At 43.5% G+C, this 51204-nt stretch overlaps 2 protein-coding genes across 2 annotated transcripts; one reads left to right on the top strand and one right to left on the bottom strand.

Annotated features, from left to right (window-relative positions):
• Positions 1-17314: 17314 nt before the first annotated feature.
• On the bottom strand, positions 17315-18308 carry hoatz (HOATZ cilia and flagella associated protein). The gene is made up of 2 exons (XM_035912611.2): positions 17444-18308; positions 17315-17355 (listed from the first exon to the last, which is right to left on the bottom strand). Exon 1 carries the CDS (start codon positions 18230-18232, stop codon positions 17759-17761), a length of 474 nt encoding a protein of 157 aa, XP_035768504.2. The 5' UTR covers positions 18233-18308; the 3' UTR covers positions 17315-17355; positions 17444-17758.
• Positions 18309-20682: 2374 nt separating this feature from the next.
• On the top strand, positions 20683-50134 carry LOC102777962 (uncharacterized). Its single transcript, XM_006801929.2, has 43 exons — positions 20683-20825; positions 22439-22727; positions 23336-23506; positions 24922-25078; positions 27418-27445; positions 29388-29487; positions 30021-30047; positions 30187-30279; positions 30360-30423; positions 30503-30601; positions 31917-32060; positions 32378-32473; positions 32555-32673; positions 32760-32912; positions 34647-34820; positions 35422-35595; positions 36379-36493; positions 36580-36773; positions 36863-36984; positions 38118-38187; positions 38295-38455; positions 38922-39030; positions 39151-39282; positions 39366-39572; positions 39799-39936; positions 40025-40148; positions 40455-40626; positions 41023-41235; positions 41688-41832; positions 41974-42180; positions 42984-43088; positions 43166-43318; positions 43431-43679; positions 43860-44072; positions 44155-44367; positions 44793-44954; positions 45147-45275; positions 45567-45655; positions 45964-46087; positions 46216-46424; positions 46517-46625; positions 46710-46882; positions 49535-50134. The coding sequence occupies exons 1-43, from the start codon at positions 20683-20685 to the stop codon at positions 49758-49760; spliced, it is 6294 nt and encodes a 2097-aa protein (XP_006801992.2). The 3' UTR covers positions 49761-50134.
• The last annotated feature ends 1070 nt before the right edge of the window (positions 50135-51204 follow it).

The following is a 51204-nucleotide window of genomic DNA, read 5'->3' as shown; positions in this document are numbered from 1 at the left end:
GAACAGCAATATCTAATTTAGCTAACATTAGCCACACATGCTACTTGTCATATCAGACTGAGTTGTACTGCTGACGTGCTCGAGCATGTTTGTCCCCCGAGTCCACTTCGATGGAGTGCGATCGCTTTGCAGTTGGGATGGTCGTGATTTTTAAATATTCAAATAGTCATTAAAATATTTAAAAAACGCAAATATGTTACACAACTTTCTTGTCTTAAAATTGTTTTCAACAGACGCAACTGATGCACAGTTTTAGAATAATTACTACTCATAATTTGTTACATTTTTTTTTAAAAGTAACAAATATGTTACTTAATTACTGATTTCTTATCACTTTCTTTGTTGTGTACGGAGCCCCGCAGGGGACATGGGAGAAAAAAAAAATTAAGATGGACTTTTGCGAGATCTCGCAAAACAAACTCGGGATCTCGCAAAAGTTTTAGCCGCATTCTTCGGAGGCCACCAGCTCGAAGCCGACCGGGAGGTCGAGACACGGTGTGCCGGGAAAGCGGTGTTCCTCCCGGCTGTAGTAGGTCTCGACCTCCCGTTAGCTTCGAGCTAGTGGGTGTCAGATCTCCAAAAACGTCGGAGTTTTTTGCAAATATTTTAAATATTACTTTTGCACTTTTGTAAACCGAGCAGGTATCTGACGTTTACACAACTACATTCACGCCTCAAAATATCTTAAAAGTGTATTTTGTGACCCAGAAAGAGTAATATTACAACTAAGTAGCTGCCGCCATTGTTGGAATTCAACTTCTGCGAGATCTCGCAAAACTTTTGCGAGATCCCGACTTTGTTTTGCGAGATCTTCCGTCTTAATTTTTTTTTCTCCCATGTCCCCTGCGGGGCTCCGTAGTTGTGGGTGCTGGGCTGTGAACACACTTCACACCACAGGCAGTATAAAGATGAACGTAGTTACTGTGACACCACCTGTTGGTTTTTGAAGACGGAGAGGAGGTATTCCTAATACAGAAGCCCCGCCCACCTGTTGTTCAAATCTTCTTTTTTTGGTTTAAAAGTTTGTTTCAGATCTATGATGTGCGGGGCTGAGTCATGCAAAGCTGCTGTAGTAGGGTCCAATGAGCAGAAACAGCCACGCTAAATATGCAAAACATAATATTTTGAGTTCACTCCTTCCTGCGTTAACAGATGATAAATCATTGAACTACATCCAAGCCACATTTATTTGGCCCAGTAGTGAACATGCCTGCAGTAGACATGCTATTAGATTAACACACTGGCTTTGTAGCTCATGTGAACTCTGGATTTTCCAGGTCAAATCAGTCCCTGGAGAATCTCCCGGGCAAGCAAGACTGCCAACCGATCAAGCATGCTCCAAGACATGCGTCTTTGTGCGCCTCGGTATCTCTTATCTGATGTAGTCTGCAGAAAGATGAGGCAAAGTTTAGCGAGAGAAAAACACAGAAACTATGGGAAATCAAGAAAAGCTGGCCTCAGGACAGGAAGCGACAGAGATTATGATTATTTTTGGCCTGAGTCAGATTAAAATGAAATACCACACGTTGCACTTTTACAGGTCGTGTTCAGGCCACATCCTGTTGCTGACGCTGAATGTGGAGCCTGTGTATAAACTACAATCTTGAGCGCTGAGGGTTCAGTCCAGTCTTCTTTCATTTCTTTGCCTCCATCAACCACCAGCTTTGAGGACTGACAAAAGAAGCCACTGAAGAAGACCTGCAGTTTCTTGAGTCAGTGTTTGCAGATACATATGTTAAAATCTCCAACTTTACTGCAGTAATGCACATGTAACCCAGGCTTTAGGCTGATAAATTAGTCCTCCACCATCTGATCCAAATGCAGCAACTTCTGGTCCCCAAAACAGTCCACAAGTTGGCGACATTCACCTTTTTTCGATACACATGATTTAAAAAAAAGGTGCTTTATTTTACTTATGAATTAATGCACTTTATTATTTTTACTAATTACATTTATTTTTCCAAAGAAATTCTCACTTGAATGTTAAGATGTTAAATTTCACTAGGAAACACTTTATGGATAAAGATCTACTGGGTAAAAGAAGCAAGGAAAACTGTAATATTGGAAAATTGTGCATAAAATATCAAAGGTAACAATGTTTCTTCTGCAGAATAATGTCCATAAATTAAAGGTAGAGTCAGTGGCGGTCCTAGCCTGTTTGGCGCCCTAGGCGAACACTCCCTCTGCCCCCCCCCCCCCCCCCCCCACACACACACACACACAAAACATATTAAGGATTGTACATTAACATAAAGCTGTTGTACACACACACAGATATGAAGAGAGAGAGAGTGTGCATTGTATGCAAACGGCTACCAAACAGCCATCATAATTCGTCATACAATGAGAACAGGACAAATCAGCAACTGACAATAACTAATTAATATTAAAATCTGTAACATAAGGTATTGTTTGGAGTTTAGTCTGTTACTGTTGCTATTTTTACCATTTCTTCTTGAAGCAACTGTAATCCACATAATTTCTTTAGGGATTAATAAAGTATTCTGATTGGTTCAGGATGACCTGCCATTATCCAATCACACATCTGCTTACCTGCATCTGTTGCTCGTTTCTCTTCTTTTCTCATTTTTCTAAACTGAGCACCTGATGGCTTTGAACCTTTCTTGTCCATCTTCCATTGGTTTGAATTTTGCACAGTATGAACACCCATCCCTGAACCCGAGGATCACCACAACATGACCTAACACACCTACACCTTAGTTCACAGATTCACTTTGTCTAAGGTTTATTTTTGAGATTTCACACAACCCAGGTTTCATATCATGAATACATAATGGGCTTGGATTTACAACATTATGAATGAAATGTGCTCTATTTGGAAGCAGCAGGTCCCCTCCCCTTTTGACGGGTTGTGTGAGAGACTTTAAATCATCAAACTGTAAATTTTAAATTGTTATTGATCCCTTTACCCCGAATCCTAAAGTGTATATTTATTTTCTTACTCTTCTTATATTTGTTGTTCGTCAAGCAGGCGCACCGAGGGCTCTCGCGCTCACTTTTCGTGTATAGAATTTCGAAAAAACATCGGTGCAGATTATAAGTCTGTATCATGATGTCTGGTGTTTTGGTGTTTGTTGTTTTGTTTTTATTTTGTTTTTATTTTGTTTTATTTTGCGAGTTGGTTATTATTTAATGCTGCTCCAGGCACCAGTGAATCCCCCGCCGCCCCGCCCTCTTCTCCCTGTACCGCAAGCCAGCAGGCGCACCTCGCAAACGGAGGGCGCCCTTACTCTCAGCAAATGGGCGATAGAAAACCGATCGGTGCCTATGCCATTCCCAATATGCGCTGGCTGACGTCGGGGGAACTTGAGTACGAGCATTTTTTTTTTTTTTTTTTGCCGATGCCCGTGATGCCGCCCCCCACCACGATGCCGCCCCGGGCAACCGCCCGTGTCGCCCGTATCTAAAACCGCTACTGGGTAGAGTGTTGATAAAACAGCTGGATAAACATTTTAGATTCAGTCATTCGCACGGATGCTAATCCGAGCCTGCATCCGCTCAACTTGCCTGTTTTATGGACATGGTGAGCACTGGCATCCTTCATTATCATCACAGCTTCCCTAACTAATGAATGTATCAAAGGAGTTATTAACAACTTTTAAAACTCCATCTTCTCTACATCACACATGTTAGCCAAGGTGGTTAGCAAGAAGCTCGTTTACATGCTAATGCTAGCTGTGTGTCCATACAGCACGATCTGATATCGTCATGCTGGTGTTGTTCCCAGATCATCATACTAAATGTTGTTCCAGGATCAACATTGCTAGTGACCCATCAGAATGGTGGATGTCATACTTTTGCGACTTCGGGAAAAACCGGCGTAAAACAAAAAACTGTAGTTAAGCTGCGAGAAACCGCCTTTGTCCGCCGATCAACGGACCCTAACCCTTTAATAAACGGTAAGCAGAATTGATATTGTCCTTGCAACATTGGAATTTCATAAATGCACGAATGGGTTGGCGCGCAAAAGAATAACGTCACAACAATGTGATTGGTCACTTGCAATGTTGAACCTGGAACAACATTTTCATGATGATCTGGGAACAACACCAACACAACGATATCAGATCATCCATCCATACAAAGTGCAGGTCGTGACTGATCTCAGAGCAGTAACAGCTGAGCCAGAGGCAGCTCGCTCTCCCATCAGTTTACAGTAAAAACCAGCAATGTGCAAACCACAAACAGCTGCTGGAGACCAGTCCAATCACCACTGAGACAGATCAGTACTCAGTGCAATCACCAAGCAGCCGTGATTTTTCAGAGTTCAAGGGAAGTTAGCGTCCTATTTTTAATAACTGACCCATAATACACATAGCATACATAAAAAGTGCTGATAAAGGCTGTGGAGACCTTACCTGTTTCCTTCAATGTGTGTCTGACTGGGAGGTTAATAATCTCTCTCTCTCTCTGGGACTCCATTTATCCTGATTTAACTCGCTCAGCTAATCCTCCCTCTCTGCATGTCTGCCGGCCATCACGCTCCACAGAGTCCATTCATCACATCAGATGTTATGGATCAAAGCGAGTCTAATCAACACGTCTGTAAGATGTGGGCGGGAGAGAAATCCATAAATGCAGGTCGGCGTGGCGGAACAAATCAAAACAGTTCAGGTAATAATGCTAATTAGTTTTTAAAATTGGAACTCGGGATTTCATGCACTCGGATTAGTAAATTTGCCCTCGTATTATTTAATTTTCTCCCTTGAATGAATCATTAGAGTGCACATGAACAGCCTGTGTAAAGAGATATTAAAGGACTTATAACAGCTGAAGGTCTAAAAACAGATTTTAATGTCAGTCAGTGAATTAAACATGAAGATAAAATTCACTGATTTAACACAAATTCAATATCATAAATGATACAGTGTACTTAATATTTAATTAAAAGATATCATAAACATTTAAGTAAATACATTCAATACTATTTTTTTTAACAGACAGACGACTCACGACCTTCCACAAACCGACCGTTTTCAGTCAGTTCTGTTTGGATCACGTTGGCCCCAAAATCTCAGCCAAAACAATCCTCGCTGTTTCCAATCCATGCGCTTACATAACACACACACTGGGCATCTTCAGGCAGCGCTACACTGTTAGTGACCGTTCTCTCTGTTCAGGTGACTAACAGATTATTTGTTTTTTCTCAGTTTTCTTATCTTGGTTGAGTCATTTCATCAGATTTTTACATTACACATATACCAATAAAATCCAGAGACTGTATAAAGAAGATGGACATAGCCACCGTGATGTCATGATGTCTGTGGGGAAATTCCCGAAGGCCAGAAAGAGACTTATGGTCCTACGGAAGTCTGCGGTTAGAGGGCAGCTCTGGTTCTCTGTGACATCAATAAAAACTTTCTGACTTCATGGGCTGAATCCCAAGTCTCAGAACAAACTGAATAAAACATGAACTAATATCAGAGCTGAGTGTAAAAGCGAAGCTCTCAATTTACCGGTCGATCTACCTCCCTACCCTCACCTATGGCCACGAGCTGTGGGTAGTGACCGAAAGAACGAGATCGCGGATACAAGCGGCAGAAATGAGCTTCCTCCGAAGGGTGGCTGGCCTCTCCCTTAGAGATAGGGTGAGAAGTTCGGCCATCCGGGAGGGGCTCAGAGTAGAGCCGCTGCTGCTCCACATCGAAAGGAGGCAGCTGAGGTGGTTCGGGCATCTGACAAGGATGCCTCCTGGGCGCCTCCTGGGTGAGGTGTTCCGGGCATGTCCCATCGGGCAGACCCAGGACACGCTGGAGAGATTATATCTCTCGGCTGGCCTGGGAACGCCTTGGTTTTCCCCTGGATAAGCTGGAGGAGGTGGCTGGGGAGGTCTGGGCCTCTTTGCTTAGGCTGCTGCCCCCACGACCCGGCCTCGGATAAAGCGGATGAAGATGGATGGAATATCAGAAAATCATCAATTGGAGCTGCCAGGCAGGAGGAAAAGAGTGAAGAGTCATAGATGTAGTCAAGGAGGACATGGAGAAGATTGGTGTGGCAGAGGAGGATGCTGGGATACTTCTTCACTTCTCAGTAGCACATGGGGGATGTGCTCAGGAGCCGCCACCGGTACCCTCCTCAATTCATGTTCAAGCCTTTATCTACTAAAAAACTGTCAAACCTAAAATGAGGACGTGGGCACAGCTAGTGAATCACAAGTTGTGGGGAAAATGTGGCTGGTGAGTGGTTTCTGTCTGTCACTGGGTGAAAACATTGGGTGGTTATAAAGAGTGTGCTGCACCAATCCGGTCTTCAAGTCTGACGTCATTAGCCGTGCCTGGGCCCAAACACTGCTGCAGGTCCCCGAGTCAAATGATCACTGCAGCATTGCCGAGAGTTGAAAAACTGTCTGAATTCTTTCATCTGTAATCACGGGTATCCTTCACTCTCATTGGTAGCTGCTTCAGTCCTCACCTAAAGTTTACCAAAGTTTATTTAACCTGTAGTCGCTTATCAGGCTTTATGATTGGATGATGTATTTTGAGATATAGGCCATTTCAAACAGCAGCATCATCTGAAAAAAAATTAGATTTAATAAACTGCTGACAACTCGGCTGCCTAGTGACCATTACTGAGAGGAAAACATCCAGTGATATATAATCTCACGACACACTGATAGAATCATGGAGCTACCCACACACAGTCCAAATATTTAAACATTTACTCACTTTTTTATTAAAAATGTCTAAAACCTTGGAAGCATTTTATTTGCTGGAGTCTTACAGATCCTTAGCATCTGCCTCCTGGATAAAAGGAACGTTATTAAACTTGTGTTCTGCTGTGTGTCTCCTCTTCTTCCTCAGTGTGAATCTGCTGCTGCTGAGCTGTTTTCTTAAAATGGTTGTTTGGTTCAGCTAATTAACTAAATTGGCTAATTAAGATTTTTAAACTCTGCGCAGCTTTAAACAGTCAGTCTCATTCACCCAAACATTGCTTGAATGCAGCAAACATAGCTGTTAATAAAAGGTGTGCCTGCTGGAGCAGGCGGTCTGTGAAACCAGCAGGTACTTATATATAATCAATAGTGCAGCATAATCAATACTGATCAGTGCAATCACCTGTTTCTGACATCTTCACCACTCAGAGACATGCAGAAAATAATAAGGAGAAGACAAGCGCTTCATTTCCAAACCGTCACTTCAACAATGGAGCTGTGATTAAAATGAATGGCTGGTCCTGTTTTTGTGTTTGTGTGCAGCAATCAGTCTCTGTGGTGTGTGTTCAGCAGATTAATCTAGCGCTGAAAGAAGGTGATTTATTCACTAATGTCACAGCAAGAATTTCCTTTCCGCTTTGTCCACTTAGATATAATGACGCATGGGAAATGCATCTAAATATTAAAGTGTTTCTGCACCGCGAACACAGTCTAAATATACTCCAGGGAGAAGGAGAACCAGGAAAGGTGAACTCAAGCAGATAATCATTACAGCAGACAGTAAAGAACAAGGGAAGGAAGTAAAAAATGGAAAGCAGCGTCAGGACACAACCTTCAAAATTTAACCTGAAATAACTGAAAGAGGCCAAATATATCTACACAAGCATTTTAGCAGCGACTGGGGCAACACAGAAAGCAAACAAAAGAAGGAAACACACAAGTCCCAAAGTGCTGCAAGATGCAACAATAAATAAATCTAAACTAAAGTGAGTCTGCACAGGTGGGTCTTAATGTGACAGGTTTCACTGGTAGATGCCAGTAGATTTCATGTAAACAGTTTTGTACAGACTATATTTTTAATAAAATTAGCATTTAGCAATGAATTAGATCAACTTAAAATGAGATACTCTCGCCATTCACCTGTAGTGAGTGTACGCAGATAGCAAAGTGACTCACTGTGTCGGCCCAGAGGTTTTCCACTATCTGTGGAAGGCTGTCAGTCCACTGTTTACTGTGAAACGAGTCTGATATGTGTTGATGAGTCAGTGAAGCTGCTTACTTTTGTCCAATGACGGCAACACTGAGGTGAGTTGTTGAGCTTATGCTAAACTTTTATGTCGTTAAGTGCTACTGTTTTGCCTCTGTTAGCCAAAGTTAGCCAAAGTTAGCTGCTGTTAGCCAAAGTTAGTTGCTGTTAGCCAAAGTTAGCTGCTGTTAGCCAAAGTTAGTTGCTGTTAGCCCCTTTTAGCTGTTGTTAGCTGACACTGGTGGCTGTCAGCCAGTGTTAGTGAAACTATCTTTGAAGTGGATGTAACTTGTTGGACTCTGACACCTATAAACTCTCATACAGAAACAGGAGGGTTATGTGTCTAATCTGCTGCATCTGAGTAATTTATATCATATCTTGAGTCTGCAGGTCTGAATACTACAAAAGTGTTTTTTTCTATCAAATAACCTAAAAATTTCACATCTGTACCTTTAAGCTTTTTTAAAGGTATCAAAGTTGTCCACAGATCTTAAATCCAGTCAGAGTGAGTTCCTCAAAAGCCTCATTTGTCTTGGTCCTTAACCTGGACCGAGGTGCTGCGAACGAGCAGTGATCAGCTGACCCCACTGTTTTGTATCACTGTAGAAATTTAGAAACAAACCTGACCATGAAAGTGATCACCAAAATCTTAAACTGAACCCTAAACTTAAGGAGTTTAAGACAGCGTCAGTGTCACGTGGGACCTCACAACAGCACTGCAGACCGTTTGAAAGTGATCCAGGGAGGATTTCTCAGGCAGAGGAGTGAAAACAATCAAGGCATGACAAAAATAAGCATGTATGACAATTTCCATTTCAAATTGAGACTCAGCATATTTAAGACAGGTGATAAAACAATTTTTTTCAAGATGGCTGACATGCCTCATCAGAATTACCAGCAGATGTGTCACAGCTGGGAGAACCGAAGGTGAAACGGGTCCGAGATTCAGAGAAGAACTTTAGTTTTTTGTGCTTTTCAAGACAGACAACTGGCTGCCATCCAGTTCTTTAAAACATCCTGAAAGATAATTTGACACATACAGCTGGATATACTGAACTAACAGATGTATGAGATAGCTTCAAAATCATTCCTGTATCCAGCACGTCACATCTGCAAAATGATGCACGGTGTAGTCATTTCAGAGGTGTATCAGATTACTTTGGTTTGATCTTATAACCTGCCATGTGTGGCTGAGAAACAACATTTACTGCCAAGAAAGGTCAATATTGGACTTACAGTGTTGTTCTGTATCTACTGGATGTTGTAATAAAATGTTTAAATGTCACCATCTGCTGGCTGTAAAAAGTGGCATTTCTGCCCCCTAATGGTCAAAAAATTGCTACTTTTATCTTTAGGAATTAATATTCTGTTGTTTTTATCTGCATAAAAATTAAAAATAAATACACTTTGCCTATTGTTGTGAGGTTTTTTTAAGCCTGCACACCTACCTTTTGTAACCTCTTGATTTGTAGAGTCCTGTTTTTAGTTGTTGTTGCTGCTGTGGTTTGATGAGCAGGTGTGGACAGAGGAGAATATTTTTGTAAATGATAAATATAATTATTATAAGCTTCTGTTGTGTGATCAGACCTGCATATGCTGACACTGAAGTGCTTCATTTGCTCTGTTAGAGAAGAGCATCGATGACGTTCATGTTTGTGTAATACAAGACCAGAGCACGCATAAAAAATACATAAATAAACCTCACGGTCAGTAAACTGTAGAGCCACACAAATCACAGCGACGCAGCGCTGGCTTTCCAAAGCCACGTCCCTGAGTTTGAGCTGAAAGTGACACACAGCTGCCTCCTCTCCAATAAAGTTTACGCAGCCAGTGGGATGTTTTACAGTTGATAAGTAGCAGGCTTGTAAAATAGTCCCATTTTTAAAGAACATAACACGCGGCTGCTCTCTGACTTTCAGATGTCTTCTGGGATTCACCTGATTCGTCTCAGAGCTGCACTAAACTGCTTCGCTGCTCAGGGATGTTTGATCGGCTGTATAGCTTCAGATGGATGAGACAGACTGTAAAACGCTGCTGATGTGGCTCAAACGCTACTAAAGCTCTTCAGCTAAATGTGTTTTACATCAGCCCAGTCAAGATTTCATCCAGTTAAATAACTTTAACCAACCGCTTAAACATAAAGTGGCCGCAACTGATAGTGAACGCAACAGCATTAAATCTCAGGGCAGCTAATCACGGTGATGCTCCAAAGAGTTATCGCCTGGGTTTTTCACCGTTCATGTCTTTGTTTTCAGCTGCAGGCAGCGGTTTACACAGAAAGCTGCTGCAAACGACCTGCTCATAGCTAAACGTAAGCTAATGAACAGCTGGAGGATTTAGCAGCTAAATAGTCGCAGACAGAAGATGGTGGAGACCAAAACTGAGCTAAAAAAGGCTGAATATTGGACTTTAGTTTATTACACACTTAAATTTGTCACCTTGCTCTCTGGATATCAAGTATTAAAGCACCTACATACTTGGAAAAGGTTAGCTTTTATGTAACAGTGTATTACAACAGCACTGAATGAAAACTTTGAAAGCCCGTTTCCTCCTTTGTCTCTGTGTTTGATCTCATCTCAAAAGGAGGAAGAAGGTAGTTGTTCACAGTGTTTATTGCCACACTTCAGTCGCCTGACTCATGCCACAGGAAGGGATGAGCAATCGGACTGAGCTGAACTCTGAAATCCAAGAAGACATGCAGTCTAATCAGTTTTCTGTGAAAGCTCGAGGTCCAAACACAGATCCGCCGGGTGACCTCACAGACAAGGTCACTGTCAATAGGAAGGATATTGATCACTCCCTGGAAATCCCAGAGTGAGTCCAGGCCGAGATGAATTCATGAGAATACAGGGCATCGATCACCGGGGTAGACCTCGCTGAAAATAAATTGTCTCATTATGAGTCCTCCTTGTTTCTAATGGAAACAAATAACCTACTTCCAGCTCATCTGCAGCTAATTTATTTGTATTACTTATGCCAACAACACAACACCCACTGATGTATATCCAACCTCGCTGCGGTGTTTAAAAGCTCTTATGCAATGCTGCGCTGTCATTAACAGAGAAGGTCACGCAGTCAGCTTGTTTGTACGCACTTAAAAATGCAGGTCCTCCTTGAGATGAAGCATTGCTATCATCAAGCCCCATTAGGCCCAGGGGCAGCACAGAAATATGCATCTAATGTATGATATCCTCCAAGGACTGAGACTGTGCTGCACCTCACTTAGTGCCAAACAAGAGGTTTATGTCACCATTTGGAGGCTGCATGAGCGCAGCATGCATCACCAACAGCGGAGGAGGTCTGAGGAGAACTCAAAGTTCTTCTTCTTCTTCCCAAATATGCAAATATGTCACATTTTAAGATCCATGGATCAATAACTTCATATTTGCAGTGGCTCAAATGACTAAATGTCAAGTGAGAGGGCTCAGTGAAGACATATAAGCCAAAGAACTTGATGAAGATTTTTTAGCATCTTTCAGCTTTGTCTAAGGAGCTTGCAAAGAAAAGCGTCTGGACTTCTTTAAGTTACTTGAAGACGTTTCACCTTCATCCGAGAAGCTTCTTCTTCAGTTCTAAGGTCAAATGGTGGAGAGTCCCAGATATAAACCTAGTGGGAGTTTCCCCCCACAGAGGGACAAAAGGACCCCCTGATGATCCTCTAATCGCCTGAGCCAAGGTGTGAAACTGGGTGTGGGTCCAAAACTGGATTATAGATGGCAGAGAGTTGGTGTCGTAAACCACCGCCTCTGTTCAAAGATGGTCGCTCACAGTTTCAAACCATCTGTCCTCTCTGTCCAAAATGTGAACATTGGCATCCTCGAAAGAGTGACCTTTGACCTTAAGATGCAGATGGACAGCTGAGTCTTGTCCTGTGGAGGTGGCTCTTCTGTCTTGTGCCATGCGCTTGTGAAGTGGCTGTTTGGTCTCTCCAATGTAGAGGTCTGGGCATTCCTCGCTGCACTGTACAGCATAAGTGAAAGAAGCCATCTATGTCCACTGTGAGCGACCATCTTTGAACAGAGGCGGTGGTTTACGACACCAACTGTCTGCCATCTATAATCCAGTTTTGAGTTCCCTCCCCAGACGCCTTAACGCCCACTCACATCCTGGGCCATCTGACCTCAGGAATTCGCATGATAAGGTGGGGCCAGGTTTCACAATGAACTCACCCGAAACTCTGGCTGATTGTGACCCACACCCAGTTTCACACCTTGGCTCAGGCGATTAGAGGATCATCAGGGGTCCTTTTGTCCCTCTGTGGGGGGAAACTCCCACTAGGTTTAAATCTGGGACTCCCCACCATTTGACCTTAGAACTGAAGAAGCTTCTGGGATGAAGGTGAAACGTCTTCAAGCAACTTAAAGAAGTCCAGACGCTTTTCTTTGCAAGCTCCTTTGACTACGATGACCTGGATGACTGAGAACCTTCACAGACATCTTTCAGCTTTGTTTTGGTTTAACAGCTTGTAATTTTGCTGTTTCTGAGTCCCTGCCTCTCCTGCTGTGTCGATCAGGTAGACTTTGCTTAAAGCCGCACACGATGACCAACTAAAGGAGGACAGGGTGATGGCTCACGAGCTGGATGAGCTACTGCATCACCAGGATGAGTGAATGTAAACCTTGACTGCACCATACATACAATACTTTTAAATTTAGTAAGTTTAGTAATCAGTATTGACGTTTTCTCATTTACATGCAATGTTTTTTTCATCACAAGAATTTATCTGCCAATAAAAACAGACCATGATATAACAGTAAGAATATATAATACTTTCTTTTAGCAGTTTTAAAAACTGTAATCTTCAGTAGGAACCCCAGACTCATATAAAAGGTGAGATAGTCAGAAAGTTGTGATGGGTGACATCACAGAGGGTGGGTTCGCCTTGAGTTCCTAAAGGTTCTGGTTGTTGTAGGGCCGTCCTCTACAACACGGAGATCTGGGGCGGTGCCTCTGGATTGGCAGATGGGTAGTGTTCCCATCTTTAAGAGAGGGGACCAGCGTACATTCCTCAGGCTCCTCTCTACGCCAGGGTACTGGAGAGGAGAGAGAGCTGAGTGCAAAAGCTAAGCTGTCAAATTATCGGTCGATCTATGTCCCTGCCCTCACCCATGGTCACGAGCTCTGGGTAGACACCGAAAAAACAAAAGCATGAGCAGTGGGAATAGAGCTGCTACTCCTCCACCTCAAAAGGAGGCAGTTGAGGTGTTTCGGGCATCTGAAAATGACGCGTTTTGGGCATGTTCCACTGAGAGGAGGCCCCGAGGCACACCCAGGACATGCTGAAGAGATTACATCTCTCAGCTGGCCTGGGAACGCCTCGGTGTTCCCTCGGATAAGTTGGAGAAGGTGGCTGAGAAAAGGTAGGTCTGGGAATTCTTGCTCAGGTGGGTCAGGATAAGAGAAAATAAGAGAAAGTGGATGGATGGATAAAGGACTGAGATGGAGTAACAAATGTTTATTTGCATCATTTCATGGGGTTTATTATATGCAATACGAGTCGTCTCTTTTAAATAATTAATATGTGAGTATTAAGTATTTATGGGAAATAAAACATCATTGATTCAGATCATCAGAAAATATTTACAAAGAAGGTTTAACATTTGATTGGCCCACAGATCCTGTTTACAGCATTTAAGAATTTATGAAAGCTTCATGTATTTTTAAAGAAGTTTCTCCTGACAGAGAAGAAGTTGGATTTTCAGCAACATGTTTCAGCACCGGGCTTCAGCAGATCAGCTCCCGGAGTCTCCTGGCTCTGTGTGAAATGTCAGGTAAATATCAGGAACATCAGTTTCCACTGACCGTAATACTCCCTCAGAGAGCTGCGTCTCATAAGTGCGGTGATGAAGCGCATGCAGCAAACAGAGCGGGCAACAGCTGGCGGGCAGATATTACAGCGATCTGTTTTCCAGCCTGAGAGAGGAGAGACTGCTGAGCTGAGATATCACCCACCGGGCAGCCTCGGAGCTGCAGGGTGCCGTGATGAATTATTGGGGTGAAAGTAGTCTGAGCAAACAAATAACCGATTGCAGTGTGGAAAATAAACAGCTTCATCTCAGGAGATTTCCCACAAATGAACTTTTACTGACATCTTGTGATGAATTGTGGTCACTGCAACCACCTCTAAAATCATCTTTGAATCGTCAGCTGCTGAAATCTTTTCAAGTTAAAGATCACATTTGAAACCATTGCCTAAATCAAGCTTCCAAGTATTAAACTTTAAAGAAGAATCTCTGGAAAAACAATTATTTGAGCTGTAGGAACAGATGCACTTACTTTCACAGTTTATGATTCTCATTCACAGATTTATTTAATTTTCATTCAATGTTTGGCACCAACGCTGTTCAACTGTACACTACAACTGTAGCGGCTATTGCTCACATTCAAACTGAAAAACCACCATTTAAAAGGACACTGATGCACGATGAGCAAATAATGTATGCAGGAAAAAGAACTCAAATAAAATCAGTGGAATTTATGGTTTATTTCATCCTTTGTACTGCTAAAAAAAATGGATTGTTTAGTGCATCCTGGTCCTGTACCTCTCTACCTTCTCAAAAACAACTAAACAACCAAAAGACAAATAAGACTAATAAACAAGCTAAATAAAAATAAACTAATCAAAACACATAAACGTGTATAAATACTTAAACCTTCAACATATTCTAATCATTCAGCTACAAACTCCTACAGCAGCAGCTGCCTTGTCTTTTAAAGCTCTGAGGTTTGAAAACAGACGTGCTGCAGACTCGTGGCATACTGAAAGTAAAACATGTCAGTTTATGCACACATTACTTTTACGCGACTGTTTCATGCTTTGTCATGAGACAGAGATCCACCGAGATAACCGCTTCTAGCATGAGCTGATAACTCGACAGCTCTAAGCTTTTATTCAAATACCAAGATGACGATAACAAAGGCTTCAAAAAGGTAGTCTTATAGAGCAGGGCTGGGGAACTCCAGGCCTCGAGGGCCGGTGTCCTGCTGGTTTTAGATCTCACCCTGGGTCAACACACCTGAATCACATGATCAGTTCATTAGCAGGCCTCTGGAGAACCTCAGGACATGTTGACGAGGTCGTTTAGCCGTTTAAACTAGCTGTGTTGGATCAAGGACACATCTAAAACCTGCAGGACACCGGCCCTCGAGCCCAAGAGTTCCCCCACCCATGTTATAGACTGTACATAAAAGATGGATGCAGCCACTATGACATCAAGCACGGGTTTGGAGAAACTCTATTTTGAACCTCCAGGTGAGTATCACAGTGTTTCAGACCACGATGATGACAAGAGACAGATCTGAGTGCAATTACCGACGTAACTGCGCTCTCAGACAGGCCGCGGCTGAACGGGACAAACTGGCAGGTGTTCCAAATTAAGGCTGTCCAAATCTCAAGGAGGAAGATGTCGGACGTTCACAGCGTCGCAGCCCAAAGTAGGTCTGATTGGATGGTCATGGCATTATCACTCATAATCCAAATGGGATTGGTTCTCTCAATTTACAGCACACTATAAGGCTACGTTCACACCGCAGGTCTTGATGCTCAATTCCGATTTTTTGACAAATAAAATGCGACAGCAAACACGCTCTAGTGTGAACGCTCAAAGCGCCCGCATGCGCAAAAGAAGACGTCACACACAACGTGCTCTGTTTAGACCCAGAGCAACAGTATTGTTTGACTGATGGTCCTTAATATAAAAACTTCGGACTTCACGTTTCCCAATTTTTGCTTTAAGTTATTTTGTTATTGACATAATAATGTAAATAACCTAATAATGATCCTTATTGCTGTTTTAGAGGAGCGGTGCTTCAAAGGATAGTTGCAGATTTCTGTCAGAATCTGCAGATTATACAGTGCAAATAAAATGTTCACGTTTCTCCAACGTTGTCTTCCCAACAGTTTCACGGGATGGCCAGGAAGCGTTCACGATGTCTTCTCTGGCGCTGATAATTGGCGTCTGTCTTGTGTCGGTGACGTAAAAGATGGAATTAATGCGACTTGACCGTTCTAACAGCAGTCGCTTTCTAAAACATCAGATATGTATCGTATTCAGTACCACATACGAAAGTGACCCAGATCAGATTTGAAAATATCGGATTTGTGCCGTTCACACTGTCACACCATGATCGGATATGGGTCACATAGGGTCAAAAAAATCGGATTTGATGCGCTTTCGCCTGCAGTGTGAACGTAGCCTAAGAGGAGAAGTGTTTTTGAAACCTCACATATCTAATATAAACTGTGTGAGCTATTATACAGAGCCTGTTGATGTTCATAATGGTCTCTTTGAGAAATAATGAATCATACTTGTAAGCACCTTTCAAGCAGGTTGGTGAACTTCAAAGTACTTCACAGATGACTGAAAATCCAATAACAGGACATAAGAAGAAGTAATAAAGCAACAAAGCCCTCACCGAACTTCTGTCAAAGGTTATGGTGAGATTGGGTCGCATTAGGATCTCCACAACATCCAATATTAAAGCTTCAACAATGCCATAAAAGAAAACGTTCTTATTACAGCCAGCACTGAAGGGCACTGAAGGGCATTATTGATACTCGGATACTTGGATTTTGAGTGGAGGATCACTTTAGAGTCACTTAAGAGTGACTTACTCTCACAATCTGGGTTTGAGAGGTTAAAGAGTGTTTGTAGGCGATGGGCTTCTGTGCGCTTTGAACACTTTAACCAAATTAGCTCAAGTCAACAGTCAGCAGGACTCTTCTTATCCTATTATGGTCGGCCCTTCTCCACTGGACATTTGGAATTTGAATATCCACACAGGCTTCACATCACATTATGTAATGCTGTTTGAAGCAAGCTGCTGTGTCTGACACCAGCATCAGTCTAACACTCAAACACAATCAGATTATTCTTATTTACATAAAAAATCAGATTAAAACTACAAAACACACCTCATCTGTTCTCTGTGTGAAGCTAATTAGCAGATATAGTTTCTTATTCAGCTCATCAGCAGAATAAATGGGTTTTATTTTTGTCCATGACATTTAGGAATATTTTTAGAAGGCAGAGGTTGTTACCTTTCCAATAAAGAGTGCGTTTTAAATTTTAAATAAAATCTGGTAAGACTTAGATCATACAAGCTTATAAAACTTGTAAAAGTGTGTGATATGGCATGTGTCTTCAATGAAAGTGATGCTGTTGGTTGGAAATATCTATATTCTTCAAAATTCTTCAAACAGCCGTGGATGTTAATCGAACTCTCACCCCCTAAACTTAGATGGGCTGCTGGTGACTACTCAAAAATATTGTGGCCTATAAAGCATCTTCTTTGCATATAAATGTAATGTGGTTCATTTTTTTAGTTAAACAAAAATGAAACATTTTAATGACCAGAGATACTTTAAAATCATCGGCTTTGAATGTTATCAGCCCAGTGAATTAAAGAGGTCCCAGAATGGATCCCTGAGGAACACCTGTAATAGAACAGAAGACATGAACCATTTAATTAGGATAGCAGCTTTTATTGCATAATGTTATCTAATATTATATAACTATATTTACAGAAGTGCATTCTTTAGAAAAAGAAACAGGAAACTGGTCTCCCTCATTCAATTTTTAACCACTTTAGTCCCATTTTTTGTGACTTCCGGTTGTTCCACAGGATCGTCGGCAGATCAGTATTTGAAATATTATTTAGTCGCCACCAGAGCTGTTTGGCTCCCCTTTATAATACTTTTTTACACTGCTTTACATATCTGTTTTTCCCATAGTGTGCCCATACTGAAGCAGTCATAAGGATAAACTGGTTTTGATATATTAAGGCAGTGTGTGTGAGAGACGTTTTGTTGTCTGAACACTTTAAACTAATCCTGCAGTTTATCTCAAACACAGCTGCCTGACCAGCTCCCTGTCCTCCTCAGAGTCCTCCTCAGGCTTTTCTTTTCCTTTGTTTTCTCTGCCGACTTTCCCTTTGGGCTTGAAGGCCACAGAGAGCAGCTCCTTCTGGATCCTCCGCTCCCTCTGCCTCCTCAGCAGAGCCAGGATCTCCTTCCTCTGGTCGCCCATGGCCGCGTACCGCTGCCTCTCCTCCTGCCTCTGCCGGGGATCGGGGACTCTTTGCGGCTCCGGAGCGGGACCGGCGGCGGCGGTGCTGCCGCTGCGCTGCGGCCGAGACACCGGCAGCCTCTGGCGGATATCCGCCGACACCAGCCGCGACTCCAGCGGCGGCAGCAGGGACAGGGAGCCCCACAGCTGCCTGGCGTGGGACACATCCTCCGGGGAGGATCCTTCAAACACGATGAAAGGCAGATCAGTCTCCTCCTGCTCCGGAGGATCCGCCTGAACGGACATTTGAGCCTTCGGGCCAGAAACAGAGAAACAGAGAAACTTTTAATTTAATCAGATAACGGCGCTCTTGTTTACTGTTGTCACCATGGAAATAGACTACGGCAAGCCAGCAGGAGTCAAGATTTTCTTGACGCGCGTAAACCTTTCAAAATAAATGCAAAAGCAGGATTAATGTAATCATTTCAGTCACTTTTGTCTGTCAGTGCCAATTTTTAGAAGAGGAAAAAACACAGTGACAGCCCCATCACTTATTACTAAATTCACAAAACTGTTTCAGTCTGTGCTGCAGACTATAGAGTTAACTGTGCACATAAACCTTCCTGATCACATACAGTAGCCTGATTATTATTATGTTTTGGCGCACTCTTTTGAGCCATTCTTAATGTTTCTGACCATCTGATAAACAAAAATGTCAATTAAGCTTAATTAAATAAAACCCCGGTTAATAAAACTGGTTAAAAATAGGGCTTGCCAAAGGATGGATATCCAGGAAAAATCCAGGAATTTGTCTTTTTCATAAAGTGGATTTCCTTAAACTATGATCATAATGAAAATAAATGATCTAAATAAATGAATAAGAACTGAAATAGTCTGGCAAGGATTGAATTTGGACTTTCATGAAGCAAAGAAAAAGCAAAGAAAAGTAAAATGATGGCATCATTGAGAAACAGATTCGGACACAATAATTAGTTTTTTTGTTTTAAGAACAAAGATGGAGACTTGTTTTTTATGTCTGTACGTCCGGGTCACTGTAACCCGTAGTTATTCTCTCCTTGTGACCTTTGACACTTGTCTGGACTACATGTAACTGAGCCATCAGTGCTAAAACTAGCCCAGATGTGTCTGCTATTTAAATTTGAGACACTGTTTAAAACGTCAATAAAACTTAATGATTTGCATGATTTTAAACTGTGTGAATGACCTAAGTTTACACAGAGAAGGGTTTCAGGTGTGGAGCCAGTTTAAAATATTTTATGGACTTTTATTCAGTTTGATCTAATAAGGTGTTTTTAAATTTGTGATTCTCATAAAAGCTTAATCTCGGAGTTTCTGACAAAAAGAGTGGGATGAAAACATTTTGTTTTTTAAGAAGAAACCTGCAGTTCCTCTAATGTCCACTGGAGACTCCTGAGTTCCTGCAGACTCATGTGTTGAAACTTTACAGCAGAAATAAAAATGTTTACAGCCTGAAATAAAACAATTTTGGTCTCTATCTTAACCGATATACAAGGAAGAATGTTTGTATAACTCACCTGCTTAAATTGCATGAAGGTTTAAAGTTTGCATTATTGGGGGCGTGGCCTATCTGTGACATGAAGGAGTTCAAAACCAATGGGTGAAGCAGAGGCGGAGGCAGACATTTGACACACCCGGGCTTCTGAAAAAACAACCCAGGCTTAAGCCCAGTAAGCCCCTCCCCTCCTCCCCCCCGCTCCACCACTGAGGTGAAGTCATAGAGACCATGTCCATCTTTTATGTACAGTCCATGTGTGCAACATACTAAAGTGAAGCCAAGTTTCTATACTTTCTATATTGTTAGTTTTAACAGCTTAATTTATGAATTCCCAGTGTGTTGTCGGCACAAAATAAGGAAGTGCTGAAAAATCCTGAAATGTAGGCCCTTTCCAGCACCTCTAATAACCAACTCAATTTTGTTATCACTTTAGCAGATACATGTCATCAAGCTGAGCCAGAACAACCGTGGGCTCTTAATTTGAAGGCAGACTGACTGAACCTCGTTTGATTGGCTGAATGAAGACCTGCTGCTAACTTTGGATAGGAGGTAGGCAGGAGCCCAACGGCTCCACCCCCAGGTATCGCGGCTGATTTAAATGCCAGGGGAGGAGGAAGGACATCATCATCTTCATCCTCATCATCACCATCACTTCATTTACCTGATATGAGAGTCTCATTTCCCTGGAGCTCAGCCTGCATCCTGCACTGAGGACTGAAGCCCTGAACGGTGAGTACTCTTTAATTTCACTCCCACAGTTTTGATGCCAACCTACAGCTGCTGCCTTGCTCAGTGAGTTACACCTGTGTGGATGCATCTAAACCTGCAGAAATGTTCAGTAGATGAATCTCCAACAGGTGGCTATTTTGTGTCAAGACAAAAGAAATGTTCTATTTTATGAGGTGTAATTAGGAACTAATGGCCTTCTGCATGACCCTGAATCTGTTATTCGTCATTAACAATAATTCCAGGCTGACCTGTTCTCAGTTTAAACTGTGAAAAGTGTCAGAAATGATGCAGGATGCTGATTTCACCTGCTCTGCAGAGCCCGTGTGCCAGTAGCCACACATGGATGCTCCCCCTGACATGTCACCATTTTGGTGTAAACGGTAAGCTTGGCTGGACACATGAGCTGCACCTTATAAGGTAGTACGCCTGCTAAGTCCCTAGCATCCCTCTTTGGGCTACCAAGCTACCAGGAGCAAAGGGTTAGCCAAACATGGGCATTCCAGCATGGCAGCTCACTTGTTTGATACTCGGGGTTATCTGTGTGCTGCTTTTCATGTTTTATTGCCTGCTGCTCAATGGGAGGTCAAAGCAGCCTTGTGACCTGCACGCAGAGGCACAGACGAGGATAAGTGAGTAAGTAGCTGTATGCAAACTTTAGGGAAATATGGCATTTATTTATCAGATGTAATCTGTGAGACTGTTCACTGAAAGTGGATGTAAATGAGCTGTGAGATGGAAAGGCAGCAGTTGGAGGCACAGATGGAGGAAGCGTGAGGCAGAAAAATGAGCTAATGAGTCGGTTTTATTGATGCTGGCGTGTCTTCATCACTTCTTAGCCTTTATGTGCTGCACAGGCCCCTGAAAGGTTTCAGAAGTCTGTGAGAAAGATGCTTTTATTTGTCCTCCTCTGCTTGATGCTGTGTGAGACTGTGCTACAAAATAGTTTGGTCTTTAGATCAAGTTGTGCTGAAGGCGTAGGCGTAGTTGTTTCCTTCAGAAAACTGAACAAGTTATGCATTTGTCCTGTTCAGTAAAGGCATGAAATAGTTATTAAGCACAAAAAAACAAAAACACATCAACAGTAGTGCGTATGGGGAAAAAATGCCTCCAACAAGGTCTTTTTCTTTTAAAATTGGTCTTTTTTACTCCCAAAATATAAAATATGAATCTTGTGTTGGAAACATAATTATCTGCAACGCACACACTGCTGTGAGTCCTGGTGCTGGCAGGTGGAAAACTACGGAGTTTGGATTTGTTTTAATTTTATTTTTTTAAGTTGTGAGCTGCTGTTTTTAAATTTGGAAGTTTGAAACTCCTTTTTCTTTTATAGAGCACCAGTTCTTTATGCCATGACTCTGGGCTGTTAGTGGGATGCACTGGGCTCAACAAAACCACCATATTAGCCTCTATATGCAAAATAATTCACTTTAATTACAGTTTTATAAGATTCCACACAAGCCGGTATATGACAGCTACTCATCATCTGATGTAATAAAACCAAGAACATCCTGATATAAAAACAAAAATAATGAGCTCAGGGGGTGTGTAGGAAGTTTCAGGGAAATAAAATAAATGTTGTAATTTACATGGACTAAACTGTCTAACCTTCTGGGATGAAACTGGATGCCGATAAAAGCTTTCCTTTAGAGTGTCGTAACACTGACTTTGGGCTCGGTTGAAGACAATCTCAGTTATGGGTGAATGGATACACAGAACTCTACTGCAACTGTTTTCTGTTTCTGTAATGCAAAGATAGCTTGTTGGCATGCAGGTGAGCACAGGTACGATCCTGTAAGTGCAGGATGGAATAAAATTTGCAAAAGGCCAATGATATGAAGCATGTGCTGTAAGGTAAGTACCATGTAATATTACAGAGAAAACTCCAGCAATTAGATCAAGCCCTGATGAGCAGCACTTGGCAACTGCGGGAAAGAAGAACTCCTTTTTAACAGGAAGACACTTCCAGCAGAATCAGGCTCAGGGAGGGGTCTGAGAAGAGGAACAGAGAGACACAGAAACAATCATGGGAGCAAAGACACAAGTTAATAGATATAAAAATGTGAACACGTGAAAAGAGGTCCTCAGTGCATCATGGGAAATCATCCAGCAGCCTGAACCTGTAGCAGCATAAAAATAGATAAATGGCAGGTTTATAAGTACAATAAGGCAAAATTAAAACTGCAGTGAATATAAAAAAGCAGAGAAAGAAAAAGTGTCTTTTTTAATTCACATGTTTGATTTGTCAGCAGGTCAGAGGTCAAATCAACTCACATATCTGAGCCGGTCCCAATCGACGAGTCAAACGTCAGCGTCACTGCCTCCGAACCACCAGCGTTAGACTCCGCCGCTGCTGACCCGCAGGTCGTTCCGACCACCAACATGGCCGACACCGACGACAAGTACCTCTTCCTGGAAAACGACTTCCGCAACAGCGGCGTGGCCCAGGCCGACTGGGCAGCTAAAAAGATGGTGTGGGTGCCGTCAGAGAGGGAGGGCTTCGAGGCGGCGAGCATCAAGGAGGAGAAGGGTGACCAGGTATGCATGGAAACAAGAATGATTGACAGGAGCCATCAGGAAACACAAATATGATGTTGATGAAGTCGGAAACAGCTGAAGAAGGAGCTGAAGCAGAGTGGGGTTGCAAAGCAGCTTGCAGACAAACATTTATACCAACTGTTTGTTTTTGTTACTTTGTTACTTTGTTACTTGATGAAGAGAGTAACAGTGATTCTGTTTTACTCCTTAAACTCTTTAATTAAATTTAACCTGGCACCTCAGTACCAGGACCGCTTTCAGCAACCTGAGTAAACACAAGAACAAATGGAAAAGCTTCCATATTTTCCAGAATACTCTATGGGAATTGTTTTGTTACAGACATTTCTTCCTCGCGTGTAAAACTTCAGAAATTACTTTTTAAAGATTAAAAAATAAACTTGAGATAAATTAAATGTAGAATTTCAACATTTTTTAATTTTCTTGTGAGAATTTCTTCTCTTCATTGTCTTTTTTAGTTTTCTCTCACCTGTTCTCAAACCTGTTTCCTCTGAATGACACAGATGTGCAGGACACCAACACGCTTGTTTGGTTTGTCAGGCGATGTGATGTTTGAATTTTTGTGCTGAATACCTGCCGCTGCTCTGCAGGTGCTGGTGGAGCTCTCCAACGGTCAGAAGGCGACGGTGAACAAAGACGACATCCAGAAGATGAACCCGCCCAAATTCAGCAAGGTGGAGGACATGGCCGCCCTCACCTTCCTCAACGAAGCCTCCGTCCTGCACAACCTGCGCGAGAGATACTTCTCCAGCCTGATCTATGTGAGGAAAACACTCAATGATCACCTGGCGCCTGATTTATCTGGTGCTCAAGTCAAACTTGCACCCATGATTTTAAGTCTCTTTGTCATAAACTGTGTTTAAATTACATTAAAAAGGACGTTTGATCTATAAAAAACACACAGGTCTGTGTTTATAGAATTAAAGTGAAAACTCTGCCCCCCTATGTTGAAGACAAATTGAAAGAATCAGGTGTTTATCTCCACATCCGTTTAAAACGAACTCTCTGAGCAATAATAAAAAACTAGTAACCTGAATGTGCTGTAAGGTGGAGACGAGAGAGCTGAGGGCTCCTTATAAACTCAGAGGCTGAAGAGACTTAACGTTCAGGTGGAAAGTCCTCGTTTAAGGACCGATGTACTGGAAAGATCAGCAGCTTATGTTTGTATTATTTTAGTCAGTCTCTCAAAGACTAATAAGGTACTGCATGTAAAAATTTAAATCCGAGCTCATGCATCTCATACAGACCACCGTGCAGATCCCCGAGAGTTAGGAGGTCCAGTTCCTCCAGTCCTTATATGAGCAGAGCTCAGAGCAGCTAAAACCATCTCTGACGCTGACTCGAGCCACCGCAAGAGAACGAGCTGCAGGGCCGGTGCAGTTTGAATTAATGCAGCAATGTGAAGTTTTCTCTGTAATGTGGTTAGAAAGGAAGCGTGTGAAGGGTGACGTACATCTGTGATTAGGTTTAAATATATTCAGAAGCAAAATAATCTTGTTTTAATCATTAAAGCCGAGATCAGATTAGACAAAACAGTATAATTAATCCCATCATTTAACTCTAAGGCTGCTTTATTATTTTGTCTATTCTTGCTGTAAAACAAACTGAATGAAACTTTATTGTTATAAAAGACGAAGCAGCAACAAGAAGCAGTTCGGAAACAGTTTATAATGAAAATTAATTTATAGTCTTGCCTTTTAAACACGAGGTGGAAGTTGTTATAGTCACAGGTTAATAAAGCACATGAACCTGCTCATGCATGAAAAGAGCGAGGTGCCAGTTCAACACTTCACACTGTTTTGATCTTGAACGCACCCCCGTCGAGGTGTGGCCTGTCCCTTAAGAAGGTGGGAGGAGTCAAACAATCAGACAGGAGCTGGAAGAAGGAAGCAGAACACACCTGAACCTGAGCCACAGCTGAAGCAACACTTTTACTTTGGAAGTGTGACCTGTCAAACACGATGACTCCCATTATTAGGAGCACACACCTGCTCATGAACTATTACAGGAGTACTAAAATCTGCATGTACAGCAGAGTGTGCATGAAGAATCAGATATCAAAGCACCAGTTTACTGTTCGATGTCTTAACATTTTAAAAACTCGAGTAGAAAACAGACGTCAGAGTGAGCTGGCAGCTCCGACGTGGTGATAAAGTGATGTTTCGTCCCTCCACAGACGTACTCGGGCCTCTTCTGCGTGGTGGTGAACCCCTACAAGATGCTGCCCATCTACTCTGAGAAGATCATCGAGATGTACAAGGGCAAGAAACGCCACGAGGTTCCACCGCACATCTACTCCATCACGGACAACGCCTACAGGAACATGATGCAGGGTAACTGTCTGCACGCACAACAGATCACGACTGTTGTTCTTATCAAGAGTCCGAGAAAAGCAGCTACACACTTTGTGTTTGATACAGAAAGTATTTAAATACTTTTTTATCTCAAACCAACAAACATGTCCATCAGCATCACTGGAAATATCAAAGATGTTCCCAGATGACTGAAAATCAAAGAATTTAGTCAAGTTTATATGTACAGACGGATTAAAGTTCGACCATCGAGAAGTAAACGACAGGTGGGAAATGCACTCAGGTAAATAAATGACAATATTTCACATCGTAGAAAACTTTTTTAACCAAAATTACCTTTAAAATTTGTAAATAAGATGTTGAATTATGAATATTTCAATATTTTAGCACATAAGTGACCAGTTTTATAGTAAATATGAAGATACAGATCTCCTTAGAGGCTCTGTGACGATAACAAAAACATTTTTATCCATCCAACTGTTCTTCACCTGTCCCAACAACCGCTAACCTGAGCCACTTCAAACCTGGAAGCTGTTTCACTGCTGGTGACCTGAACACCAGTGAGTCCAAAGCACATATTTTGAGCCAAGTCCAGATGTGCCACGGGACTTTAGGAGGCATGGAAACTGTAAGCAAAGAGAGAGATGAGGGTGAAAGTAAAGCTGAGGATCTTCTTCCTTCACCTGTGAGCAGGACCTCTGTGTCGTGACTAAAAGAATGAGATCACAGATATAAGATGTAAGCAGCACTTGCAAAGGAATCAGATGAGGCGGTTTGGGCATGTGACCAGAAGAGTGTGTGAGGAAGCAGATAATGTATGGATGGCACTCCCCCTGTTTACCTGTGCATCGCACTGATAAACGCTGTGTTATAGAGCTCTGTCCATGCTCTCTCATATGATTTATTACTTGATAAGATTACTTGAAATGTTTTACAAGGTCAACTTTGACCTTGGGCGCTAACAGTGAAAGTCAAGGTCAAATGCTCAGCCACCCTAGGTACTCATGTCCCCCAAGCTCCAGTATGTTGTTGTAAAGTTGGACGATGTTTGGTGTGACTTTGACCAGATTTTCACCTAAATTAAATCCACTCGAGCTGTTATTGGTCGATACCATCACATGGAATATGACAGTTACATCTAGACTGCTAACAACCAGACAAATGGAGCGGTTACGTACTCCCTCCCTTTGGGGAGAAACGACGTGTCTCTGTTTTCCCACCTTCATTGAACCTACCGTTCCCGTACAGTTTACAGCATTTGTGTTTTCACTCCTGTGTAGAAACGTTACCCTCAGAATAATGACTGTCGTAAAATTTCCACACTGTCAACCCTCCAGTGTGGGTTGGATTGGACTCTGTGGTTCTGCATGTTTGGCAGCCCCAGTCTGAAGCACTGGGAGTCAGCAGCACTGAGAAAGCCCACCTGGCTTCACCTGGACCGGTGAAGTCAGAGGAGCTGGATCATGCTAACATGCTTTCTTTGAAACACTTGTCAGATTCAGAAGCGTGCTGGTTTGAGCCTGTGGGCCTCTCTGTGTCCAGAGACGTGACTTCTGATTGGGTGTAAATGTGAGAGTGTGTGGTTGGTTTCACATCTGGGATGTACAACACCTTTCACCCTGTGGATAAGCGGATAAGTGCTGCTCATCCACTTCTGCATCATCAGCCAGCACACAAACAGACCTTTAAATCGCAGCACGCTGGTAGCTTGCGTTTAAACCACAAGGTCGGACGTTTGACTCTGGGGCAGACCTCTCACAGGAGTTTGCATGGCCACCCTTTTCTCTAATGACATACTCTCTCCACTAAGTGATGCATTTATCATGTGTTTTATGACTTTTGTTATAAGAGTGTTTAAGTTGTCAAGACACATGAGGCTGGTGTGTATCAGATGAACACACAAACACTCATCCTGTCCCCTCAGATCGACCATCACTATCCCCAGATGCCCCCGTCTCCCCACAAATATGAAAACACATTCAGTCCTGCTGCTTCTGACGCTGCTGTGCAAAACATGAAGCAGCCACAAACAGTCACATCACAGCTCTTTCTCAGAGGTGAGCGATGGCGTTGAGCAACCTCGACTGAAGCCTCGGAGCGTGCCGTCTGGCCTCCGTTTGGTCCGCCGGTGACCTCAGAGCAGCTCCATACTTTCCACTGAGCTCCAGGATGGCCATACATGGAGCAGTGAGACGAGATTACAGTGACGGAGTCCTGCATCCACCTGCTATTTTTAGAGGATATGAGTGATGGAGGCTAATCTCCCAGTGAGCGAGATCTCTTTCGCTCTCGTGTCCGAGTGTTTGGAGTTTGATGAGTTCAGTGTCACATTATGTCTCTCTCTCTCTCTCTCTCCACAGACCGCGAGGATCAGTCTATTCTCTGCACGTGAGTCAAAACAGACAGCACTTGACCTTTTTCCATCACAGACACATACCACCAGTTTGTTACCCAAACCTTTAACTGGACCAGTTCACCTCATTTCCAGCTCCATCTATTTAGACCAGAGCAGCTTTGCATGACTCAGAGTTCAAAATAAGCTTAATTATTCTTACACTGGGCCACAGTGATGCTATCAGATCAGATCTTCTGTCTGAAACAAGCTGTTTAAGCTTCTTATCTTTTCTCCTGATTGGCTGCCCCTCGCAAGCAAAGTTTAAACGGCAGGTGGGCGGGGCTTCTGTGCCAGAGATGGCTGTTTTAGGGATGTCATAAAGGTCCACTAAGAAAAACAAATCAAACGACTTTGTCCTGTTTAATATTCTCACTATTTTCTTGTTCACCGTTTTAATTTTGGGGGCCCATAAAACATTATCAGAATAGGAGTTTCAAAATGTCATTTATTTACACAAAAGACAAAGAAAACAACAGGTATTTACATCTGAGAGGGTGGTTCTGGTCAAAAATGGGATCTTTTGCTGTAAAAAATGTAAAAACATAAAAATGGGGAGTCTAAGGAGCTTGGAAAGAAAAGCATCTGGATGTCTTTAGACATGCTCCCGTCGGGCTTAAAGTCTGCGACTCTCCACCAATCGCTCTTAGAACTGAAGAAGCTTCTCGGACGAACGGTGAAACATCTTCAAGTAACCTGAAGACATCCAGATGCTTTTCTTTCCAAGCTCCTTAGACTACGATGACCTGGATATCTAAGAACCTTCACAGAACTTCTATTTTACGATCCCTGCTGTTAATCGACTTAGTTTCATTTACTCCAAAAAATGTGTCCACTTTGGTGCCTGCTTTTAAAAGAGAAGCACTTTTTTATTTTAAATGTAAATAATAACACGACCGATGGGAATATTCATCATAAATCTTTTATAATCCTTAATTGTAGGGATGCACCGATACCGATACTGGTATCGGTATCGGGGCCGATACTGTAAAAAGTGTGTGTACTCATACTCGTAAAAGTTAACCGATACCATGAACCGATACCAACTTATTTCATTAATCAGAGGGTGGCTTGTCATTTCTGTTGTAGTTTTTTAGATTGGTCACTAGGGGGACATCCCGCGCTAAACAGGCACAGGGTTAGACGAGTGAGACTGGCGGCTCCAGATAAAAAAGAGAAACTGGAGGCTGCTGTAGCTAGGCTAAACAAAATGTCAGCAGTGTGGAACAGCCAACTTTAACTCAGGTTTTGGAAAAGCGATGAAAAATGTCAAGAGAAAATCCACAGGCAGTTAAAATAACAGAGGCTCTGACTCATTTTATCGCTCTGGATGACCAGCCAATGCCGGTTGTGGAAAACATAGGATTGAACCGTCTTCTCAGCATACTCGAGCTGCGATATGAAATTGGACACTCTGCAATAATTTAAAAGTTTATTTTATTCCAAACAGAAGTGTTTATTTATTATTCTGAAAGCTCAGGACAGTGCCAAAAGTTCAGTGATGTTTTGTTAAATTACAATGTGGAGACTCTGCAATAATTTAACAGAAGTGATTATTTTTCACTTGAAATTTTTTTTGTGGTCATTTTTATTACGATTTTATTTTTTATCGGCAGAGAATAAAATAAAACCTGTCTTCCAATTCCTTGCATTTGTGTGTGTGTGTGGTAGAAGTATCGGTTTTTGTACTCAGTATCAGCAAGTACTCAGATCCAAGTATCGGTATCGTATCGGTTTGAAAAAATTGGTATTGTTGCATCCCTACTTAATTGATTATTGTTAGTGTTCATATATTGTGTTACTTAATCCAAGTTTATCATTTTAAAAGAGCTGCAGCTGAAAACTGTTCTCTTTAAAGAAGCGTTATAGCTGACTAGCTAACACTAAAACTAGCAGCTGGGTGTTAGGAGGTTAATCAGTCTCTGCTGCGTCACCCAGAGGTGAGTCTGGAGCCGGGAAGACAGAAAACACCAAGAAGGTGATTCAGTACCTCGCCGTCATCGCCTCCTCGCACAAGGGCAAGAACCCCGTCAACCCTGTGAGTACAAGCGCCTCAAGCTTTCTGACTCCTTTAAAGAAAATAAAGCCCAAAGCAGCCAAATAATCAGACGAAAGCTAAAAGTTTTATAAGGTTTCAGGATCCAGACTGAAAGTTCAGACATTATGAAATCAGAATGAGCTTTAAGTTTGAAAAAACTGCTATAAGATATTAAAGTGCAAACTCTGCTGTGTACGACAGGATTCAGTTGCTGGCGCCGTGGCCAAGGTGAGGACAGATTGCTGCGGTTTGCTGCTGGGGGCGGGGCTTTTCATTCTTTATCTTTGATGATTTAAAAGGAAAATCAAAGAAAAGTCTCCATGTTTCTCACGATCCTCCATAACTAACCTGAACGTTACATCTGCTCTTCGCTCCGCTGCATTTAATCCAGTCTTGAACCATCTTTGGTTTGTTTAGTCAGGATTTATCAGTGCTTGACCTTTGACCCCTGCTGCTCCGCTGCTGCGTTTCAAGCCAATTTTGGGGAAAATACAAATATTTTATGATTTCTAACCGGTGTGTTTTTCTTGCAGCAGCAGCAGGCGGGATCTTTGGCCTACGTGAGTATAAAATCTCATAAAGACTCGTTTTTACTTCAGTATTCATGTAACAGAAAAGCTTTGTGAGCCTTACATCACGGCCTCTGTTCTGTTTAAAAGCAGAGATGTTTTTAGCTGTTTAACCTCGTTTTTGCTGCAGGGGGAGCTGGAAAAGCAGCTGCTGCAGGCGAACCCAATCCTGGAGGCCTTTGGAAACGCCAAAACCATCAAGAACGACAACTCTTCACGATTTGTAAGAACTTCGTTCAGTCTGTCAACACAGACATAGCTGTGATATAAAGTTAAAGCTGCTGTCGTCCTCTCTGCTCGCAGGGAAAGTTCATCAAACTCAACTTTGATGTGACCGGCTACATCGTCGGGGCGAATATCGACACCTGTATCCTACTTTGAGTTCAATTTTTCCTTTTTTAATGTAAGCATTAAATAAGTGGGTCATTCTTCTTAATCCTGGTCAGACCTGCTGGAGAAGTCTCGCTGTATTCGACAGGCGCGCACCGAGAGAGCCTTTCACATCTTCTACTACATGGTGGCTGGAGCCCAAGACAAGATGAGAGGTGAGCAGCTCAAACCACAGGAAAAAATCCTTCATTTGAAGGGACAAGCTGACATTTTTAAACCATCCTGGGGTCAGATGGGAGCTGTTATAACATAGTAATAACTATAATTTATTGGTAAATATGAATTTTAAGCTCATCATGCTGCAAAACAGATGCTGCAGATCAGAGCCTGACTGAGAAAGTCATAACAGATGTTTTTGTTAAATTGCGAGTCATGTCTCAGTCAAATCAGTGTATAAATGATGGCCACCGTGACATCACCCATCAGCTTTTGGTGAAGTTCGGTTCTGCTTTTCAGGAGCTACAAGCAGCAAGAGTGCAGAGTAGATCTACAGACTGTATGATTCGGATACTTGATCATCTCTGAAAGACTGTGAAAACATCCTATTACGTTTCAAGTTTACTATCCAACGACTGGGACAGAGTTTGTATGCAGATGAACTTAAATGAATCTGTGTAGGTGGACACTGTGTTCACAACCATGGTAAATGGCCTGTATTTGTTTAGCACTTTACTCGTCCCTAAGGACCCCAAAGCGCTTTACACATCCAGTCATCCACACATTCACACACTGGTGATGGCAGCTACATTGTAGCTACAGCCACCCTGGGGTGCACTGATAGAGGCGAGGCTGCCGGACACTGGCGCCACCGGGCCCTCTGACCACCACCAGTAGGCAACGGGTGAAGTGTCTTGCCCAAGGACACAACGACCGAGACTGTCCAAGCCGGGGCTCGAACCTTCCAATTACAAGACGAACTCCCAACTCTTGAGCCACGATCGACACGAACCATTTACTAGCAAAGTTAGCTGTTAGTCAAATGGTGTTGTGATAAAAAAGAAAGATGCCTTCATTCATTTCCTTCAGTCAATAATATCATCAGCAATCAAATGTTGTAGCTGGACCATCTTTGTCCACTCTGCAGTTTTTACCCATCGTAGCACGACGACAGGCAGATGTGATGTCACAGTTTTAACCATGTTTGGACACAGTTGGCCATTAAAGCAGCAACACCCTAAACTTTAGCCCTCAGTAAAATCCAGATGGATAAGTTATTTAAAAATATATACTCCTGGAGATGTTATAAAAGAGGAAACTATCCATAGAGGCCAAAACTGTTTTTATATTAGGATGTAAACGTGTTTATTTCTGCTGTAAAGATGAAACAGCAGTTTTTGCTTCATTGATGTCAGCGTAGATATGAAATTATGTGAATGATGCTGTAAACCAGCTGCTTCCTCTGTAGCGACTGCACGGATTAAACTGGAAACGAGTCTCAGTCGGCGTAACGTCTTCTCTCTCTGTTTGTAGAGGAGCTGCTGCTGGAGGACTTCAGCAGCTATCGTTTCCTGATAGAGGGTCACGTGGAGATCCCCGGGCAGGAGGACAACGAGATGTTTGATGAAACTCTGGAGGCCATGGACATCATGGGTTTCACTGAGGAGGAGCGATTAGGTACAGAGACCACGTAACGACAAGATTCCCAGTGATTTATGCAAGACTTCCTATTCAAGCCTACAAAATAAAAGGACTGAAATTATACTTTAGGATATTTTTAAATGAGGAAAAGTTGGGGTTTGGGGGTATTTTTATAAGAGAGTAGACAGAAGTCACCTCCAAATTTATTCTGAGGTGTTGGGGCAACCCAGGTTCATGCTTCTGATGCCCCTTTTTAGTTAAAGAAGTACCCTACTCATCAAAGAATAAGTGGAATATAAGAAGTTTGATCTGAATCAGTTTGATGCTCCTGCTCTTCCTTTTCCTGTCTGCAGGCATGTTGAAGGTGGTGTCCAGTGTGCTCCAGCTGGGTAACATCAAGTTTGAGAAGGAGAGGAACAACGAGCAGGCGACGATGCCCGACAACACCGGTAACTTTAAAAAAGCACCATCACCAGTTCTGTAAATGAGCATCTTCACCTCTCTGACCTCTTCTCTGCCTCAACTCACAGCGGCGCAGAAGGTGTGTCACCTGCAGGGCATCAACGTGACCGACTTCACCCGCGCCATCCTCACGCCCAGGATTAAAGTGGGCAGGGAGGTGGTGCAGAAGGCTCAGACCAAGCAGCAGGTACCCGAGAAGCAAACCAAACCTCGTTAATTAAACACAGAAGACGGCAGCTTTCAATCTCATGTCCTTTCAATCTCCCTTCCAAGGCTGATTTCGCAATCGAGGCTCTGGCTAAAGCCATGTACGAGCGTCTGTTTCGCTGGATCCTCGCCAGAGTCAACAAGACTCTGGACAAGAGTAAGAGGCAGTCGTCATCCTTCCTCGGCATCCTGGACATCGCCGGCTTTGAGATTTTTGAGGTAACTGATCCCTAAAAACTTTAAACTTTTAGTGTGTGTCATTTCACTGTTTCATGTCATTCCTATGAGTCAGTCGAACTAATCATTCAAGAAGAACAACCAGGTTTGCAGTTGCAGAAAAGTGGACCGGCTCTTTATCCTGTTGAGGATATTTGAGGGTATGTGGGAAGTGCATCCCTCGAGGTCCATTGCCGAGAGCACCTCAGTCCCTGTACGACCTGTTGATACGTTTAATAGTAATGTAAGCTGGAAGTCACTGTTTCATTTAGCTGGTTTTCAGTCAACTGAGAAGTGGTGGAAATGAGAATTAAGACCTCTGTCTGTGGGTCTTAGCCAGATAAGGGTGGACAGCCCACTCCTGGTGGAGGACTAAGGACAAACAATGAGATTTTCGTTCTGTGGAACGCCGGTCCAGCTCTTTATCTTCTCGAGGAAATTCAGTCGTGTTTTATAGACTTGGAGAAGTCTCGTGTCCCCTTCTATGGGCGTTTTAGTGTGTGCACAACCATAATGAGGAATGAGTCTGACTGTGGCAATAAGTCCTGGTTGGTGTTGGACTTCACCAGGGCTCCACCCTGTCACGTGTCCTCTTCATAATGAAAGACGAAGAGAAGAGGGTTGGTTGGTCTCTGGTTCTTCTAGCTTCAAGCTCCAAGCAGCCTCCTTTGTAGTGGCCAAAATGAGATATAGCATTTCTATCGCTGGTTCTTAACTGGAAAATGGTGGATTGACCACACTGGTTGAGAATGAGCTTCAGAGTCTTGGGGTCTTTTTTCCCCAGTTACCTGGATCTTTGTGCAGACTCACTGGTCTGTTCTACAAAATCGAGGGCTGAGGGTGACAAGTTTTTCTGAACTTTCTGGAGTCAACAGGGCGTTTGCAAAAAAAAAAGAAAAAAAGAATCATTGTGTCATCATCATCGTTCTTGAAAATCATCCTCCGTATTGAAAGAAGACAGTTGAGATGGTTCAGGCATCTGACATTATGCCGGTTTACTTGGGACTGCCCCCAGAAGCACCTGAGGGAGTCTCTCCTTAGACTGAAGCCTTTGTGACCTGGATAAGTTGGGAAATGGATGTATGAAAGTTTAATTGTGTTTGTCTGTGAAGGTTCTCAGTCATCCAGGTCATCGTAGTCAAAGGAGCTTGCAAAGAAAAGCGTCTGGACTTCTTTAAGTTGCTTGAAGACGTTTCACCTTCATCCGAGAAGCTTCTTCAGTTCTAAGGTCAAATGGTGGAGAGTCCCAGATTTAAACCTAGTGGGAGTTTCCCCCCACAGAGGGACAAAAGGACCCCCTGATGATCCTCTAATCGCCTGAGCCAAGGTGTGAAACTGGGTGTGGGTCCCAATCAGCCAGAGTTTCAGGTGAGCTCTTTGTGAAACCTGGCCCCACCTTATCATGTGATTTCCTGAGGTCAGATGGCCCAGGATGTGAGTGGGCGTTAAGGCGTCTGGGGAGGGAACTCAAAACTGGATTATAGATGGCAGAGAGTTGGTGTCGTAAACCACCGCCTCTGTTCAAAGATGGTCGCTCACAGTGGACATAGATGCTTCTTTTACTCCTCTTTCAAACCATCTGTCCTCTCTGTCCAAAATGTGAACATTGGCATCCTCGAAAGAGTGACCTTTGACCTTAAGATGCAGATGGACTGCTGAGTCTTGTCCTGTGGAGGTGGCTCTTCTATGTTTAATTGTGTTTCTGTCCGTTTTTAATCATGAATTTCGATCCCACAGGACAACTCATTCGAGCAGCTCTGCATCAACTACACCAACGAACGTTTGCAGCAGCTCTTCAACCACACCATGTTCATCCTGGAGCAGGAGGAGTACAAGAGGGAGGGCATCGAGTGGAACTTCATTGACTTTGGCCTCGACCTGCAGCCCTGCATCGAGCTCATCGAGAGGCCGGTCAGACAGCCACACACACAAGCAACTTAACATGTATAACAAAGTCTACGCCGGTGTTGCACAACTGATAAATGCAAAAGAAGAAAATATGGCATCTAAGTTAACGAAGGATTAATTGAAAGATAACTCAAAGTTTGCCTTTATTTTATGAACAGGACAAAAGCAATTTGATGAATTAAGATAACATTCACGGTCTTCAACAAGTGAAGAGTGAGCAAAGAGATCTTTCTGTAAGATTGTTAACAGATCAATTTAAAGAAGGTTTAAATTTAATAAGATTATCTAATTAAGATTATTCTGGACAGATAAAACAAAATGATAAGAGAAGATTTGGACCAAGAAAGTATGTGTTTTAAATGCCCTTAAAATATTTTTCCATCATGTTATTCCCAAACATCCAACAATAATAATTTTAGGTTAATTTTTCGAGGTCTTTGAGGAAGGGACTGCGTTCTCTCTGCTCCTATCAGGACTGCTTTAAAGGATGTTTGCCTGTATAGGAATGACTTTTAACCACCCCTGTACTCGACACTGATCAAAAAGTAACTGTTTGTAAAAATGTTCTCCTAAACTGAGCCGTGGATCCGACACTCTCTTCCAGAACAACCCTCCGGGTATCCTGGCCCTGCTGGACGAGGAGTGCTGGTTCCCCAAAGCCACTGATATTTCTTTCGTGGACAAGCTGCTGAACACCCACACTGGTCACGTTAAATTCTCCAAACCCAAACAGCACAAAGACAAACTGATGTTCACTGTCCTGCACTACGCTGGAAAGGTGAGGACTGCTTCCCGAGACGGACAGTCATCTGTAAAACTTTGCATTTGTGAAAAATATTTAAACACTTAAGAAAAAACGACTCACAGTGAAACTGAGGGTCTGTTTGGTTCTGTTGCTCTTGACCATGAAGTCTTGATGCATTCTCAATCATCCAGGAAAATAAATCTCCAAAAGTTCTGTTCATCTGGACGTAGCGTTTTCTGGGAGAAACGTTTCGTCTCTCATCCAAGTGACTTCTTCAGTCTCAGCTGACTGCAGGTTTCCCCAATCTTATAAACAGTACATTTGCATAATGACTGAAACCAGCCCACTGAAGGAACAATGGGCTGTGAGGTGAGTAGCTTAATCTTAATTATGCAAATTCTCATGATCATTGATCAACAACCACTGACCAAAACCCATTGATCAATGGCCATGAGTACCATTCACAGAGAGTTGGGGAATGGCTGCAATCACAGCATTGTAAGATGGCGAAAGATGTTATAAGATTGGGAAAACCTGCAGTCAGCTGAGACTGAAGAAGTCACCTGGATGAGTGACGAAACGTTTCTCCCAAGAAACGCTACGTCCAGATGAACAGAATCAACTTTTGGAGATTGACTATGAAGTGATTTTAATTTCTCTCATGCAATTTTTCTGCAAACAACAACCAATTCAATGGTCTAGATCCAGGGACGTACTGTGTATATTTGTGAGGTGTATGATAAACCAATGGACTCCATGATTTTGGGCACGGTGATTTAAATATTTTGAGACTTCTTTTGAAAATTGTGACTCCAGGTTGACTATAATGCCGCCAACTGGTTGACAAAGAACATGGACCCTCTGAATGACAACGTAACAGCTCTGCTCAACAACTCCTCCAGTGCCTTCATTCAGGATCTGTGGAAAGACGGTGAGTCGTCATCACGGTAGAGCAATAACATAAAGCAGGGCATTAAAAGTTGTCATAAATCTTTCCTGGTTTATTCTCCATGTCAGTGGATCGAGTTGTAGGTCTGGAGACCATGACCAAGATGTCTGAGAGCTCAGTGCCCAGTTCCACCAAATCCAAGAAGGGCATGTTTCGCACTGTGGGTCAGCTGTACAAAGAGTCTTTGGGCAAACTGATGACCACGTTACACAACACCCAGCCCAACTTCGTCCGCTGCATCATTCCAAACCACGAGAAGCGGGTAGGTTATTATAGCTGACTCTAACCCCGAGATAAAAGACAGAGTCTGTTAATTCATTGAGGAGTTGTCGGCTCTTTGCTGTGGTGCAGGCTGGAAAGATGGATTCCAACCTGGTGCTGGAGCAGCTGAGGTGTAACGGAGTGTTGGAGGGGATTCGAATCTGCAGGCAGGGATTTCCAAACCGGATTGTTTTCCAGGAGTTCAGGCAGAGGTGAGGGAGATGTCTGAGATCATTTATACTGATAACAGTATCATCGTTCCTTTATAATAATACTAAGTTTGAATGCAAACGACTTTAAAGATTTTTGCTTCCACTGTATGCAGATGATGTTCAATTCTGTATCTCACTTGAGACTAAAACATTGTTTCTTCAAAATGTTTTTATTTCTGTAAAAGTTTGTTGGGAGATGCTACCAACTGTAATTTTTAACTGTGAGCCTTAAGTGTCATATAAATGCTTTTGTTTGTTCCTTTTTTGCGTTACTGATTAACTTCCCCTAAGTAGTAAATAACATTTATAAATCAGTGTAAGCTGTTTGGTCTCAAAGCCCCATGAATGTCTACTTAATGATATCTTTGGGAATCTACACACGGAATAAGTCAATTATGTGCAGCTCTAAATGTATTTGTAGTTTCAGGTCAGGCACATGCATAAGTCCACTGTTACTGTCTGTCATGTTACATCAAATGAAACACATTTGTGACGCTAAAATAACTTAAAAATACTTCTCAGCTGTGGAATATTTTTAGCTGCTGTGTAAAGTCAGCATAAGAATTCCTGCATAAAAAAGTTACTCATGTAGCTGCAGTGAGAGCCCACAGCAGACACACATCTACCTGCACGTACCGATGGCTATTACTAAATATTCAAATAAGTCCATGGACACCTGCCCACAGTCTGAGGCCCTGTGATCAGGTTTGGTTGGTTGTTCCTCACTCTGGACTGAAGGCAGATGCTTCTTCCTCTTTTAGAAAAGTTCCTTCAGATCAAAAATTGGATGCGTTTAAAACACAAGAGTTTTTTCTATTTCTTTATCTTATTTTGTTTTTCTTCATTGCTAGCTTATTGCTATATTTTGCAATTACGTGAAGGTGATCTGCATCTAAACTAAATTTTAATGGGTTTGCCCCTTACCCACGAGAAAGGAAATGAATAAAGCTTGGTACGGGAATAAAGTTTCAAGCAGATTGTGTTTGAGATTAGAGTGAAATGGGGCCTTATATCTTCCAATTTAGAATATTCTTTGACCGCTTTGCAGTTATACTTCGATCGATAACTCATTTAAGGAACGAGTACTTTGTGTAGTAGTAGGTTTGGTCTCACAGGTAATGTGCTGTTTGCAGGTACGAGATCCTGGCTGCCAACGCCATCCCTAAAGGCTTCATGGATGGAAAACAGGCCTGCAGTTTAATGGTGAGCTCGATGGAGTAAAGCGTTTAATGCTTACAAATTTATGCTATTTGAATATTAATTTACTGTGAAAAGGAAGAAGCAGGGTTCATTCCTCTGCTCGTCTCCAGGTAAAGCACCTGGATCTGGACCCTAACTTGTATCGTATCGGTCAAAGCAAAATGTTCTTCAGGACGGGAGTTTTGGCTCAGCTGGAAGAGGAGCGAGACCTCAAACTGACTGTCGTCATCATCGCCTTCCAGGCGCAAGCAAGAGGCTTCCTGGGCCGCAAGTAGGAGGAGCATTAAGACCCAGAAGTCATTTCCTCTACTTTTCGTTGCCTTTTTATAGACGCAGTCATCAGGAAATAACAAAGAAGTCCTGTTGGAAGCTTCAAGTTTGATGTTTTGCCACAATCTTTGTTTGCTTTAAACAACAGAAGGCTCCGTGCCCTAAAGCATGACCAGTTTTATAATTTATTTGACTCTAAATGGGACCAGAATTTTTTTAATAAACCTTATGTCATATTAAAGAAGACTCTAAACTGGTGATTAAGATCATAAACTCATCAGGAAAATGTTTTTCAAAGTCATAAATCCAGTGAGCAGTAGAGTCAATATCCCATAGACTTTGAAAGGCAGTGCCCCCTGCTGGCCATTAGAAAGAATACATGTGTAGGCTGCTTTGTCTTCTGTTATGCATCATTTCTTTACAGTCTGTGATCTCTGCAGGTCTGATTCTTCTTCATGTGTTTTCAGGGCTTTCAGCAAACGTCAGCAGCAGCTCACCGCCATGAAGGTCATCCAGAGGAACTGCGCCTGCTACCTCAAGCTCAAGAACTGGCAGTGGTGGAGGCTTTTCACTAAGGTGATTCAAACAGTTCACACCACCGTCCAGCCAGAGGCCATATCTGTTCTTAAATGTCTCTCAAATACATTTTTATTTAGGTCAGATGAACAAACTTTGCTTCATCTGTCTGTGGTTCAGGTCAAGCCGCTGCTGCAGGTGACCAGACAAGAGGAGGAGATGGGTCAGAAAGAGGAGGAGCTGAAGGCCGCCAAAGAGGTGGCGGCCAAAACTGAGGCTGAACTGAAGGACATTACCCAGAAGCACACCCAGGTGACACAAACTCGGGTTTTAATCTGGGTTTTATCTGAGCGTTAAGTCGTTTTGAGTAAATGTTCTCGCTGTGGTGTTTATAGCTGATGGAGGAGCGGGCGCAGCTGGAGTTGAAGCTTCAGGCGGAGACGGAGCTGTGCGCTGAGGCAGAGGAGATAAGGGTGCGACTGGAGGCCAAGAAGCAGGAGCTGGAGGAGGTGCTGCACGAGATGGAGGCCCGGCTGGAGGAAGAGGAGGACCGCAGTAACGCCCTGCAGCAGGAGAAGAAGGAGATGGAGCAGCAGCTACAGGTTCGTCTCATTATCGTTACAAAAACAAGACATGCAACGCTTTTTTGTATCGCCAATGCAGTGAGTGTGAATCATATAAGACTGAACAGAAGTCCAGCAAATAAGAAGAAATTACAGGTATAAACTTACTCAATGATGAATAATAACTCTGATACACTGAAAGCTTGTCCTCCTGCTGCATCCTTATATTTTCTGTCCGTTAACTTTGCGTCGTCTTCTCCTGCAGCTGATGGAGGCCCACATAGCACAGGAAGAAGACGCCAAGCAGAAGCTGCAGCTGGAGAAAGCAGGTGTGGAGGGAAAGGTGAAGAAGCTGGAGGAGGACATTCTGCTGATGGAGGACCAGAACAACAAGCTGCAGAAGGTATGAAGAGCTTCACGCTCTGCTCTGAGAGAGCGCTTCATTCAGCGTGAATGCTGCACTGCACGCGCTCACATGCGTCTGTTTTTAGGAGCGAAAGCTGCTGGAGGAGAGGATGGCTGACATGAGCTCCAACCTGGCCGAGGAGGAGGAGAAGTCTAAGAATCTGACCAAACTCAAGGCCAAGCACGAGTCCATGATCTCTGACCTCGAAGGTCAGTCAGCACTTTGTTTGTTCGGCTCATGAGCTGAATACAGATCTGTGGTGCATGTTCAGTTTACAGCACGGTGCAGACGATGCAGCAATCACATGTTGGACCGAGGAAATGTTTAAAGCTTGTGAAGTTGGAGTTAAAGGAGTTATTTCAGGAGTGATAACTGACCTTACAGTTAGTATAGAGAGCAAATGTCTCAAGATTAAAATAATGACACACCCGAATATCAAGTTTTCATTCTGCTGCTTTAGCATGGAGTAACTCGTGTCTGTAACATCTAAAGAAATTTGGTTTTTTTGTGTCCAGTGCGTCTGAAGAAGGAAGAGAAGAGTCGCCAAGATGTGGAAAAGGCGAAGAGGAAGGTGGAGGCGGAGCTTGCTGAACTGCACGAGCAGCACGCCGACCTGCAGGCGCAGTTAGCTGAGCTGCGGGCCCAGCTCGCCGCCAAGGAGGAGGAGCTGCAGGCCACACAGGAGCGGTGAGGACTAACATGACGATGCATTATGATACTGACAGGTCGAAGCTTGAAGCGAGGCCATCAAACATGGCTCGATATGATCCAGGAGGGAACCAGTGCATCCAGTTTTGAACTTTATGAATGTAGCTGTTCGGAGAACTTAATCGTACCAGGTCAGATGACCTAAAGGGGAAGTGCTTGTGTTTTATTAGCATAAACATCATGAATTATGTGGCTAAGCACATAAAGGAAATCAAATGGGTCTCAAAAATGATCCCTGTGGCACACCATGCCCAAGAGATGTAGATACAGAGTTGTTTAAATTCTCTCCTATTTGAACAGTGTGAATGAAACCATAGAAAAACTGTAACATTTCTCCAACCTTCATGATTTCCTTTCCAACAATTTTGTCCACAGCCTGGAGGAGGAGAGCAGTCAGCGTGGGGCGGCGGTGAAACGCATTCGGGAGTTGGAGGCTTTGCTCTCAGAGCTGCAGGAAGACTTAGAGGCTGAAAGGGCGGCGAGAGGGAAGGCTGAGGCAGCACGACGGGACCTCGGGGAGGAGCTTAATGCTCTGCGTACCGAGCTGGAGGACAGTCTGGACACGACTGCTGCCCAGCAGGAATTACGGTCTGTATCGTCCATATACGTCGAAATGAACCACATAATTTGATAAGCAAGCTCATTTTTCCGTTATTCATATTCAAAATTAATGAATCACAAATTGAATGTTTTTCATTTAATTTTACTTTTAGCATGAGACTAGCCCTAATCTGTGTCTGCGAAAATGTATATACAGCAACTCTTCATCCCTGGAATGAGATAATCCACAGAAAGAGACCCAAAAGATGAGAAAAGAAATTGGTCCAGCGTCTAAAAAATGCTTAAATTTTTTTCCAGTTATATAAGAACGAGCTTCAGAGCAGGTGTTTCTGCACAGGTATTGGTTAAACATCCATAACAGTTAATGGGAAACGTTGCAGTAAATAAGAGTATCATCTGCATAGAAGAGCAGCTTTGTAAGTTGTTTTAATCAGGCCTCTGCACCATCTTACCGGATGTTTTGTGTTTATGGTTGGCAGGGCGAAACGTGAGCAGGAAGTGGCCATGTTGAAGAAAGCCATGGAGGAAGAGGGGCGGAGCCATGAGGCCCAAATCCAGGACCTGAGACAGAAACACAGTCAGGCTGTGGAGGAGCTGAATGATCACCTGGAGCAGGCCAAGCGGGTCAGTTCACCAAAATCAGACACTTTCATTCATCCGACGTGCAGATATATTGTTTAATATTAGGCACACTGGTACGTCCTTATAAGAGCAGTGAGACAGGTGGATATTTGCACTCATTCAGCATCTGTTCCTTCTGTCCAGGTAAGAGCTGGTCTTGAGAAAGCCAAGCAAGGTCTGGAGAAGGAGTCAGCAGACCTGAGTGCTGACCTGCGTTCCCTCACCAGCGCCAAACAGGACGTTGAGCACAAAAAGAAGAAGTTGGAGGGTCAGTTGAATGATCTAAATTCCCGCTTCAATGAGAGCGAGCGGCAGAAGAACGAGCTGTCAGAGCGAGTCTCAAAGATGACGGTGAGCCATACAAACAATGACAGGAGTCAGATATCAGTAGGCTATTTATAATTACAAGTTGGCTTTTTTCTACTCTTTTCCATCTTCATATTTTAATTCTGAGCTTTGAATGACGGAGAGCACAAGTCCTCTGAAACAAGCTCGTCACCTTCCTTTAAAGGCCACTGTCCTCTGATTAGCTACCAGTTTGCTTTACTTACACAAACGCAGTCAATAAATGGGAAGCTCCGCCTCCTATGAGGAGTGACTGTGGGTGTTTCTTATGACCATATAAGGAAATCAGTGGCAATCTGAAATAAAAGTGCCTGAATCATAATAGTTCCTCTTTAAATGTGATTAAGTAGCTAATTAGAAATGTTTTAGATCCTAATTATAGATAAATGAGAAACTAGTACGTCTAAAATGCACAAATCAACAAATATTGATTTATAAACTGGTTATTAAAGCAAAGATGAAGCATTGTAAACAAACATATTTAGAAGTCAAAGAATATTTTGAGGTAGAAATAAATTAGAATCCGAGTTACCAACAAGTCTCTGGGTTTAAAGGAGATAAAGGATAAAGGCTCATCAGGAGGACAGTATGTGAACAGTTTTAAATATCCAGGCTGTGTTTGTGCTCAACAAGACCTAAACTCCAATCAGAGATAAAGAGGTTGGCAGCAGTAGCTGTAAGCTTTCTGCTTCTTCTACTTAAAGAGAACAAATGGATCTTCATGAAAAGTCACGCTCAGATTTAAAGAGACAATCTGCGCTTGACTTTAGCCGTTGTGTTTACAGTTCTCGTCTCTTCTTCTCTGTTAGTCGGAGCTGGACGGCGTGACGGGTCTGCTGAACGAGGCCGAGGGAAAGAACATCAAGCTGGGTAAAGACGTCTCCAGCCTGTCCTCTCAGCTGCACGACGCACAGGTGAGGAGCGCCGTGACTGCTAAATGCTGCGATGCATGAAGCCCGGTTTCTAAACAGCGTCCTCCTTCCTGTTTCAGGAGCTGCTGTCAGAGGAGACGCGTCAGAAGCTGAACCTGTCTGGGCGTCTGCGTCAGATGGAGGACGACAGGAACGGCCTCATGGAGCAGCTGGAGGAGGAGACGGAGGTCAAACGGGCCGTGGAGAGGCAGGTGTCCAGCCTCAACATGCAGGTCAGCTCTGCTCCGGGTCTCTGAAGTAATCGTTTCAAAGGCTAACTGGGATTTTTCCGTTTAAGTTCATCCTCTCTCACACTGAAGTTCTCATTCTTCTGACTTTTCTCAGCTGTCCGACTACAAGAAGAAGCTGGACGAGATGTTGGGGACGGCGGAGCTGCTGGAGGAAGGGAAGAAGCGTCTGCAGCGTGAGCTGGAGGCGACCAACACAGAGTACGAGGAGAAGGCCTCCGCTTACGACAAGCTGGAGAAGAGCCGGAGCCGGCTGCAGCAGGAGCTGGAGGACGTCCTCATGGACCTGGACAGCCAGCGGCAGCTCGTCTCCAACCTGGAGAAGAAGCAGAAGAAGTTCGATCAGGTCTGGCAGCTCCACAATGGCTGCTTCAGTTACCTACCCACTGATTCCAGTTTTGTTTCCACACGTATTAAAGACGGGCTTTTAGAGAGAGTTTGTCCCAGGAACCAGATGTTCCACAAAAGCTTCTCTCTGTGCTTTTTTGAGCCTGCAATGATCTCTAATGTCCTCCATGTCCATCAGATGCTGGCCGAGGAGCGCACGGTGTCCTGTAAGTATGCGGAGGAGCGGGATCGAGCGGAGGCGGAGGTGCGGGACAAGGAGACAAAGGTGCTGGCTCTTACCCGAGGGCTGGAAGAAAGCCACGAGGCTCTGGAGGAGGCGGAGAAGACTGTGAAGGCGCTCCGAGCCGAGATGGAAGATCTCATCAGCTCCAAGGACGACGTGGGAAAGAATGTAAAACACTGAACCTGAACACGAGCAACTCCTACTATCCGTGGTCAGTATTTCCGATGAAGTGTTTCTGGTTATATTTCAGGTGCATGACCTGGAGAAGGCGAAGCGCGGCCTGGAGGCCATCGTGGAGGAGATGAGGACGCAGATGGAGGAGCTGGAGGACGAGCTGCAGGTGGCCGAGGACGCCAAGCTGCGTCTGGAGGTCAACAGTCAGGCTCTGAAAGCTCAGCACGAGAGGGAGCTGCAGGCCCGCGACGAGCTGGGAGAGGAGAAGAGGAAGCAGCTCCTGAAACAGGTCGGGAAACCTCGCCACCGCTGGTTTTTACTTCATCTCATTTTGTAAACACTCGCACCTCGTCATAATTTAGGTCCTTTAAGAGTTGAGAAGGAGAAGAAGTTTGAATTCTCTGAACTGGCTTCCTCCTTAAACTCGATGATGTTTCTCCACTTTGAGGTCTTCCTGCTTTTTGCTTTAGTGGTGCAGACTTCTCTCTCCCGAATACTGTGAAGTTAATCTGTTTCCTTATCTGGAGAAATAGACCTGGTGGGATGGAGACTGCAGGTAGAGGTTTAGAAAGATTCTGATTCGCTATCATTGATGTAACAGTAAGAACAAAACCGGCCAGTGCACTTACTGAGAACATTTCTAAGCACGTGTCGGGAAAAAAGCCCCAGCGCGAGTTTTCAGACAGCTAATGTTTTCCTCTCGGCGTCCGTCAGGTCCGAGAGCTGGAGTCAGAGCTGGAGGAGGAGAGGAAGCAGCGAAGTCAGGCTTCAGCCGGGAAGAAGAAGCTGGAGGGGGAGCTGAAGGACATGGAGGATCAGCTGGAGGCCAGCAGCAGGGGGCGTGACGAGGCGCTCAAACAGCTCCGCAAAATCCAGGTCAGCAAACTTTTATGGACTTCTTATTTCTCTGAACTCGGCGTTTCTGAAGCCAAGTTGGATATCGAATCATCAGCTAAAGGAATAATTAAAAAGTCCTAAACATAACCACGTTTGAAGTATTTTCACAAGAGCTGAAGTATTTAGAAACCAGTTCAAAACCCCACATGAGCCTCCTCGGTCTCCTCACAGGGCCAGATGAAAGATCTCCAGAGGGAGCTGGAGGACTCCCGTGCAGCCCAGAAGGAGGTCCTTGCCTCAGCCAGAGAGTCTGAGCGCAAGTCCAAGGCCATGGAGGCTGACGTCATGCATCTGAATGAGGTAAGGCCGTCGGAGCTGCTCTAAACGTTGAATTTTTAGTCTTTAGTTTGTATGAAATCACAGAGAGGTGGATCGACCCAATATGGCCACGTGAGGAGGAGCAGTCAGAAGAAATGTGGTGATTTTATACAGCAAGTTCAGCCAAACGCTGATACTCATTATCGTTAGGAGATTAATCACACCTTCCAAGTGTTTTTTAGCACTTTCTGGAACGATAAAGGTTTCAGGCTTCAGCAGCTTTACACTGGTTGTCCTGTGGAAATCGTTTCTTACACTGTCTCCATCTTCCAGGCGTTGGCAGCTGCTGAGAGAGCTCGTAAGCAGGCGGAGACGGAGAGAGACGAGCTGTCCGAGGAACTGGCCAGTAACTCATCTGGAAAGTAGGTGTCTTATATTATTGATGCATTTAAAACGAGGAGCATGAGTCTCATCAAGCTTCAACTTCACTTCCTGGAATTTTAGTCTTTACTTTGGGACGGGAAAAACCAACCATTTGTCATCTCGGGATCATTAATATCCACTAAAGGTCGTCCCAGCTGGCTGTCACTCAGATTTTAAGATTAAATGAAAACATTTCTGAATGTAAATGAATTAATCAGGAATCGGGAAGTACACTGATCCTGTTTTAATTTATATCTCTAGTCTTCTGATGGTGAAATCAAACTCTGACTTGAATGTCCTCGCTCAGGTCACTGCTGTCCGATGAAAAACGTCGTCTGGAGACGAAGATCAGCCAGTTGGAGGAGGAGCTGGAGGAGGAGCAGGCCAACATGGAGGGCCTCAACGACCGGCTGAGGAAGAGCCAGCAGCTGGTAGGTTCACGATCGTCTCTAATCTCTCATTTCGTTACAGCAGCTTCAGGCCTGACCGATGAAGCTGATGCTCAAGTTCAGCTCCTCTAACAGTCACTGGAGGCTCACTGAAACTGATTTTCCTACAGGTGGATCAGCTCGGAGCAGAGCTGGCCACGGAGAGGTCTTCTGCTCAGAGCAGGGAGGGATCCAGGCAGCAGCTGGAGAGGCAGAACCGAGAGCTGAAGGCCAAGCTGCAGGAGCTGGAGGACCAGGGCCGCTCCAAACTCAAGTCCACCATCACTGCTCTGGAGGCCAAACTCCGAGAGGCCGAGGAGCAGCTGGAGGTGGAGAGCAGGTGAGGGTGCACGGTGGGAAGAGGAGCGTCGATCCCAAACTCAACGTGTGACGAGCACTGAGGAGATGATTTTGTGCCACTTTCTTGTGCAGAGAGCGGCAGGCCAACGCTAAGAATCTGCGGCAGAAAGAGAAGAAACTGAAAGATTTAACGATCCAGATGGAGGACGAGAGGAAGCAGGCGCAGCAGTACAAAGATCAGGTGACGCGAGATCAAAGGATGAATGACAGTTTAGAGTTTTGGTCATTTAGAAACTGTAAATAAAACCGTGTCTGCCCCCTGCAGGTGGAGAAGAGCAACGTGCGGGTGAAGCAGCTGAAGCATCAGCTGGAGGAAGCGGAGGAGGAGGCGCAGCGCGTGGCGGCAGCCCGCAGGAAGCTGCAGAGGGAGCTGGAAGAGGCGACAGAGTCCAACGACGCCCTGAACAGAGAGGTGGCTTCGCTCAGGAGCAAACTCAGGTAACGAAGGAGCACAGAGACGTTCGATAAATACGTCACACCCACCGCGAAGCAAAACTAGAACAATGTGAAGTTTTTTCTAGAAGTTTGAAACAAGATAAATGAAAATTGTTTCCTCTCGTATCTGCTGTTCCACAGTGGGCGGGCATAGTAAGTATTGCCGCATTTTCTTATCGTGCGATGAGTACACACCAATCAGGCGTGACATCATAAACACCTGTTTGATATTGCGTTGGTCCCCTTTTCCTGCCAAAACAGCCCCGAGGCTGTGCTGTGGTAGCTGCACCAACAACACAGTCCTGTCAGCTCTGAGGCGGGGCCTTCATGGAGCAGACGTCTTTGTCCAGCACATCCCACAAACCCTCGATTGGATTGAGATCTGGGAATTCGATGGCCAGGTCAACACCTCAAACCATTCCTGAACCATTTCTGCAGCTTTAGCCTGCTGAAGGAGACCACAGCCATCAGGGAGTATCGCCTCCATGAAAGGCTGTACATGGTCTGCAGCGATGCTGCAGTAGGCGTAACATCCACGCGGATGCTGGGGCTCCATGTTCTGGTCTGCAGCTGTAAAAAGGACAAAATGTTCACCTGCTCTCTGATATATCCCGCCCACTAACAGCTGGCGCCATGAAGAGAATCAGTGTTACTCCTCTCACCTGTGTGAGGTCATAACGTTGTGCCTGATCAGTGTATGAACAGTAATCCCTCATTTACTGTTTTGTCCTCTCTTGAATCTGAATGTTGTCACTAGGGCTGCCACGATTAGTCGACTAGTCATGATTACGTCGACTATCAGAATCGTCGACGACTGATTTAATAGTCGACGCTTCGTTTGAAGCTTTGTAAGATCACAAAAGACGCAGGAATAAGTAGTAGGATTTAAGAGTGTAATAACGGACTGAAACAGAAGATGGCAGCACTGCATGTACAAGGATGCCAGCTGCCGTTAAACCCAGAAGAAGAAGAAGTCGTATCCCAGAATTCATAGCGCGGCCCTGCCCAGTTTCCAACAATGGCGGCAGCTAGTTAGTTTTAATATTACTCTTATTATTCTTTCTGGGTCACAAAATAAACGTTTAACATATTTTCAGGTGAGAATGTAGCTGTGTAAACCTCAAATATCTGCTCAGTTTATCAAGACGCCACATATTTTTAAAAGCGCTCCGACGTTTTCGGAGACGTCTGTTACCCACTAGCTCGATAGCTAGCCGGGGGCTAGGCTAACTAGAGCCGTGAGAACACCGGACTCCCGGCAAATCGTTTTCAAACCCACCGCCGTCTTTCACTACTCAGGTTAAACATGATATATAAGTCACTTAAATAACTTAAATATGTTATTGTTTGGCTTTTTTTAGTATTTTATTTGTTCCTGAGTAAATCGGTTTGGCTGAGATTAAAGTTATAGTTTTTACAAAGCTGAATAAACGTCAAGCAGACAGCTGATTATCAGAAGTGTGAGATGCTCGAGAATTTACTCCGGTGTCCTGTTATATTTTAGATAGCAAGGAGTTTATTAAACCGAAAAAATCTGCAAATTTCATTTAAATTTAATAAACTATCATCTTGTCTTTATTTTTAGTTAGCACATACCTTAAACACTTAAAGCTGTAAGCTAATGATAGTTATATAAGAGCAGATGCTGCTGGTGCAATAAGCTGTAGTTTTACGTCAAATGGATGATGATCTGATTAGTTGACTAATTGCAAAAATAATTGGTGACTAGTCGACTATCAAAATAATCATTTGTGGCAGCCCTAGTCCTCACAGAGAGGATCTCGCTAATATAGTCACACTGCACAGAAGCCCCGCCTACCTTCTGGTTAAACTCGTCTTTAAGATAGACAGCCAATCAGAAGAAAGGTGGAGGAGCAAAACGAACTTGTTTAACCTCCTGGGAGTCCGTAACAGACAAATTTGGAGGCATTAGCTACTCTAGCAGAAAAACTACCTGTCGAGGTGTAGTCATTAAAATCTTCCTGTTTAGGTGGAGATGCCAAAAGTTACTTGACCAAATGAAATGCTGGAAACTAGTTGGTTAGATTTGGTAAGTTAATAACTTTAAAACACTGATCGAGTCACCACAGCAGGTACGCCAACTAGTTTTTTCACTGGATGCCCCAAACAGATGTGTGTCCTCCGGGTGTTGAGGTGGGGATCTTTGGTTAATCCTGCGCTCTGACAGGCTGGAAGCATCGGCGCCCTCTCAGTAACCAATCAGAGCTCAGCTTTAACAGGACACGTCCCTCATAAATGAGCCTCAGTGACAGTATCCACAAATCAAAGTGTTTTGTTGTTGAATGTATCGAACGCTCTCGTGTAGCGGCTGAGCGTCGAAGACGAGCTCACTTGTGATTTTAAATTTCCTTTTCCTCCTTTCATGTCTCGCTGCTCTTGTTTCACGCTCGTCTTCAGGCGCCTCTGATCTGCAAACTCAAAGCCTTCTGGGAATGTTCTCCTCTTCCTCAGCGGGCTTTTTTTTTTTTTAAACCTCATCTTCCTCACTGCTCTGCCTCCAGTTTACTCCTGCTTCAGGATTTCAGGCCCTACCTCTTAATTACTTTGCTTTGCAGAAAGCCATTTCCTCTTCCTCTGCCGTCTTTCCTCTCTTTCTGACCCTCCTCTTCCTCCCGATGTGTCGGGTGTTCCCAGGCGTGGCGGCAGCGGTGCTGGTGGGGAAATGTTGTACAGCAGCTCCACTCCTCGCAGCAGTGGTGGCGGCAGCATGAGGAGTTTGGGGCTTGGAGGGAGCATCAATCGGAGGAGCAACATCAAAGAGAACTCGGTGGAGCTGCACGAGGAAGAGCCTCCCTCACCCGCCCGCACCCCACCTCTGGAGCCCCGTGCCGAGGTCTACACCTGCTCCCCCAACGAGTAGACGACTGGGAGCAGATAAAGAAGTGTTTTAGGAAACAACCAAGCGTAGAGTCACAGGAGGAGCTGGATATTTAATCAATATATGGATTTATGTTTGAAGCAAATAGTTTTGTTTTTAAGTTATTCCAAACACACTGAGGGACAAACTGTGGACGGACCAAATTTATCCCCAACAAAACAAGAAAAAAAAGTCATTTAATAGCCTGAAGCTACAATTTAATGTCCCAGATATTAGAAATATTAGTGCAAGTATTTCATACTTCATCCATACAATTCTACCAACCTGTTAGTCTGATCATTTATTTATTTACTTTTAATTATTTCTGACACTAAAAGTCAGTAAAATGTTATTTTATGAGCAAAAACTCTCCAAAATGTTCCACTTTCACTTCCTCAGTGTGAGAATTTGTTTTACTGAGAGCATTTTAAAGCCTCTGTGCCTACGCTTTTACATTTTATACATAATAATCTGTGAGATTTGAGACCAATTTAATTAATTTATGATTCTTTGTGGATGAATTTCCCTTCTTTTGTTGTTCCATAAATATGCACATATCTCCAATTATTATTTTAAAAACCATTTTATCCCTGCAAATACATGTAAAACACCACAGTAAGGTTCTTAAATTCACCCAAGAACTCTTAAAGCTGATTTTAATGGGTTTGTTTCAGTCTTTAAGATTTTGGGCCCCAAAGCTGCAGCTCCATTAGTCCCTCGAATCCAATGCCGCTCTAGTTTATAGAAATATAGAAATGAATTTAATTGGTAAAATTTAATTGGCATCTTCTGTCCAAATAACCTCCCACCACATGCTGGAGTTAAAAACAAACAACATGAACTCCACAAATATCTGCAGCTTTGCATCTGAGCCTGTTCATCTGTCCTGACAGCAGCTCCATTAGACGTGCTGGAGAAGAATTATTAATAAATAACTGGTGGAAAACATTTAAATCTTCTCACTGTTCCAGCAGTCTACGCTCATATTTCTAATAATGAGGTGATTATGTACAAGAGTCCCTGTGAGCCCAGAGCTCCGGCTTCAGGCTGCTCTAAACACTTTATCACAGTTTGCTCATCTCAGGCACACAAGCCCCACACACCTGCTGATGGGCAGCCAATCAGAAGAAAGGTGGACAAATGGGAATCGTGCAAAGCTCCTCAGGTGCAGTCTAAGAATCATAACGTGGAGACAAACATGAGCAGATGTGTCTACAGTGCAACACTGCAGCAGTTTTTAGACCAACAAAGAAGCTTTAAGATGAATAAATTAGCTCAATAGTTCTGTTAGGAGCACTCCTAACCAACAGATGGCAGCATCACCCTTTATTAAAGGTCTACTCAGCCAATCAGATGCAGTGAAACTGCACAAACCCAAAAACCAAACCTAGCAGTTTTGGAATATCTTCATTTTCATTTACAGTAAACTGTTCTAAACTGTACAACA

The sequence above is a fragment of the Neolamprologus brichardi genome, chromosome 4 (genome assembly GCF_056152115.1).
Source record: "Neolamprologus brichardi isolate AB-2024 chromosome 4, ASM5615211v1, whole genome shotgun sequence".
Lineage (NCBI taxonomy): Eukaryota > Metazoa > Chordata > Actinopteri > Cichliformes > Cichlidae > Neolamprologus > Neolamprologus brichardi.
Note: the sequence above shows the minus strand (reverse complement) of the source record. Positions and strands in the feature narration are given on the sequence as shown.

What these genes read in the sequence shown, in the direction of transcription:
- hoatz (XM_035912611.2), bottom strand. Translation starts at nt 18,232, where the DNA reads ATGTCCGTTCAGGCGGATCCTCCGGAGCAGGAGGAGACTGATCTGCCT.
- LOC102777962 (XM_006801929.2), top strand. Translation starts at nt 20,683, where the DNA reads ATGGGCATTCCAGCATGGCAGCTCACTTGTTTGATACTCGGGGTTATC. An exon ending in GACGATGCCCGACAACACCG is followed by an intron (nt 32,474 to 32,554) that starts GTAACTTTAAAA and finishes CTCAACTCACAG; the next exon opens with CGGCGCAGAAGGTGTGTCAC. An exon ending in TTCCAGGAGTTCAGGCAGAG is followed by an intron (nt 36,985 to 38,117) that starts GTGAGGGAGATG and finishes TGCTGTTTGCAG; the next exon opens with GTACGAGATCCTGGCTGCCA.